This window comes from Ovis canadensis, chromosome 3, assembly GCF_042477335.2.
Source record: "Ovis canadensis isolate MfBH-ARS-UI-01 breed Bighorn chromosome 3, ARS-UI_OviCan_v2, whole genome shotgun sequence".
NCBI lineage: Eukaryota > Metazoa > Chordata > Mammalia > Artiodactyla > Bovidae > Ovis > Ovis canadensis.
The window spans coordinates 142,783,317-142,840,900 of record NC_091247.1 but is presented as its reverse complement, the minus strand read 5'-3'; the positions used below and the strand labels follow the sequence as shown (position 1 = coordinate 142,840,900).

General features: G+C 46.4%; 3 protein-coding genes, 1 long non-coding RNA gene, 1 other non-coding gene and 1 pseudogene across 7 annotated transcripts; 2 read left to right on the top strand and 4 right to left on the bottom strand.

The window, feature by feature from the left end:
- Positions 1-2,650: 2,650 nt before the first annotated feature.
- Positions 2,651-7,847, bottom strand: DHH (desert hedgehog signaling molecule). 2 transcript variants are annotated; one of them, XM_069580856.1, is made up of 4 exons: positions 7,269-7,838; positions 4,330-4,591; positions 3,487-4,066; positions 2,651-2,969 (listed from the first exon to the last, which is right to left on the bottom strand). In XM_069580856.1, the coding sequence occupies exons 1-4, from the start codon at positions 7,569-7,571 to the stop codon at positions 2,852-2,854; spliced, it is 1,263 nt and encodes a 420-aa protein (XP_069436957.1). In that variant the 5' UTR covers positions 7,572-7,838; the 3' UTR covers positions 2,651-2,851. The 2 variants fall into 2 exon arrangements, with proteins under 2 accessions (XP_069436957.1, XP_069436959.1); XM_069580858.1 differs by lacking the exon at positions 2,651-2,969 and having other exon boundaries at positions 3,077-4,066; positions 7,269-7,847.
- Positions 7,848-8,512: 665 nt separating this feature from the next.
- TRNAC-GCA (transfer RNA cysteine (anticodon GCA)) lies at positions 8,513-8,583 on the top strand. Its single transcript has one exon. It is a non-coding gene; the product is annotated as a tRNA-Cys (tRNA).
- A 1,318-nt stretch (positions 8,584-9,901) lies between these two features.
- On the bottom strand, positions 9,902-22,472 carry LMBR1L (limb development membrane protein 1 like). 2 transcript variants are annotated; one of them, XM_069584476.1, is made up of 17 exons: positions 22,049-22,472; positions 19,466-19,550; positions 18,274-18,307; positions 17,131-17,270; positions 16,836-16,939; positions 15,941-16,067; positions 15,363-15,431; positions 15,161-15,225; positions 14,743-14,815; positions 14,568-14,651; positions 14,395-14,471; positions 13,350-13,427; positions 13,114-13,187; positions 12,788-12,878; positions 12,629-12,695; positions 10,670-10,831; positions 9,902-10,506 (listed from the first exon to the last, which is right to left on the bottom strand). In XM_069584476.1, exons 1-17 carry the CDS (start codon positions 22,118-22,120, stop codon positions 10,439-10,441), a joined length of 1,470 nt encoding a protein of 489 aa, XP_069440577.1. In that variant the 5' UTR covers positions 22,121-22,472; the 3' UTR covers positions 9,902-10,438. The 2 variants fall into 2 exon arrangements, with proteins under 2 accessions (XP_069440577.1, XP_069440578.1); XM_069584477.1 differs by having other exon boundaries at positions 22,226-22,451.
- Positions 21,857-28,454, top strand: LOC138437346 (uncharacterized). The gene is made up of 2 exons (XR_011255883.1): positions 21,857-22,251; positions 28,157-28,454. It is a non-coding gene; the product is annotated as an uncharacterized lncRNA (long non-coding RNA).
- A 5,905-nt stretch (positions 28,455-34,359) lies between these two features.
- LOC138437345 (tubulin alpha-1B chain) lies at positions 34,360-38,074 on the bottom strand. The gene is made up of 4 exons (XM_069584478.1): positions 37,728-38,074; positions 36,141-36,363; positions 35,858-36,006; positions 34,360-35,515 (listed from the first exon to the last, which is right to left on the bottom strand). The coding sequence occupies exons 1-4, from the start codon at positions 37,728-37,730 to the stop codon at positions 34,535-34,537; spliced, it is 1,356 nt and encodes a 451-aa protein (XP_069440579.1). The 5' UTR covers positions 37,731-38,074; the 3' UTR covers positions 34,360-34,534.
- Positions 38,075-45,623: 7,549 nt separating this feature from the next.
- On the bottom strand, positions 45,624-52,284 carry LOC138931495 (10 kDa heat shock protein, mitochondrial-like; annotated as a pseudogene).
- Positions 52,285-57,584: the final 5,300 nt, after the last annotated feature.

Below are 57,584 nucleotides of genomic sequence, written 5' to 3'. Positions count from 1 at the left end.
CAGTGCTTCTCAACTCCAGTTTCCCAAAATGCCAGGAGGTCTTGCCAGGATGATCAACAAAATGCTCTGTAAATTCTCAAAACAAGATTACTTTTAATTATACTTCAGTTCTAAAGCAAACCCACATCTGTCACAGAGCACTTTCTGAAGAATGGAATGTTATGAAATCAAACAAGTAAAGGGGCAACACAACCCCCCGAAAGTCTGGGAACCACTGATAATGCTGATTCTGGTAGAGTGGTAAGGAGGAAAGCAGACAGCCTTCAGACAGCAGAGCAGCAAAGGCAGCAAGAAACAGACGTAGAGCATAGAGAGCTTGGTAGCTTCCGCTCCAATCGGGCACATACACTGCTATTGTCAAAGATCTTGTCAGGCAGGGATCACTAACTCCAGGTCTGCCCAACTTCCACGTCATGCCCTTTCCCTAATCCTCACTGCCTATTTTGTTAATGAGAAGGGGTGTTGCACTTAGAGATGTCCTGTGGCCCCGTTGAATATGCCTCCTGGCTATCTTCATAGAGATGGTGTTCTTTGCTGCTTGAGAGAAGGTAATGAATTTTATTTTAGGAAGCTGGGAGGGCCTCAAGAGGAAGAGAATCATGAGGAATGAAAGTGGGGGTGCGAGTGGGGGAGGTGAGAGGTGAGCCTTCGACCTGGGAAGTAGTCTGTGGGATGTAGTTTAAGGGAAACCAATTAATTCTCCTAGTCCCCAAGTATCTCCTGCCCAACACATTAAGGTGGTAAGAATCGAAGGCCTTATTTTCAGCAGGCCTTTAAAATAGATGCATTATGTGAAAAGAGCAGTAAAAAAAAAGGAGCCCATCAACAACGCAGAAATTTATGAGTTTAGTCATCACCTGGAGTGACGTGACAGGAGGGCATCAGGATCTGGCAGAATGAGACAAGGGTATACGGTGTAGAAAGTAGGAAAGGTCCACAGTTTGGAGTGTGCTACTGAAGTCACTCTGAAAGGGGAAGGGTGGCGGTAATGGGCACCTGGCGAGGACAGAGGGAAATGGCTGTGGAAGGATATAAAGGTAAACTTAGTTGTCGTTTAGTCGCTAACATGGGCTGTAGCCTGCCAGGCTCCACTGTCTACGGGATTTCCCAGGCCAGAATACTAGAGTGGGTTGCTATTTCCTTCTCCAGAGGATCTTCCCCACCCAGGGATTGAACTTGCATCTCCTGCTCGGCAGGTAGATTCTTTACTACTGAGCAAGGGTAAACTTCATCTGTTTCCAAATGTTGGTTTTATCAAGCACTACCTGGAACCCTAAGTATGCTTTCACCTCCAAACACTGAACTCAAAGGGGCCCAGGGTGAGGGAGATAAGTAGGCTAACTTGGATGCACTTGAAAGTCTGGATTACTACAGGCTACAATATACCTCCAGCTTCCAGGAGCCACAGAACTAAACCAAGAAGGAGGTATGCAAAAGTACCACTTTCCAAATGAGAGGCAGGTGGGCTCCTCACCAGCCCTTGACACCTGTGGCTCAGCCTCAGCAGCTTAACAGGCCCATCCACCCCCTCTTGCCTCGGGGGAGAAAGCTCTTTTGCACAAATCCATCCACCATCTGTACAGCATACAGTTAGTTCCTCTTTCCTAGGGGCTAGAAGGGAACCGATCCTGAAGGCCACTAGAGGGCAGTGCATAGCAGGGACCTTGCCCTGGAAGAGCACAGAGGCTACAGGGAAGGGTGGGCTCCTGGTGGTACCAACACTTAACCATCCTCCAGGCCCTGACACTCTCCTTCCAGTGTACTGCAACTCCCTTGGAGCTTCCATTCCTAACTCAGAGGCACCTGCCTGCCTAGATTCCAGGGAAGCAGAGCTGGCAATAATGGGAGAGGGGAAAAGGGAAAGGGGGAAGAAGCCAGTAGAAACAACCACCAGGACAGCTGATCAGAAAGGGGGCTCAGTTTTTAATTCCTACATTCCCTTGCTTGGAGAGCCTATGTCCCCTCTGCTGCCATACATTTGGGCTGAAGTTGCTCTCTGTGCTCAGCCCATCAGGAAGAACAGGTTCCAGCCCTCTGTGCAGGTTCTTTCTCTTGATCAAGAATGTATGGAGACTACCAGTTATGAATTAGCTATGGTTTTTCCAGTAGTCATGCATGGATGTGAGAGTTGGACTATAAGGAAAGCTGAGCACCGAAAAATTGATGCTTTTGAACTGTGGAGCTGGAGAAGACTCTTGAGAGTCCCTCGGACCGCAAGGAAATCCAACCAGCTCATCCTAAAGAAAATCAGTCCTGAATATTCATTGGAAGGACTGACGCTGAAGCTGAAACTCTAATACTTTGGCCACTTGATGAGAAGAACTGACTCATTTGAAAAGACCCTGGTGCTGGGAAAGATTGAAGGCCAGAGGAGCAGGGGACAACAGAGGCTGAGATGGTTGGATGGCGTCACCAACTCAATGGACATGAGTTTGAGTAGACTCTGGGAGTTGGTGATGTAGAGGGAGTCTGGCGTCCTGCAGCCCATGGGGTTGCAAAGAGTTGGACATGACTGAGCGACTGAACTGAGCTGAGGAATTGCCATGAGTTGTCAGTTGGTCCAGTGACCTCCCAGGGGAAGAAAAAAAAAAAAATCAGTCCCATGTAGACACCCCCTTCCACCCCACCCCCACTGCACACACGAGTAGAATGCAGGCTATGGTGATTCTTGAGCAGGGGAGAGTGCAGGCTAACAAATGGGAGCCAGAATTCTTTAAGTATCAGTACCTAAAATGGCTTGAACCTCCTTTGGAGCCCCTATGAACAGAGAAAGAATGCGTTTGAGTTGTCTTGTTCTTTGGATAACCCTGGTCTCTTCAACAGTCGGGTATGCAGACACATGGGCAGAATGCTAGTCCTCTCTGGTGGGAAAAAGAACTAGCAGCCTAGAAAAGGGCAGACTCTTCTGGTCTCTGTTGCTGGTCGACAGGGAAGCCTCCAGAGAGGAGGAAGCAAGGCAGGACGACCTGCTGGGAAACAAGGGGGGATGGGAAGTAAGGTATGGTCCCCTTTCTCCATACCCCTCCCCCAATCTGGAGGCAAATCACCATCTGAATAGAGATATTTCCCAATAAGCTCCTGGAACCCTTCCTTTTATTAGCCCACTTGTAGGGAAATGTTATGACCGTGCCTCAGCCCCTCATCTTGCCAGGCTGGGCAAGCAGATCATTATATTACAATTTATAAATAGAAAATAAAATAAAATAATCGAGTGGGGCTGAGGCACTGGGGAATAAGAGGAGAAATAGTCCTCGTCAAGGAGTATCCATCATCAACCCCACCACCTACCTAGGACCCAACCTCTCAATTAGAGGTTGCCCCTAAACCATTTTCTCCCTACCCCTCCCCCCAGTCAGCATCGTTTGCTGCGCATATCCCCGGATCTCAGCCCGCACGCTCGCGTTTAGACGGATGCCACGAGGTTTCTATGCCTGGAACGCTCAGTCCAGCAGCTCCTCAGCCAAGCGATAGAGGAACCGAGAGTACCAATGCATGCCAGTCGGCTGGACGGCCCCGCCCGGAAGCAGCGCCCCCAGGGCGTGCAGCAGGCGCAAAGGAGCAAAGGCGCGGTGAGCCCACTGGTGACTTTCCAGAACAGCGTAGCATGAGGCCAGGACATCATTGACCAGCAGCGTCCCGTGCGCTGTGAGCGGCGCGAAAACGCCCACCGCTTCCTCCCGCGCTACGCGGGCCACGCGCGCCGGCCGAAGGGCGTCCCCGCCGGGCGCCAGCACCGAGTCCCCCGCGCGCAACCGGCGCGCGAACACCGGTGCAAAGTCGCCTGGCGCGGGCGCTGGCCCCCGAGCCGCGAACACCAAGTGCCAGGGCGTGAGCAACAGCTTGCGCGGGGGCCGCTCGGTCTCCACCGCTACGAAAGAGGCCCGGCGCTGCAAGTCCCGGTCCAGGAAGAGCAATACGGGCGTGGGCACCACCCGGCCGGCCGCGTCCGCCGCCAGCACCCAGTCTCCGCGATGCAGTTCCCGCAGCCCCTTCCGCTCGCCGCTCCGCAGGCGCACGGTGGCATTTCCCGGAAAGCAGCCGCCGGCCCTGACTGCCAGGGAGTTATCTGCAAGGAACAAGCAGAGAGAGAGGGCTGAAGACCAGCGGTTCCAGAATGTTAGTAAAGATTCTGAAGGACGTGGGTCAAGCTCAGGACAGACTTCACCATTCCCGGAACAACAAGCACGTCCCCCCGATCGGGTCCCAACCGGGCGGAAATGGAAGGCTGGTTTAACAACGCCAACGCCTCTTTGGGCTCCCCTAGGGTCGCAACCGGGTTGTGCACCCTCAGTTTCTCGAGGGGACCTCACCACCCACCCCCTACTGTACCAGCTTTGACCGACACGTGGACGTGGTTGCGGGACTCATAGTAGACCCAGTCGAAGCCGGCTTCCACGGCCAGGCGCGCCAGCAACCCATACTTGTTGCGGTCGCGGTCGGATGTGGTGATATCCAAGGCACGTCCTTCATAATGAAGTGAGTCCTGCGCGTGGTGGCCGTCCTCGTCCCAGCCCTCGGTCACCCGTAGGCGCACTCCGGGCCACATGTTCATCACGGCTATGGCCAGCGCGTTCACCCGCTCCTTACAACGCTGGCGGGGAATAAAGTCAGTCTGCTCAGTACCACGACTACCACCACCGGGGCAAAAGCGACCTGGCCGGGAGGGTTGATTCTTGTTCTCCCGCCGCCCCCCTCCCCCCACCCATACCACTCCCTCCTAGATTTTGAGTGCGCTGGGGAAGTGAGAATCTGAACGGGTGTCGTCGCTAATCTACGCCTTCCAGGGTGGCTTTGCGACCTGTGGAGTCACCCTGAGGTTGAAAGGGAGCACCCAAACCTACTACTTTTGATTTCTGCCCTTCATCCCTAGTTGAACCTCAGCTCAACCTGGCAGAGGGCAAGAGAGCGGGTAGGAGCTTGGTCAAGGAAGGGCTGAGCAGCCTGGCTCCGCGAGAGGAGCCCCTGTTTTAGCCTGGCCCCCGCCCCAAGCCCCGGCCGCCCTCCCTCCTCCTGATTCATCTTTTGTTTCGTTGCCTTCCCTGGCACCGGGCACCGCTTCCTTCCTTCCTTCCTCCTCCTCCTTTCAGCCCCTAGCATTAACCCTTTCGTGGTGCGAGTGCCCCCCACAGAGGTGCCCAAGCGGAGCCGTGCGGGATCTACGCTGCTGGAAAAAGGGCTGGGGTGGCGGGGGCTGCGCGAAGTACAATGGCCATTCTCCGGGATGACTTAACCGAACGAGAATCCCGGGCCGAGTCCGGGGACGCGCCGGGAGAAGCGGACTCAGCAGCTCCATCCACAAAGGCGCTTTTCAGCCGCCCCGGCGCAGGGAGAGGAAAGGGCAGAAAGCCGCGCCCCCCATCCCAGCTCCGGCCCGCCGGGTCCCCTCCCCCAGCGCGGCCAGCCCTCCCAGTTCCAGCTCAGGCTCTGCCAACCCTTGAGAACCCCCCATCGCTCGGTCTCTTGTTCCAGAGAAGGCGCAGAAAGGCGTGGGAGTAGCACCTGAGACTAACGCGAGCTGCCCTTGCGCGGATCTGGGGGGCCCCCTGCAGGGTGGGAGTGGAGAGGAGGAAAAGCAGCCGTGGCTGGAAGCCTGCACCGGGGGAGGGAGACCACGGTTATCTCGGCTGCTCCAGTCTGGGAGCCGGAGACCTTGGCGCGCACCACAGCACGGACCTCACGGGAGGAGGCGCAGAGGACCGCTTCCTTTTCTTCTCCCCGCTCCAGTCTCTCCTCGGACTTGGTTTTTTCCTAACTGGCCAAAGGGACATTTCCCCCCTGCCCTTCTTTCCCGAGTCTTCTACACCTCCGCAGGGTTGGAGAGGAGGGGAGGGGGAAGACAGGAAAAGTGGTAACTCCTTCCAACTTTTTGTCGTTTTGTCCCCTATGGAGGCCCTGAGGCCTTGACCTGCGGGGGCAGCAGCCCAGTGCAGAGCCAACTCAATGAAGGCCTTTTGCAGCCAGGGTGTGGGAGATAAGCAGGACGGAGGGGGTTCCCGGGCCTGTTAGAAATTCTCCTGGTCCTGTCCCTTTCTCTGCCCCCTCTGCTGCAGGTGGAAGCCAGAGGAAAGGGCCAGGATACTCCATGACCAAGGAGGGAAGGCGTTTCCCCTTCCCAATCTTTGGGTAGGTAAGGCTTCAGGGAATTCTTTCTCCCCTGGACAGGTTTTCCTAACAAAGTAACCTGGAAAATTATGGCAGTTAATCAGAGGAAATCCGTCCCCCACCCGCTCCTCCCACCTTCCCACCCCATACACAATTAGGTGGTGTAATGGAAAGTGTATAGGACTTAGAATCAGGAGTCCTGAATTCTAGACTCAGCCATGCCACTAATTAGTTTTAAGACTTTGATTAAATCACTTTTCCTCCTGGGGCCCAGCTCGGAGATGTAAAAATGGGAGGTGGAGGATGGAAGAATGTGACCTCCAAGTTTCCTTCCAGCTCTGACAGTTGAGATCACAGGCCAGAGGTGGTCCCTCTCCTCACACCCTAGGTTGGTGGTTAGGTTCTGGTCTGCAGCAGATGCTTAATACATAGTTGTTGAATTCATTTTAACCTTTTAATTCCAAGGAAAGTCCTTGAGCTAAACTGCGTTTGAGGGACACAGGAACCCTTTGGGTCTCAGGTGGGTCCATCTATTCTTCCCATTGGAGATTGCTTTTTGCTCCAAGACAGTCGTTTAGACTCTAGATAGATAGCTTTACCCCAGTTCTGGGATGCCTCCCTGATACCAAAGACAGTTCTTGCCCAGCCCCTCCTCAGGTAGCTGGCCCTGATGATCCGTCCCTTGGTCACCACTTTCCCAGCCCCTTCAGTCTCTTTGGCCCTTGAGCTTTAACATTACCAGGTCAGAAGCCAGGCTAAGGGTAGAGCTCTGTCTGCTGCCTAGCCAGCTCCTGGCCCCCAGCTCACCCCAGCCCTTCCTGCCTGGCTCGGTAGCTGACCCCCGGTCCACGCCTCAGCCATTTCCCGTCTCGCCTGCCGCCATCCTCCTTTCCCCGCCCTCCCTGTCTCTCCCAGCTTCACTCTCACTAGTCCCTCCTCCCCCTCCCCAGCCCAGCCTCTCCCTGGATCCCTCTTGATCACTAAATCCAGCCAGCATAGGTGTTCTTTTTTTTTGGGGGGGGGGGGGGTGGTGAGAAGTGGAGGTAGGCCCTTGAGATCAAGGTCTCTATAGATGAAACTCAGCTCAACACCCCTCCCCGCCAGCTGCCAGAGGAGAGCAGAGAAACTGATGTGCCCTCGAGCAGGTGGGGAGAGGCCCTCCTTACCTCGGTCATCAGGCGGTCTGCGCCACTGTTCTCCTCATCCTTGAAGATGATGTCGGGGTTGTAGTTAGGCACCAGGTCCCGGAAGCGCTCAGAACCTCTTGTCACCCTTTCCTCAGCCGGCCCACTGGCACCCAGGGTCCGCTCGGGCACGCTGGGCACAAATTGCTTGTAGAGCAGCGGCACGAGCTGTTTGCGCACGTAGCGGCGCCGGCCGACGGGTCCCCGGCCAGGCCCGCAGCTCTGAGCCGGCAGCGCCAGAAGTGCCAAGCAGCACAGAGGCACCAGACTGGCCGGCAGCGCCATAGATGCAGCGGACTCAGGCCAAAAGGGAACGTTCTTGTTCTCACCAGCTCGCCCGTCACTTGGGCATCTCCCCAGGCACCACAGAGCGCAGCAGGCAGAGCTGCCCCCGGAGTGCCCTAGAGCTCTGTGGCTCTGCGCACCTGGCTGGTGCTAGCTCTGCCTACATACCCGTGGGGGGTCTGGAACCTGCTACTGACGGGCCATCATAGCAGGGAAGGGGGCGTCGTGGGTAAGTGCCAACCCTGCCGGGCTCTGCCGCCTGGCTCCGCCTTAAGTGGCCCCTGGCCCCGCCCCCCGCCCTTCTCCCAGGACCGTCCCGCCCCCTCCCACCGGGGCGGGGGCTCTAGCCGGCCACCGCTGGTCCACTTCATTTCCATCCCGGAAGCCAGGCAGGCACCTGCTTCGGAAATTCTAGCAGCTTTAATCCTTGGCTGGATAAGCATCCTTCTACCTCTAAGCTTATGTGTGGCACCAAACCATCCTCCTCTGATACTTGAATTAGATCTTTGCTCTCCCCAAGCCTACCCTGCTAGCGCGTCCCCCTGCTATCATCTAGGAGGTATGGGATCCAATTTCTGCCCAAGGCCAATAAAGCCTTTTGGGCACACAACTCCTTTCTCTGTGTCCTCCCCCAGCCTCCCCCACTTCCATCACTCCTCCTTAGCAGTAACCAGGACTGGAAGGGGTGGGTACCAGAGAACCCTTTTCCCTGTAGCTTTGTAGTCTTCTGCTAGGAGCTTCCTCAGAATCAGGAACAGACCTTCATGGTGGTAGTCTGGTTCAGGACTTCAAACTTTTGCCCCTCTCTTATCCTTGCCGGATACCCAGTTTGTGGATTGGAAACTGCTGCAGGACCTGTCCAGCAGGTACTTAAAGTCATAGTCTCTAACAGGCTGATGGTCACTTCCCTTTACCTTCCATCAGGGCATCTTATTAGGGCTTCCCTGGTGGCTCAATGGTAAAGAGTCTGCCTGCAATGCAGAAGACCCAGGTTCGATTCCTGGGTTGGGAAGATCCCCTGAAGAAGGGAATGGCTACCCACTGGCTACCCACTCTAGTATTCTTGCCTGGAGAATTCCACTGATAGAGGAGCTGGGCAGGCTACAGTCCATGGGGTTGCAAAGAGTCAGAAATGACTGAGCGACTAACATACATACACACAAGGCATCTCTCTTTTTCCTTCTCCAAACCTTCTGGAGCTCTGCTTCTAGCCACTCACGTTTCTCTCATGTCAAAGGCTTTGAAGTTGCAACACTTCACCCATTAATCTACTGTCATTTAGAAGTCTTTCTCTAAGAAGCCTTCCTTAATGTACCGACACTTGACCTCTGTTTCTTTGAGAATGAGAAATTAACCACCATTCATTGCAGTATGGTATTAAAATTATGTCACCCTTATCAGGGGGCTTCCCAGGTGGCACTAGTGGTAAAGAACCTGCCTGCCAATGCAGGAGACCTAAGAGACATGGGTTCAATCCCTGGGTCAAGAAGATCCCCTGGAGAAGGGAATGGCACCCACTTCAGTATATTTGCCTGGAGAATCCCATAGACAGAGGAGCCAGGTGGGCTACAGTCCATACGGTCGCAAAGAGTGACTGAAGCAACTTAACATGCAGGTACATAAACACGCACCCTTATTAGACAAAGCAATTCTTAAATACAAACTTAGCTGAGTGCCTGGCCTACAGTAGGTGTTCAGCAAGTATTTGTGGCAACTACATTTTTTGTATCTCATACTCACTCAGCTCCATGGCTAGTATTCACAGTAACCTGTGTACCTTAGAAAAAAGCAGCCCTTCCTCAAGTCACTGGCTTTCCATTTGCAAAAAAATAGTTGTAGTAACCATGCACACAGTGACTAAGAGGTGAATGGTGCCCCTGCAAGCTGTGCAATGTACAATCTGCATAACCATGAGCAGAAACGTTGTTCTTACCCCTAAGATAGCAGGAGGGCTTGCAGAATATTCAAGGCACTGATAGCCTCTGGAAATACAGAGTTAGGCTCTTCTCAGAGGTAGGAATCACAAATCTTTGTCAGGCAGCCCCTTCTTTTACCTCTTCCTATGCTGATGCCTATTTACCCCCAATAACCAAGGCACCCAAGAAATAAGGCTTGGGTATAAGGAAAAGTCAGGTGACCAGCCAGGCTTTAGCAAGGCCAAGGGAGGAGGAGCTTCCCACTGCCTGACTGTATGGCCTAACACCAGACCCAAGTCCCCAGAATACAGATAGAGGAGAGGCAATGAATGGTGGGAAGGACCCCTCTATTTCCCTCTGTAGACTCAGGACTGGTGGGAGCAAAGCTGTTCAAACAGACACAGAGACAGGACCTTTAAAAAAACCAAAGAAAACCCTGGTATCAACTTTATTGCTGATGGTTGTGGCCTTTTCCTCCCTATGCCCTCGTCTCTCCGGTGGTCCACAGCCGCTCCAGGATAGCACAGTGCTCTTAGGCTCTGCTGGGCCAAAGGCAAGGGAAGACAATCTGCCTCCCAAGTTGGCCACTGGCTCTGACCCTCCCTTGCCCCCACCCCACCCTATTGCACATCAAGTCATGTAAACATGGCTACGGGCATGGCCCTGAACAGCAGTGAGGCAGATTGATGTGTAAACAGATTTGAGACCAGGAGCCAGACCCAGTCCCCAGCCCCACCCCATGCTGGGGCCCACAGTTAAATCTAGAGAAGCAAGGGGGCCTGGTCCCAAACTCTGGCTCAGATTACGCAGCAGTGCAGAAGGCTCAGCTCCTCTCTCCCACCCACCCTCTCAGATTCCAGGTCCTGAGGGCCACCCACCCCTGGGCGCCTCTCCAGGCCTAGGCAGCAGATGGCAGTGTCCAGGTTTCTCCCTCCCACTCCCAGCTGGAGGTCACTGGTGCTGGGTCTTCTTAGACACCCGGGGGAAACCAGAGACAGGCAACGGTAGTCTGTCCAGCCCTGGGGAAGAGGCAGGGGGGTAGTCAGAAGCAGGGTTTAGGTCAGTCCTCAGAAGCCACAGAATGGGTGGTGAGTATGCCATCTACCCTGCTTGGGATGACCACTGTTCCAGACAGTTCCACCTTACAACCACCCCACCAGCCTCGCCCTGACTCCCTCTCACCAAAGGCCCGGATCAGCTCTGCCCGCACAGCTGCCGTGAAGGTCTTCACCAGACAGAGAGTGGTGAGGCCCGCAAAGGCTGCATTGTAGAGGAACACGATGTAGAAATTGCCCAGCCAGTTGAAGCGTCCAAAGTCACCCAGCAGGTCAAAGCGAGTGAGCCCTGAAGTACAAAGGCCAGGATGGGAGGTAGGCTCCCCAACCCTTCCCTGTCTCAGAGCCGAGCTTTCTGCTGCCTCCTGGTGGCCACATCTCAACACTGCAACTGATAGGTTGGCTTCTACACATTAGTTGTTCCTACATCCCAACTTGTCTCAGGGACAGTTCAGGGCAGTTGAAGCAAGTGTCTCTGCTAGGCTTGCTCCAACTTCCCTTCCAGAGTCTGGCATCCTCTCCTGCAGTGTGTGTGTGTGTGTGTTGGGGTTGGGGGGAATCCCCTCTGGCTCCAGGTGTCCCAAGGAGCTCCCTGGGCCTGCTACTTGTTCCTGGGCCAGAAACCTCAAGCTGGTCACCAAGTGTTCTTTTTTAGTAGACAGAGCAGTGTGGCAGCTGAGAAACTGGGCTCTTATTATGGCTGCTTTGGTTCATATCTGAACTCCACCCCATCTAACTGTGATCTGAAGCAACTTCCTTAAACGTCTGTGCCTGTTTCTTTAACTATAAAGTAGGGAATTAAAAAAACAAGTAGACAAAATAATGGGACTGTGAGACTTAAATGAGAAAACACACCTGAGGAGCCATATGTGCGAGGCACTATTCCAACACTTACTGAGCCCCTAATAATAATAATATAATTATCATAAATTAAAATTCTTGAGCCCCTCCCCCACTTAAAAAATTTTTCCTACCAGCTTCCAACCTAAAAGGAACTAACTGCTGGACCCACAGGCCAAGTATCCTAAATCCCAAGGCATAAAGTAGAAATGGTAGCGTAGAGAAAATATAAACTCAAAAACCAAATAGAACTGATTTAAATACTAACTAAGGCTTCCCTGGTGGCTCAGTGTATCTGCCTGCAGGGTAGGAGACCTGTGTTTGATTCCTGGGCTGGGAAGATCCCCTGGAGAAGGAAAAGGCTCCACACTGCAGTATTCTTGCCTGGAGAATCCTATGGACAGAGGAGCCTGGCAGGATACAGTCCATAGGGTTGCGGAGAATAGGACATGACTGATAACGTACAATAGATGGATGATAATGGCGGGGGAGGTGGGGAGCCTATGCAACTCCCCTACTGCCTTGGAGTGAACACTTTTCCCAGGTAATGCTCAAAAGTGTAACTAGTTTACCCTGAAGTAGTAGGGGAGTCACATAGTTTCCCCTTCTCACCCACCATCATCTAGATCCTAGCTCTAAAGATGGGAGGAGAGTTGAGCTTATCATTTGATGCCCAGTGTGCAGAAAAAGCACTCGACTGGGGCTCAGGATACAGAGGTTCTGGCCTGACTCAGCCTTGCCTCAAGCTAGCTGTGTAACTCTGGGTAAATCAAGTAGCTCTCCTGTTTCTCATCTCTAAAATGAGAATGTTGGGACTTCCCTGGTGGTCCAGTGGTTAAGACTCAATACTTCCACTGCAGGGGGCATTGGCTCAATCCCTGGTTGGGGAACTAAGATCCCACATGCCCTATGGGTGCAGCCAGAAAAAAAAAAAAAGTATGTTTATCAGATGATCCCTCAAAAAAAGATTTTGGGGAAAGTGGTGCTTCTTCACTGAAAAAAATGGAAGTAAATAGGAGGGGCCATGGGATGTAGCAAATGGAAAAAATACGAGCTTTGAAGCAACACTACTCTGAATCCCAGCACAGCACTTTATAGAGCCTCTGTTACTCCATCTGTATAATGGAGGTAATACCTCCTCATAGGTTTGTTGTGGGAATCAGAGAGAGCAAGAATATAACGGGTCTGCTTAGTACCAGTAGCTACTCAAAACAAGCCAGTTCCCTTACCTCATTTTGCTACTTACCCAGGGTTCGAGAGAAGACAGGAAGTGCTGAGCTTAGAACCAGGAGACAGACACAGTTCCCAATTATCTGGGTGGGAGTGAGAAAAGGGGAGTGAGAAAAGTGCCCAGGGACACCCTCAGGATGCTTCTTCCACTCCCGTCTGGCAGGTTCCCGGCTACCTGAGTCATGGCCGTGTCATGCCATCTGGGCCGCAGTCCCCGGAAGAGTGGAGAGCTGTAGAAGCCCACGACCGAGGAGACCATCAGGTAACTGCCACTGGGTTAGGGAAGAACTGGCCCACTCCCAGGGATCAATGCCTTGTCTCAAAGGGGATGGCCCTCTCTTCCCCCAGCCCTCCTTTTGAATCAACTTGTTTTCTTCTTTCTGAACATCGGGCTGGCCAAGTCTTGCCCGCTTCCCCCTCACTCCCACTGTAGCTCTGCCCAGAGCCCTAGAGGAGATGGGTTTGAAGAAGAGAGGCAATGGTGGATTTCCAGAAGGATACAAGATAAGGACGACCTGAATGACGGCACCAAAGGAGCCCAGCTTGGAGAAGGAGACCTGGCCCAGGGAGGCATCCTGAGGGACAAAGAGGTGTCACTGTGCAGCACTGCCCATCGTCACCACCACCACCAGCGCCCGGCCTCCCCTCTGGCCTCCCCTTCCGCCCCTCACCCAGTCTTGCTTAGGCCCTCCCCCAAAAGATGTGGTGGGTGGGTGGGGGGGGGTGCAGCTCCGTACCTGCATGCCCCGGGGCATGGCAGCCTCGTCAATGAGCAGCTCCAGGATGTGGATGGCCACAATGAGCACAGACAGGCCCTGTGGGAGGCAAGGTCATGGACTCCCACCGCTGTCCCAGCCCACAGATGTATCCAAAGTTGAGAATGTTAAGAGCAGACTCTCTGGCCCATCACTTTCGGTTTTCAGTTAGCTGTGTGGGACCTCCCAAAGGTTAATGCTAGCAACAGAGCACCTTTGAGAGTATCTTACAGCAGACTTCCAGGTGCAGAAGCAAAAAGCCCAAATAGTTTTGTTTGTTTGTTTGGGGTGTTTTTGGACGTGCCACACAGTTCATGGGATATTAGTTCCCCCGACCAGGGATTGAACCCATGCCCTCTTCAGTGGAAGTGCAGAGTCTTAACCACTGGATTGCCAGGGAGGTCCCGTGCATGCGTGCGTGCTAAGTCACTTTAGTCGTGTCTAACTCTTTGAGACCTTATGGACTGTAGCCCACCCGGCTCCTCTGTTCACGGGGATTCTCCAGCCAAAAATACTGGAGTGGATTACCATGCCCTCCTCTGGGGATCTTACTAACTCAAGGATCAAACCTGCATCTCTTATGTCTCCTGCATTGGCAGGCAGGTTCTTTACTACTAGTACCACTTGGGAAGCTCCCAGGGAAGTCCCCAAAAGGCAAAAGAGAAAAATATACATCTTTCTCCAAACCAATAAGACTTATTTCCAAGTCCATGATGTAGCAAGTTGAGAGGATGGACTGGATTTTAACCTTTATTTTCATCCCAGAGCAAACCTGCATAATGGCTTAGGCCCTGTGTGGCCTTGGGTAAGTTCTTTTTCTTTTTCTTCTTCTTTTTGGGTAAGTTCTTTAACTTCTGTTTCTTCATCTACAAAATGGGGACTGATGTGCTTCACAAAAGTAGGTACTCATTGAGAGGCAGCTACTGTTATTGAAGGAGGTCCTTGCACCTCCTTCCTCCTCCCTGTGAAGGGCTAAAGTACTCAAGGTGCTACCACTGCCCACCCCCACCAAGTCTGGTGTACATACCGTCAGCACCAGCAAGCACAGCATGGCCAGAGGGTAGCCCAGGTTGCGCTGCCAGGCTGAAGCCTTCCGCCGCTTCTCTGTGCAGGAATGGGAAAACAGTTTGCAAGAGCCTGGAAGGAGGAGCTTCTCTCCTTGGGAAAGCCAGGCATCCCAATGCCTACCAACCTACATACCCAGCAGGACCCTCTGTGTCTGCAGAGCCAGAACCTGTCTGTGCAGCAGTTCCATGTCCAAGGGCAGCCAGCAGGAGGTGGGATCTGGGGGCAGAGATGATGGTGCTGTCCCCCAGTCCCACCACCCCTGCCCAAGCCACGCCCATCGTGCCATCTGGGAAGGACTGTGTCTCACTACAAATCCTGCGGGTCAAAGCTGCTTCCTCAAAGGCTGAGCAGTGCAGCTGCTCCTCCAGGTCCTCCAGGAGCTGTGGGCGTCAGGAAAGGGAGGGATGGACTGTCAGAGGTTCCTTGATCATGGGAGCCCAAGAGCTCCCTGCTCACCTTAAGGATCCATTGTCCTTTTCCTTCCCCTCCCCTCATTCACCACCCTGTGACCAGTGACCTTATCCAGTCCCTCCCAACAGTCTTGTGTTCTGCTTTGTGTGTCTGGTGACCAGCTCCAGATGTTGGGGGTCAAGGATACAGGAGCCAGCAAAGGCTGTGGCCCTCTGCAAGGTGTGCACAGAACAGCTGGACAGTGGCTTCACAGATGGGCTCCAGCTCTTCAGAAACTCCCCCGGCAGGGTCCAAGGACAAGGAGCACTACATACCCGGGGCTTGACCAGCAGCTTCCCAGTGACCGAGAACATGCGGGCGAGGCCGAGTGGGGTACACACTGTGGGGACAGGAGGCGGTCACCCGCCAGAGCCTTCTCTCCACCTCCTGCCCTGCCCGCCCCTGCATTCCACCCTCTACCGGGGGTGCTCTGGCCCCGGGACCTTCCCCACCCCCTCCCCAGCTCTGGACACTCACCCAGGAGCAGCAGGACCCCAAGGAAGGAGATGAAGGAGTAGAGGTAGGGGAGGTAGTACTCCCAGAAGTCTGAAGATGAAAAAAAAAGGACTGTCAGCCCAGCTCTCTCCTCCTGCTTACTAGGGGCTGACAGGCCCCAGAGACCAGGCAGGGGTGCGACACCGAAGTCTGTACGGGCGAGGTAAGTCATGAAGATGAGGAAGACTGGGCGGCAGGAGAGGCAGTGGCAGAGACTACAGCAAACTGCAGATCCTCAGCCCCCTCTAAAGGGCACAGCCACTGTTTGGCCCAAGTCACCGGGGCCTAGTGTGGCCAGATCCTCAACCTGCTTAAGCACAACCAGAAACCTGGATATCAGTGTGAGATCTCCCAATTTCAACAGACTCATATTTTTTTTAACTCACTGCATGGGCCCAGTGGAACACTTCCACAGGCTAGATGTGGCCTGAAGCCCATGAGTTTTGAAACTTCAGTCTAAGGGAAAAGGTCCCAACTTTCGCCGCCTTAGAGGGATACATTCGTTCCAGACAGAGGAACGTGAGCTGGCTGAGGGGTGGGGAGGAAGCTGGTCTTCTCACCATAGAGGGACTCCCTGCTGGCCTTGTTGTTATCCACAATGGCAGAGGCTACCCACACCATGCCCAGGACCAGCAGAGTGAGGAGCATCAGCATCACCACCGTCTCATAGACCCGGGCCAGGACGCCCTGTGGGAGGAGGCAGTAGGTTTCAGGGGTGGGGAGGGCAGTGTGGGGAAGGAAGGAGACAGGGGAGACGGCAGCCTGGCTTGGGAATCAGAGAGGACTGGATTCAGGAGGCAACAGAGGGTGTTTCCCTCTTCTTCTTCTTAGTTACTCTGTCCTCCTACCCCGCAGTCTGGGGCCAGTCCCTCTACTAGATATTCTTCATTTGCAATCCCCCTTCCCAGACCCCTTCTCCATCCTTGCCTTGCCCTGGGAAGCTGACCCCTGAGGTCTGCATGACACCAGCTCTTTGTCCTCTTGGGACTTTCCTAGCAGTCCAGTGGTTACGACTCTGCGCTTCCACTGCAAGGGGCATGGGTTCAATTCCTGGTCTGGGAACTAAGATCCCACAAGACACTTAAAAAAAAAATCAAGCTCTAGTTTTCTGTTCATCTTGCTCAATGGAGAGGGCTGGCAGGAGAGTCGAAGGTAGAAAGACAGAGAGGCCAGGGTGTTTTTCTGTGTTTCCTCCCACCTTTGGCACCTCTGACACTAGCTCCTCTCTTGGGTGGCCACACCTCTTCAGCTTCAACTATCAGAAATTATTTCTTCCTTTGGCTCCCTCAGGCCTAGGGATGGTAACGACTTCCTGTTGTCACTAGTGCCTCAAGCTCCTCAGTGCTGACTAAACCTCTGCAAATAGTCTCTTCATTAAAACCTCTTCAGTTGAACCGTCTCAGTGGAATACTGTTTCTGGTCTGCATTGATTGATTGATACATTCCCCGACTCACCTTTCTGGAGCCAGCAAAGCCCTCAGACTCAGTGAAGAAGTATGCAAAGGGCATGAGGAAGATGAGGGACAAGTTGGAGAAGAGAAAAACAAGGTTCCAGAGGCCTAGTGCAAAAAACGAAAAGCAGAGATGGTCATTAAGTGGGATGCCCCAACCCACTGAGGACTGACCACGTGACAAGGGAAAGTGGAAGGGACAGGGTGATCTATGACTGACTAGCCCCAGGCTGTCTGCATCTGCCTGACCCGATCTGCCCCCCTGTCCCCATCCTCAGTGGCAACCAGGATCGACGCACCGTGGATGAGGGAACCGTTGAGCCACTGGATATAGTAGTTCCGAGGCAGTGAGAGCAGCACCTCGTTGCCGATGATAGAGAAGGGCAGGAGCAGGACAGCGCCCAGGGCGACTGCCAGGGTGAAGGTGCACAGCTCGAGCCTGGGCAGAGAAGGGGTAGTGCCCCTGCTTAGCGCCAACATTCACTCCCCTGGGCCCAAGAAGCCCTATCCATCCCATGGGCACCTGTGACTCCTAGAACCAGCTGGAGCAATGACAGACCCAGGGAAAGAGCTGGCACTCTACCTGCTGCCTCATACCCCAGCCTTCACCTCCAGGGAAGCCTTGGCACGTGAGATGGGCACATCTCAGGAATTCATGGGAACCTGGTCACCAGCCATGTCACTTGCCCAGACTGTCCCCAGGAATGTGGTCTTCCCACAGTGTCTGTAGGGTGTGCCAGGCAAGATGCCAAGATTATGGGCCTGACTTCTCTGCTCACCTCAGGGATGTGGATTTCTGAGCCTGGAGAGAGTAGGGTCACCCCATATGCATAAGGGCACTAAGGCAGAGGGAGACAAGGGGAGTTGAAACCCAGCTTCACAGCCAAGACCTGTGCCCTAGATTGCATCAGCTCAAAAGTAGGGACACTTATTTAGTTGGTCCATGAGGGATGAGAGTGGGGGTTGCCTTTTAATTTGTTGTCTGTTGAGCCAGAGGAGTCATCTCTATATTTTTCTCTATAGGTGCTAGTGAATAATAATAGCCTACAGTTAGGGCCATTCTCTCAGAATCAAGCAAGCCCCACCCCTTGGGGGTTCCTCCTTCCCCATCCCCTGGCATTTCCATCAGTCTGCATCCCTACCCCACCCCTTCTCTGATGGCTGCTGGGAGGTGGAGCCAAGTAGGAGGTGCTTCTAGTGACTCAGGCCCCCAGCAGACAGTTCCAGGCCCAGAGGCTCCTTGAAGCTTTCGGCCAAACCAGGCAGACAGGAAGAGCAGCTTTTCCAAGAGTCCCCAGGATGGTGTAAAGCCGGAAAAAAGCAGAAATAGGGCAGAAGCAGAAATTGTTTCTGACATCTCACTCTCTCCCTGCTCCCAGGGCCTCACTAGATCCCAGCTTCCAAAGGCTACCAGTGCCAGGCATTGAGGCAGCAGTACTTACGCAATCTTGTTGACTGTGGCATCTTCTTCATCTACTACAAAAGACAGAGGCACGGGGAAGAGGCAGGTCATCAGTGGGCAGCTCTGGGAACCATCTGTGTCACACAGCGCCCTCCTGCTCCCTCCCTGTCCCCTGAAGAGGGGCCTGGGCCCACCAAGGCAGAGCTGGACAGGAGGCTCAGGAGATCTCACACTATGAACCCCACAATTCACTCTGCCGGGGTGGCAGCTTAAAGATCAGTGGTCCAGGGGGTGAGAGCATGAAATTCCCCCACTTCCCTCCTTCCCCACATCTTCTCCACCATAGGTTCCTTTTTTTTTTTAATTTTTTTTTTAAATTTTATTTATTTATTTGGCTGCTCTGGGCCTTAGTTGTAGCATGTGGGATCTAGCTCCCTGACCAGGCATCGAACCTGGGCCCCCTGCACTGGAAGCTCAGAGTCTTAGCGACTGGACCACCAGGGAAGTCCCTAGGTTCCTCTTTGTAAGCTGAAAATACAATAAATAACCAGCTTGCCTACATCAGTGGCAAGGTAGAGTGAAGGGAAATGGGGAGAGGGGTTGGAAATCACAGAGAAAGTCCCCAGGGGAATCACACTGAGGAGTAGCTGCCTCCTTGGCTGAGGGTGCATGAAGCCATCTGGAGGGGAGGAGAGGTTCCGGCCAGGACCGGAAGATCTGGAGTTAGGAACTGGGACAAGTGCGTCCCCCTCAATCACAGAATGCCTACTGAAAGCCTTAATATGCATTCTCTGCAAAGAGAAAGGTCACCATCACCACTGGGGTTAGGGAGGTCTCTGGTCCTGGGTGTAGGAGCTCTAGGAGAGGACATGACAGAGCTTGTGTCCATGACAACATTCACTCTGCAGTTGCCCTGCTGAGGTTCACAGAGAGTTTTCACGTTAGCCATCATATTTGGCCCACACAATAACAATGGACTGGATAGAAATTGTTAGGCTCATTTTATTTTGTAGAGAATGAAACTGAGGTCATAAAAGTTACATGACTGGCCCTCCTTCTAGACTCTCCACTATACCACCTTGTCCCTGCCTGTGGAGGAAGGGAGGCAGAAGCTCAAGAACAGACACCTCTACTTTCCCAGCAAGCAACACAGCCCTCTTCCCCTGAGGCTGGTGCCATAGCAACAGGAACACTGGCAGAGGGCAGGCAGGAGGGAGGGAAGTCACAGGTACCTGTGGTAAATTCAGCAGGCTTCTTGAAGCGGGTCAAGGCGATGTGGCAGAAGATGTAGAGAGTCGCAAACAGCAGTGTTGAGATCTGCAGCAGAAAGTGAGCAAGATGAAAAGCCCGAATCTCCAAACATTTCACAGCTCCAGTGGCCTCTCTGTTAATTCCAAGGGGACATTTTCCCCAAACTAGACTCCATACATCCAGGGGTTCCATCTTTCTCCCCACTACTTCCTTCTAATCAAGGCCTCAGGGGCTGACCCATGCACTTGGGGACAGAGCACTATGTCCAGATCTATGAGGGTTTTTTTTCCCAGGGAGAAAATAGTTTCAGCTGAACCCTGGTTGGTGCATGGGCAGAGAAGACTCCTAGAGATGCACATATCCACACATTTGAAAAAGGCCACAGAACCAGAGAGGATTTCTTCCTAGCACATAATTGGAAAAGCAGATTTGAGGGGAAGAAGAGGATGTCTTCATTGTGCTGACACTCCACTCCCTCTCCCTCCACTCCCACTTTGATCCAAGTTCCAGGAGGAATCGTGTTCCTAGACCAACCCAGAGCTTCTACTCTGTTTATTCAGGGGCCCTAAAAGATCAGGTCTGCTCTGGGCCAATCCAGAGTCTCTTTCATGCCCTGCCCATAATAGTAGGCTTTAATTGGGGTTCCACATCTATAAAGCTTCTAGAGCTGGGATCAAAATCTTTAAGAGCTATCAATCCATGATCCCTACCTAAAGTAATTTCCAGCTCCCAGGGTAGGTCTCTCAGGGTCTGTTTCATGCCCCTGATGACTAGTCCTCCAATGGACACTTATGGCAGGACTTAACCAGGTTATCCTACACATGCATACATTTCCACCCTACCCTGGATCCACAATCAGGGTCAGAGAATCTTGAGATGTTATTGTGTTTGAAGTGGGCCAAGAAGGCAGGATCAGTCTCATAGGTGCTCCAGTCCCCAAGAGAAGCTGACCCTATGGGGAATCTGCATACAGCTATGTATGTAAAGAGAGAAGACACAGACCCCAGGAGAAACATGGGTCTAGGACAAAATTGTAGCTTTTAACAATAGGGAAGTAGAGTAGAATGAGCCATTTAGATTTCAGCTCCAAGATTTTTACTGCCTAGTGCTCTGCCCTGGGCATGTGTAATAAGCAGGAAGGTGAGGGCGGGGGGGGGGGGGCTCAAAAGGTCACGCTGGAGTTTCATGTAGGTCCAGCAGAGGCTAGGTGATTCTCTAGAGCAGGGGATTGGAGCCACGTGGGAGACGTACTAGAAGCCCTCAGGATGCCCTTGACCAGCGCTGACGTCCTCAGCTAATGGGACTAAAGGATGGGACGACATCCAGAAGGCTGCTTCTCTCTCCAAGATCTCTTCCTTCCCTGTTCTCTAGGAAAGTGGGTCTCTGGCTCTCCACTGGCTCAAGGCCTGGGTATGACTCCAGGATATGCCCAACCCTGCCATATGCAACTCTCCACTAAGAAACGCACAAGGAAAGCTTTCTGAAAGCAGATCTGGAGTTCCCACGCATGGACTGATAAACTCCCTACTTTCCAGTCCTCACAGATAAAGGCAGACCTAGTTATGCCTTGGCTCACTTTAGCCCTCCTCCAATCTGAGGCTGCCCAGGGCAGACTGGAGCCCAGCCTGAGAAAAATGAAGGACGACCCCCGCAATGGGTCCTTCACTCACCAACTTCTATTCTTCTAAACTTTTCCCTTTCCCTTTAGTATTTGGGGTGAGGGCTCTGAGGAAGGAGAGGAGAAAGTAAAGATATGAGAGTTTAGAGCAGATGCAAGAAAGATACGATCCCCTAAGCTCCCCTGGGTGCCCCGGCCCAGAAGTGAGGAGTCCCTCGCTGTGTGACAGTTTTAGCTGTTACTCTAGGTGGCAGTGAGCGAGTAAGGAAAGCAGCCAGAAGCCCTCCGTCGCACCAGGGGCCACCCTTCAGAGGAAATCGCTGAATGACTGCGAAGCTAGGAAACTCGGCTTGCAGGGTCTCTAACGAAACACCAATAAGGGCGAGGAAACGAAGGGGACACTTTAGTTGTTCTCCATTTCTACACGGCAGAATCCACTCCAGAAAGAGTCCTTTCCTCCAAAGTGAGAAACCCACCAAAGATCCCTGTTCATCTCCCCTTCATCAAACATCATTTGGGTTTGAGAAGTAGTTGCAAACAAGCCTTCCCCAAGTTAAACCCATCCCTCTCCGACCATCTGACTGAGATCTGCAAGCTCACCAGATTCCCAGACAAGGGAAGACCCGCGCTCCGATCAGGGGCGCGCGGGGGCGGGGTGGGGGGACAGGAGGGAGGGCGGGGTCGGGGGAGAGGCGTGTAGAGGGGAGGAACGGAAATCGATCGGCTTTGTTTATCTCGCAGCTACTCAGCTGGAGCAGACTCTAGGGATTCGCCAGCCCAAGCACTAGTCAGACCAGGGCTCTTGGTCGCTCGCCCCAGGACCAAACAGGGTCTGCCGGCGCTGTGCCCAGGGGATCTCACTCCGATCCGGACGTCTCCTTCTCCCGCGACACCCGTGCTTCTCCCCAGCTTGGTCCTACCCTTCCAGCCCGGGTCCCGGACTCACAATGCACTCGCGGACCCGCTCGTGGAATAGCTGCTCTCGCACGGATAGCACTTCATAGTCAGCTCCTTCCATACTCTGCTCAGCATGACTGGGGCTGGGGTGTCTCTGGGCCCGGGGAGGACCAGCGGCGATGAAACCGCCGCCGCCAAGCACCCGGACCCAGCGAAGGAGCCTTACCTTGCAGCCTGTGACGGAAACTCGGGGTAATCTGGGGCTCAGATTCTGTCGTCTGAGCGCCCCGCCCTTAAAGGGGCAGGCACCAGCTGACCTCGCTTTAAAGGGCCCGGGTTCCCCTCTGCTCCCTCCCCTTTAAGGTCAGGCTTTCAGTATAGTTTCAACGCAAACACCCGCCAACAGGCAAGCTAAGGGGAAGCGTAGTCTGGGTTCTATTTCACAAGAGGCCGAGTGACGACACAACGGATGGGCGGGATAATTCCAGGGAGCGGAACTCATTGGCTTCTACGGAGCTGCCGCTCTTCGCTAGAGGAACGCTGATAGGCTTGCCCCGTGGAAAGAGGCGGGATCTTTGGGGCCTACCGGTGCTCCTTCTAAAACTAAGCAACTGCCTTTTTCTCCTCCTTTAGTTGATAAGCGACCGTTATGACCTTGGCAAGATGAGCCACTTGAATCAGGCCAGCCAGGTGGGATGTGAGAGTACCATAGGGGTTCTGAAAGGTACCGCTGCCCAGTAACCCAAGATCCATAGTAGCTTTTTCTGAAAGTGTTTTTGTTGGGGCGAGGAACCCTCAGCCACCAAGAAATTTTCACTCAGTCACTTTTGTGGGAGCCCCTATGTGTGCCGGAACAAATACCAAAGAAAATGGAATAGAAAGCTACAGAAGTATCCACCAGAAGCTTTGTGAGGAAATGCCCACAGGGGATCATGGGCTGAGTCAAACGTTAACTGACCACCTGCTATGTGCCACTCACGTTCTAGATTTTAATCTCATTTTACCTTTACCTGAACAACCCTTCAGGGAAAGGCGTGATTAGCATTTTAGATTTTAGAAAATGTGAGAGGTTGTCACAAAATTAAGGAATGCAAGTTCCCTTCCTATGACCTTGATAATGGGTACTGTTTGGGAAGTCCCACCTTCATGGACTCAAACTGTTCCTCTCAAATAGAGGGAGCATTACAGAGAAAAGAAGGCCTGAGTTTTGCCAAGCCCCCAGCTGAAGAATAAGAACGCAATTCTAGTGGCCTAGATCCTGTCCCATTACTATCTGAGCAAGAGTTGGGGCCAGAATATACAACTGAGTTCTCTACTCTTGAAATTTCTGCAGGGCAAGTTACTTTTACTTCTTTTCTGTTTCCCTAGTACTTTTGCCTGGAAAATCCCATGGACGGAGGAGCCTGGTAGGCTGCAGTCTATGGGGTCTCGAAGTCGGACATGACTGAGCAACTTCACTTTCACTTTTCACTTTCATGCATTGGAGAAGGAAATGGCAACCCACTCCAGTGTTCTTGCCTGGAGAATCCCAGGGATGGGGAAGCCTGGTGGGCTGCTGTCTATGAGGTCCCACAGAGTCGGACACGACTGAAGCGACTCAGCAGCAGCAGCAGCACTGATTGCAGTAGAAACTTGAAAATATACACTTGTATATACACACATAGGGCTTCCCAGGTGGTGCAGTGGTAAAGAATCTGTCTGCCAATGCAGGAGAGGCAAGAGACGCAGGTTCGATCCCTGTGTTGGGAAGGTCCCTTGGAGTAGGAAATGGCAAACTACTCTCCAGTATTCTTGCGTAGAGAATCCCATGGACAGAGGAGCCTGGTGGGCTACAGTTCATGGGGTCGCAAAGAGTTAGACACAACTGAGGTCATACACAAAATACATACATTAGTGTGTGTGTATATATAATATCTATACATATGTGTGTGTATATATAATATCTATACATATGTGTGTGTATATATATAGCAGCAAGATAATGAATGGACCTGAAGAGCTGATTTCCCTTTTAGTAACCAAACTTGGAGTGAACAGAATCCAGAGGGGCGAGTGGGCAGAGATAGTAACCAAATACAGCTGGCTGGTTCCTTGGCTTTGTTGCATGGAAGGAGAAGAGAGCACAGAGAAGTGGGTTGGGCCTGCTGAATGACCCTGGCACTTATCTCAAGCAAAGTATTTTAACGATCTTGTTAAAACACAAATCTGTCCCTATTCAAAAGCCCTCAAAAGCAGTCTACTTGCACTTAGAAATTCACCTGCCTTAAAGTAAGAATACAAAGCCCCGGGAATTTCCTGGTGGTCAGTCGTTAGAACATGGCACTTTTACTACCAAGGGCCTGGGTTAAATCCCTAGTCCAGGAACTAAGATTCGACGAGATGCTAGAGGCTGCCAAAACAACAACAAAGGAACAAACAAAAAAGCCCTCAGGGGTTACAAAATGGTGACCTCTGGGCTGCCATAGACATGCTGTGTTTTGTTTGGCTTACAGAATCTTTAGCAAATTTGAACAAATGCGCCTTGTCAGCCCAGTTGTGCATTTGAATTTGTGACCTGGGAGGAAGCACTTCTCTGCTGCTTCAACTTGGCCTCATCCTCACCCTGACCTTTCTTCAGTTCCTGGTGGACCCTGTGCATCTCTTTCCTGCCCAGGAAAGAGCCATACTTGCTGTTTCTTCTCTCTGGAAGAGTTCTCCCTTCCCCTCCTTCTTCCCAGTTCACTTTTGGTTGGCTCTGGTCTCCTTCAGATTTGAACTTAAATGTTACCCCAGTACCTTATCTAAAGCAATCTAATTTTGTCCTTTTATTTATCACTTGCGTGCTAAGTCACTTCAGTTGTGTCTGTTTCCTACCCTATGGATTGTAGCCCGCCAGGCTCCTCTGTCCATGAGATTCTCCAGGCAAGAATACTGGAGTGGGTTGCCATGCCCTCCTCTAGAGGATCTTCTCGACCCAAGGATCAAACCTGAGTCTCTTAGGTCTCCTGCACTGGGAGGTGGGTTCTTTACCCACTGGCACCGCTGAGAAGCCCTTTATTTATCACAAGTTGCCATAATTTAATTTGTTTGCATTTGTTTGTTTCCCCCATATGGGTTCCTAAAGGAAAATAATCATATATGTCTTTTATACAGTTACTCTTAAACTCTTATCTCCATGTGTAATTCACGTAGGCACTCAAATATTGGCAGATGTAGTGAGAAAGATGGCAGACATTGCTGATTATCAGAAGAGCTGGGTTCTGGTTCTAGCATTGTCATCCTGGGTTCCACTTGATCTCACTTGCCAAACTAGAAGACCCTGAAGATTGCTTCCAAATTTAAGAATCTAATATTCACTGCCCTTTATAGTTTACACGGTGCAGTGACATCACCCAAGTCACAAACTGTTCCATATGATTCCTTTAGCAACTGGCTAACATAAATTCTGCTTAGAGATTTATCATCATCCAGAATGTACAACTGAAGTAAATTTTTAAGAGGTAAAATATCAATAAACAAACTGGAAAGTGCATAGTTTAAGCTTAGAACTGAGAAAAATAGAAATGAGCTTAGAACTGAGAAAAATAATCTAGAAGACTTCCTTTGAGAAAGTAGTAACCGAATTTATTTGCTTTCAGGTCCTTGAGCCCTTGTTTACAAATTTGTTGGAAGCAAAGTAACTTTCTTTCCATTGCCTGTGTTTAGAATTAGCAAAAGCATCTCTGTTTACTGACTTATCACTCAGAACACTATACAAAAAGACACTACACATTCTCTTCTTAAACTTATCAAATCTCCCTTTGTCCATATCTTATCTTCCAAGGCTCAACCCAATTATCTTTTCTTCCATCTTTTCTTGAAGGGATTTCCACCTTCTCTAGGCAGCATCCAGTTGCATAGTTAGTTCAGTGACCAATTAGACATATATGCCCTGTTTTGGAACATTCATTACCTTGAGCTGTTATTTAAATCTTTTGTCTTGTTTAACTTTACCTCCATTTGTGTCTTTTCTCCTTTCCTCTCTCCTTATAGGGTTGGAAACCTGTATTTGGCTTCTAATTCACCCCTTTCATTTCAACCCCAGTTCTTAACCCAGTGTAGTTCTCACAGTAAACAAGCTACTAGTACTAGACAATGTTTGTGGATCTGATCTGCCCAGGAGATTAGTTACCTGTTCTTAGTAGGGGAGGGGCCCCCTGGACTGTGGAGAGTAAATTTCAGTGTCCTCGAGCAACACAGGGAAGGGAACTAATCCAGACTGAGCCTCCAATGAATGCTAAAGATTGACAGATACTTTACAAAGATTAGTTAATTGGGTGTCTCAAGGACTTTACCAAACTGACTTTATTTATTTATTTATGGGTGAGGAATCAATTCAAAGAGATTAAGTAACTTGTATAGTTCAGTTCAGCTCAGTCATGTCTGACTCTTTGCGACCCCATGAATCGCAGCATGCCAGGCCTCCCTGTCCATCACCAACTCCCAGAGTTCACTCAGACTCACGTCCATTGAGTCCGTAATGCCATCTAGCCATCTCATCCTCTGTTGTCCCCTTCTCCTCCTGCCCACAATCCCTCCCAGCATCAAAGTCTTTTCCAATGAGTCAACTCTTCGCATGAGGTGGCCAAAGTACTGGAGTTTCCGCTTTAGCATCATTCCTTCCAAAGAAATCCCAGGGCTGATCTCCTTCAGAATGGACTGGTTGGATCTCCTTGCAGTCCAAGGACTCTCAAGAGTCTTCTCCAACACCACAGTTCAAACGCATCAATTCTTCGGCCTTCAGCTTTCTTCACAGTCCAACTCTCACATCCATACATGACTACTGGAAAAACCATAGCCTTGACTAGACGGACCTTAGCCAGCAAAGTAATGTCTCTGCTTTTGAATATGCTATCTAGGTTGGTCATAACTTTTCTTCCAAGGAGTAAGTGTCTTTTAATTTCATGGCTGCAATGACCATCTGCAGTGATTTCGGAGCCAAAAAAAATAAAGTCTGACACTGTTTCCACTATTTCTCCATCTATTTCCCTTGGAGTGATGGGACCAGATGCCATGATCTTCGTTTTCTGAATGTTGAGCTTTAAGCCAACTTTTTCACTCTCCTCTTTTACTTTCATCAAGAGGCTTTTTAGTTCCTCTTCACTTTCTGCCATAAGCGTGGTGTCATCTGCATATCTGAGGTTATTGATATTTCTCCTGGCAATCTTGATTCCAGCTTGTGTTTCTTCCAGTCCAGCGTTCATGATGTACTCTGCATATAAGTTGTACAAGGACTTACAATAGTAAGCGGTGTAACTTGGCCTCTCTGACTCCAAAGCCTCCTTTCCCCCAATATTCTGCAGTTGTCTTTTAGTAGATACATCCCCCCTACTTCTCTATTCCCTTCATTACTATATTGCTTAGATACTTAGGGTAATAGACTGCTAAAATTTGAACTGCAGTATCCTCAAGAACCTTGGTGTCTTCCAGCTTATTTAAAGGGCTCACTGGGGACTTCCCTGTTGATCCAGTGATTAGGAATCCACCTTCCAATGAGGGGATATGGGTTCAGTCTCTGATCAGGGAACTAAGATTCCACATGCCACAGTGCAACTAAGCCCTCGAGTCACAACTAGAAGCTGCCTGCTCTAGAGCCCAAACGCCACGACTAAGACGCAACACAGCCAAATAACTAACTAAATAAATACAGAAATAAATATTTATAGATGGATAAATAAACTAAAGGGCTCACTGTTCTGTTCCTTCTTGCGGGGCTATCTTTGAGCTTCCAAATGATAAAGACTTATTGCTGAATAGCACTTTGAGAGGAGCAGACAAAAGACCCAGGGCCACCAGTTCCAGAGGTGACTGGGGAGGGAGAGGGCAGAGAGTGTCATGAGAAATAGTTGCTCTTTTCTTTAAATGAAAGTTTCAAAAGCTTTTCATTCAGATTATAGGTTATTTTCTCATTGCTTATCTACATGTCATAATTTTCCCACAGAAAACACAGTATTTACAGAAAAATTCCTGTTCACTCTGACTACCATGGGCTGAATATGTACCCCTAAAATGCATGTTAAAACTCTAACCCTCAGCATGATGTATTAGGAGGTGGGAACTTTGGGAGGTAATTAGATTCAGATGAGGTCAAGAAGTACAACCCTCCTGATGAGGTTATTATCTTTTTTTTTTTTTGTAGCTCCATGCCCTATGCAGGATCCCCCACCAGGGTTGGAACACATGTCTTGTGCATTGGGAGTGTGGAGTCTTAACTACCGCACCACCAGGGAAGTCCCAGGATTTATCATCTTTCTAAGAAGAGGAAGGGAATAGTTGTTTTTCTCTTCTCCACAAGAGGACTCAGCAAGAAGATGGCCAACTATCTGCAAACCAGTTAAGAAGGCTCTCTCTTGACCCTGAATCTGCTAGCACCTTGGTCTTGGATTTATCAGTCTCCAAATCTTTGGGAAATTAAATATTTATTATTTACACTATCACACTATCTGATCTGTGGTATTTTGTTAGACCAATCCGATTTAAGACAGGCTATAAACCTCCTTCCTTATCTCTGGTGGAATTTGGACCAGTTCCTAGAAATAGACCAGCAACTTTGGAATTGCCCTCTTGTCTAGGGTGCTAGGGAGGCCAGAAAACCACGGGTTCCCTTTAGGCAAGGCCTCTCTGGGTCTGAAAACTTTTATTGTTGTTGTTGGCAAGGGTGAGGGAAAAGGTTTAAAAAGCATGTTTTGATAGATTTTGTTCCTTTGTCCCTACCTATCTCTGCCCTCTCCAAAAATATTTGACAGAATAGACTGGCTTGAGACACCAGGAAAATTTGTGAAATCCTAGTCTCTGGGAATGGAGAAGAATCTTAGAAGTCTTCAGTTCTACCTGTTTGTCCTTCATGACATGGATGGCACTATGGTCCATTGTTGGTCCTAGCTAATTTTTACCAAGTGAGCTGTGATGTTTTTATTTTGTGGTTGTTTTTGTTTGCTTTTAAAAATATTTATTTGGCTGTGCCAGGACTTAGTGGCAGCATTTGGGATCTTTAGTTGTGGCATGTGGAATCTAGTTCCCTGACCAAGGATTGAACCTGGGACTCTGGCATTGGGACCGTGGAGTCTTAGCCACTGAACACTGCCAGAAACCCCTGCAGTGTTTTTCTTCATTCTTAGCTGTCCTCTCTGGGTTCCTGCTATTTCTGGACAATAGCTCTTCATGGGTTTCTCTTGTAATTTAAACATCCTTGATTCTCCAAGTTGCTTTACCCAGTACCGCATCCCATTCTACCTGCCCCTTGGAGGAAGCTCTCTGGTCTGTCCATATCCTTCTTGAGGTGCCCAGAACTGGGTAGCAATTTGCCCAGTAGGGTGATCAGTGAAGAGGCTGGTGGGAATGCCCCCTTGCCTAGCTTTCCACACTGCTGTATAGAAGGAGTGCCTAAGATGTCATCAGCCTGTTCTGGCAGCTGGGTCACAGCTTGACTCATGGCACGTGTGCATGCCTTCGATCAACATGAGCCAGTAGAAGTTCCTACATGCCTGTATCACGAGACATTAGAGCTGGCCCAGAGAGAGGCTGAAAGATCTTAATTATGAAGAATCTTTAGAACAGAACAGCAGCTTTCCCTTCTACCTCCATTTGATGTCACTGTCCACCCTAGAGTGTCTTCCTGAGGCATTTTAGATCTTTGGGCCTAGGGAAAAGAGGAAAGCAGTAGAGGGACAGTTACCTCTAGTTTTCAGAGTTAAAAATCTGAATCTCTGCTTCAAGATTAATTCTCAGACTATGAAAATATCTAATGGAGAATTGGACTGCATCTGACCTAGCCTTCAAGGACTTGAATAGATGACGCTTGGGTTTTTATCATCAAAGGAAGACAGAATGAGTCAACAGGGCAAAGGTGATAGGATCAAATATGGTTGTAAAAGGTCTTATAGGCTGAGAAGAGTATTTGAAGGCCAAAAGTAGGAATGCAGTGATGAGCTTGATCCATCACTGTTGGACACAGTAACATACAGCAGGCTGTCAATTGGGAGATGAGCTGGTCAGCTGAGGGATGGATGGATGGGGTAGGGTATTCATTTTGGCAGAGAGGAAGAAGATGACCCTTGCAACACAATGATATCTGTATCTACATGATGATGCCCACATCATGTTATTAACTTTGTATCAGTATTGAGTTCAGATTGATCGGGCAGCATGCCTCCTCCATTACTACAAGTTGACCACAAAGCCATATTTAAACTCATTCCACACTGGGAAGTACCCTAGAGGCTGGAGATGAAGTCAAGAACTCGGAGTGTGGGGTTTTCTGTGGCTAACTGATTCACAGTGGCCTAGAAGGAGGCTCTGCTGTCTCCAGGAATGGACAGAACAAGAAATGACAAGCCCATGAATGCCAGGTATGCCAGGTTAGTCACTTTCTCTTTGTGGTGTATCTTTTAGGCTCAGCTTCAAGGTGATCGGGAGGGCAGAGTTCACAAATCTGAGCTTGACTCTTCTGGGCAGAGAACTCCTTGTCAGTGGTGCCATCTGCAGGGCATTAAGGAATTTGCCAGGAATTTGATGGGACTGGGAGAGGGAAATGGCATCTCTCTCTCTCTTCCCTCCCTCAAACCTCTTAATCTGAGCATGTCCTTAAATCATAGCCCTGGTCCTCCATAACGCTAAAAGATTCCTATTTCTCGTGGCCTTTTGGCAGGCAATATTTAAGACATCTGATCCTGCAAGGCAGGACACAGGGCTGTGATATGACTTCCCTTAAATCTGTCCACTGTGAAAAACAAAGAAGTGGGCTCTTCCCATTTTAAAGTCAACTCAATGAGGTTAAGAATGCTAAGTTGTGAAGGCGCATCACCTTTAACATTCTTTTAAAGGTGGATAGGTATAAGACTTCTTGGTGGTCCAGTGGTTACCTGCCAATGTAGGGGACACAGGGGTTCGATCCTGGGCTGGGAAGATTTCGCACACTGGGGCAACTGCTTCTGTGTGCCTCAACTGAACCTTTGCTCTAGAGCCCGCGAGCCACAACTTCTGAAGCCCACGTGCCCTGGAGTTGGTGCTCCGAAACAAGAGAAACCACTGCTATGAGAAGCCCCTGCTTGCCACACCTAAGACCCAGCACAGCCAAAAATAAATAATTTTTAAAAATAAAATGATGTGTAAAAAATTTTCTCTTAAAAAGGTTAGTGGGTGTAAATTGAAGGTGTTGTGATTAACGTTAATAATCATGATTATCTGTATTATCATCCTCACCATCTCTAAGTAAACCCGTCTTGTGCTTTATTTATTTTTATTTCTTTTCTAAATAAATGGCTCAGTCTTCCTGGACAGTAGCTGTGCTGTCCTGCTGAGGAGGGCTGTTAAGCCCTTAGGAGGGCTGCTTCGCCTGTTCCTCACTTCCCGAGTTCGGACACACAACTATAAACTTACAAGTCCTTTCAGATTTGAGTGAGCTGTTTGCCATGCTCAACTCCCCACAGACACCTGGAGAAAGATGGGATGGAACTCTGTGGTGCAAAAAGGAAATAGGCTCAGAAGATGCAGAGCCCCTGACTAGTAACAGAACAAGAAGTGTCTCAGTCAGTTTCCAAGCCCTCTCTACCCTGAGGTACAATTTCTCAAGAGGTGCTAAAAGAGACTTGGCCTGAAAGAGTGAATGCATTTTACAAAACCTGAATTTACTGTTTATATGAAAGAGAACCAATAAAGAATCGGGCCTAAGAGGGAAATAAATTATTATTAATCTTAATGGAAGTACATTAAAGCACTGTATGGGCCATAAACATTACTGTGATTGCTGCTGGGACAGAGATGTAGATAAGACCCACAGCGCACCGCACCCCCCCCCCCCCACACACACACAAAGGAATGCTTAATGGCATTTCCTGGTTGCCTCAGCATTTCATTATAGCCATTTCCCACCTCCCACCCCAATGTCCCACACTTAGTATCTCACATTACCAAAGGCTTTGACTACTAGTACCTACTAGTTATCTTCTTGATTTATATGATAATTGGGAACAAACAGGACAGAAGGAAATACTGAATTTTAGCAGCAACCAAATAACTAGGGTATAAAGGAGATTGGATAGTTTAGGAGGAATGTAAATAGAAGGTGGCTTATAAAGGGAACCAAGTGTGTTAACTGCTCAGTTGTGTCCAACTCTGTGACTCCATGAGCCTGCCAGGCTCCTTTGTCCATGGGGATTCTCCAGGCAAGAATACTGGAGTGGGTTGCCATGCCCTTCTTCAAGGAATCTTCCTAACCCAGGGATCAAACCCAGGTCTCCTGCATTGCAGAAGGATTCTTTACCATCTGAGCCACCAAAGGATTGCTTAAAAGGCAACCAAAGACACTGAAATTCGTGTTGGAACTATAGAAAATAGAAAACTCCTTCTCTCTAAACTACAGGTTTCCTCCCTTTTAAAAGAGGAAATATTCCAAGTATACAGGGGGAAAAGGTAATAAAATTGGTATCCTTCTGGGTTTTGTATATAACTCCCAACAACCCACGTCTCCTACTATTGTCTAGTTTCCTCCCACACTGAATAGGACTGACATGTGTAACCAATAGGATATTGTAGAAATGAGAGTGTTAGTTTCAAGATATTGTGGTTTTCAATTTGCCTTGTCCAGGATCACCCTGGACAACACCCTTGTCCTGGATGTTGTGAGGACACTGAAGCCGTCCTTTGGAGAAGTCCCTGTGGTGAAGAACAAAGGCTTCCTGCCAACAACCAGTACTAACTTGCCAGGCATGAGTGAACCCCCTTGGAAGTGAATCCTCCAGCTAAAATCAAGCATTCTGGGGAAGGAGGTGGAAGGGAGGGTCAGGATGGGGAACACATGTACACCCATGGCTGATTCATGTGAATGTATGGCAAAAACCACCACAATATTGTAAAGTAATTAGCCTCCAATTAAAATTTTTAAAAATTTTTTAAAAGAAAAACAATAAAATTAAGCATTCAGATAACTGCATCCTCAGTCAACATCTTTACTGAAATCTTGAGAAATCCTAAGTCAGAACCATTCAGCTAAGGTGCTCCTGAATTCCTGACCCTCAGAAACTGCATGGTCATACATATTTTTTTTATATACATATATTAAGCCACATATATAAATATTGTTTTTTATATACATATTATTCAGTTTTAGGGCAATAGATAATGGCACTGCAAATACCTATGTACTCACCACCCAGACTGTCATAACTCTTTATTACATATCTTTCCTTAAAAATACAAACATTCCCCCCCCGCCCCACCGCAAAACAAACAAAATATCCTGTTCCTGCTATGTGCCTCTGGACTCAAAAAGCAACATGGCACACCGAAGCAAGTGCTTTTCCCTCCAAAACCTCCTCTGTATTGGTTTCCCAGGCTCCAGCCTAGCTACCTCTCTTGTATGGCAAGAGACCTTTCAAAGGTTCCAAAGCCTCCCTGAAAGTTCAATACTAGCAAATTCCTATCTTCATTTGGGCACTAATTAGGGTTCCTATCAGTGCTATAAAGGCCTGCATCTGCCTTCCCCTGGGACCTGCCATTTCTGGCTACATTATGGGTTGCTGCGCGCAGCCTGTAGTGCCTCCCAACAGAGCTCTCTGAAATGTCTGTGGATTTAATCAGGAGTTGAGAACTATTGTTTATAGGACTTATTGACTAAAGAAAGAACTGGCAAAATTTTACTCACCTCTATTCTCAACTTTTCAGACCTTTATAATCCATGTGCCTCCTCAGCTTTTAAAATGTATTTTCTCTAGGCAGATTTAACCTCTCTTCTATAGTGGGCTTTAGATGTAGCCACACTATATACTGGAAAGAATGTAAACTATGCCCAGTGCTACAAATTAACTTTGTCCTAACCTTCCCAAGTGTTGCCATATCATCCCTTGTAAAGCAGCTGTTCTTCCACAGGTGTATGACTTACTCTTCAATTGTTTCATATTGTTTTGTTGGTCAGCAGGGAATTCTGATCCTGCAACTTTCCTCCTTCCATCATTAAAGAGTAGGAAAGTTTTTACATCTTTCTGCTCAAATATTCCCCCAACCAAATGTTTACCTGGTCATTAATTCTGATAGGTTAGCAGGCTTCTTTACACAGCAGTCATGGTTGTAGGATATTAAAAACCTTCCCAAACCTAACTTATAATTACCTTATAACCTCAAGAACTAGAGTAGCAAAATCACTCTCATCTGAAATTTGCATCTTTCCAAGGCCTCTGAGCTGGATTTCAACAAAATACTGGTTGAAGTGATGTTAACAGACCAGTTTCAGAGTACAACTTCCCCCCAGGGATATCTGGAGCAAAATCCTTGGTATTACTTCCAGGGCAGGCTTTCAGGTATAGGAGTGAAAAGTGGAGAAACCAATTTAGAAGCAGCACAGAACTATTTGCTTTCTTAAAATCTTTACTTTTGAGACAAGACATAAGTGTTACAGACACACATGGAAAAGGAATACATGATTATAGTTGAAAGCGAAGACAATCTAGTCGGAAAGTTTTTATGCCTGTCAGCTAATGCTGAAGCTGAGTATGACATGCTGCAAGGCTCAAAGGAATGGTAATTAGTATTCCTCTCCTTCTTCCTCTCCCTCTCCTTCCACAGAATCCACACCAACCTCCTCATAATCCTTCTCAAGGGCAGCCATGTCCTCACGGGCCTCAGAAAACTCGCCTTCCTCCATGCCCTCACCCACGTACCAGTGAACAAAGGCACGCTTGGCATACATCAGGTCAAACTTGTGGTCCAGGCGAGCCCAGGCCTCAGCGATGGCTGTGGTGTTGCTCAGCATGCACACAGCTCGCTGTACTTTGGCCAGGTCTCCACCAGGTACCACAGTGGGAGGCTGGTAGTTAATGCCAACCTTGAAGCCAGTGGGGCACCAGTCCACAAACTGGATGCTGCGCTTGGTCTTGATGGTGGCAATGGCAGCATTGACATCTTTGGGAACCACGTCACCACGGTACAACAGGCAGCAGGCCATGTATTTACCATGGCGAGGGTCACATTTCACCATCTGGTTGGCTGGCTCAAAGCAAGCATTGGTGATCTCTGCTACAGAAAGCTGTTCATGGTAGGCTTTCTCAGCAGAGATAACAGGGGCATATGTGGCCAGAGGGAAGTGGATGCGGGGATAGGGCACCAGGTTGGTCTGGAACTCTGTCAGATCCACATTCAGGGCGCCATCAAACCTCAGGGAAGCAGTGATGGAGGACACTATCTGGCTAATAAGGCGGTTAAGATTTGTGTAGGTTGGGCGCTCAATGTCGAGGTTTCTACGACAGATGTCATAGATGGCCTCATTATCTACCATGAAGGCACAATCAGAGTGCTCCAGGGTGGTGTGGGTGGTGAGGATGGAGTTGTAGGGCTCAACGACAGCTGTGGAAACCTGGGGGGCTGGGTAAATGGAGAACTCCAGCTTGGACTTCTTGCCATAGTCGACAGAGAGGCGTTCCATCAGCAGGGAGGTGAACCCAGAACCAGTTCCCCCACCAAAGCTGTGGAAAACCAAGAAGCCCTGAAGACCCGTGCACTGGTCAGCCTGTTAAAAGAGGAACAGAAAAAACATAGTTATTGCTCTTTGTGATGTCATCATAGTAAAAAGACTTCCATTTTTCATATTAATCCCCAAAATTTAAGATTGTATTTTGACAAGAAACGCTTAAGAAAAAAAGTAGATCTTCCCTAAATTACTCAGCATTTTATTAAAATTATCTTCATGAATATTTATCAAATGACATAAAATAGTCCATATTTTAGTTGAACTTTAAACTATAGAGATAATTAACCTCACTATGGCATTTCAGTTGTGTTTGAAAAAAAAAGCATATTCCAAATATCTCTTTGGTTCATTAATTTACTTTCTTCTTGAGAATACACATACCAGTTTCCGAATTCGGTCCAAGACGAGGTCAATGATCTCCTTGCCAATGGTGTAGTGACCTCGAGCATAGTTGTTGGCAGCATCTTCTTTGCCTGTGATGAGCTGTTCAGGGTGGAAGAGCTGGCGGTAGGTGCCAGTGCGAACCTCATCTGGAAAACGAAGCAGCCACCCATCATTAACAACCCACACAAGTCTGCTCCACCCCAGGGTATCAGTGGAGCCCACAGGACACACCTGTCCCAGATCCCCAGGATTCTCATTGAAGCTACTGAGGTCAACTCACCAATGACTGTGGGTTCCAGGTCTACAAACACTGCCCTGGGCACATGCTTGCCAGCGCCTGTCTCACTGAAGAAGGTATTGAAGGAGTCGTCTCCTCCCCCAATCGTCTTGTCACTTGGCATCTGGCCATCGGGCTGAATGCCGTGTTCCAGGCAGTAGAGCTCCCAGCAGGCATTGCCGATCTGGACACCAGCCTGGCCAACGTGGATAGAGATGCACTCACGCTGTGACAGAGAGAAAAAAAACCAAAACGCATTAAAACACATACACAAAACCCACAAGACGTTTAACAAAAATGCTAAATGTTTAAGGAAACCTAGTCTTAAATTTGCTTTTAAAATGGGATGCTTTTTAAAAAACTCTAGGGTAGATGGGCTATACTTCTGATATACATTGCTTTTAATTAATTTCCTTTCCCCGTCTAAATCGGGAAGGCCTCTTTCTAAACCAAGAATAGAGCTTAGTCATTGCTTCCTCCTTTGAGGATCAAGATAAAGAGGAGGTCATCCATCTAGCGCCCGGAGCCCAGAATGCCATTTTAGAGTAGGTGGCCAGATTTCCGGGCAGCTCCCAGCACAGGAAGCACGTGGCCAGAGCAGTGCAGAGGAAATGCCGGGCCGCAGGGACGCGGGGTGGGGCTCTGCGGCAAAGGATGAATGAGCAATTCAGGGCGCGCGCGCCCGCGCCCCTCTGCGGTTCGCGGAGTCGCGCAGCTGCAGAAGCTCTTAAAAGCCACGTCTGCAGAGGCGCAGCCATGGCCAACCATCTTCGCTTCATGCAGGCGTGAAGCTCAGTTCAGCATCTCCACACCTGTCACGACGCAGCAGAGGATTACCGGAGACCCAGATCCGATTTCTATTCCCTCAAAACCGCCATCACCACCACCTGCTCCCACACGCATTCCTAACACAGCGGCAGGGAGAGACAGATGGCCTTTACAGGTTGCTGAGAGCTAGTTGTCTTAAGATATTGGTGCAGTGCAGCACATCGGTAAGGAGTCCTTCTGCACATTCACCTTACTCCTTAGTTTTTAAACGAGAACCCAGGTAACAGGAAACAGGCCCTCCAGTCATAGACCTGCAGCGCCCCAGCGCGCACGCGCCTACTGCAGTGGCGGGCTCCCGGCCACTCCCAGGCGGGAAGGTAACGGTCGCGCGTGCGCAGTCCCTTCCCGCCTCCGGTTTTCGTGCTGAGGAGGAAGTGAGGGCGGGGAGAGCCCGCGCGCGCGCTCGCTAAAGGCTGGGGAGACTCTAAGAGGGGGATGGGAATGCGCGGGAAAAGACTGCAGGGTCTTGGGGGCGCCGGGCCCGGAAGTTAGGGCTAAATGAGAGCGCTAACCATAGTGAAGGAGAACCAGCGCCCCGCCATCCCATTCTACAGTCTCAGAATAAAAGGTGGTGGCCCCCTTCCTCATGGGCCCCAGCCTTTCTCCACAAATCGAGGTCTATCTACTCTCACCCTCGGCTCCCGCCTCGTTCTTCGCCCTCCAAATGGACAGCGGTGGGGCAGCCCTCTCCAGCTAGAAGCCCTTGGCGATGCCCCGGCTCGTTTTCCCCCGTTTCCCTAGCCAAGTCGACGGTCCACTCACCATGGTGGCTACGGGTCAGCAGGCGCAGGCAACAGGAGTGGACACGGGTCCCGGTTACTGTCCCCGACAAGCTAAGAGTCGAGGTAAGTAACGCACTGGAGCGGGGGCGGTGCGGGAGCCACTTAAGTAGCGGTCCGGGGCGGGGCGGTCAGGCAAAGGCGGTGCCATGGCCGCAGGCCCCTCCTCCGCCCGAGCGCACCCACTGGGCGCCCGGCTCAGCCGCCGCAGAGGCGGGTTCCTGGCCCGGAGCAGCCTCCCCGCGCCAGCCGTGCGGGGCGGGGTCCGCCGCGCCTGCGGACCGCGAGCTCCGGTGCTGCAGTCTGGCGCATGGCTGCCGGAGCCAGGGCGGGGGTGAGGATGGGGGTGGGGAGCAGGTTTGGAAGAAACCAACATGGGAATGAGGGCTCGATTGCCGTTATTTTGGGTGAATCTTAAGATTTAAGAAGTCTACACAGTTTTAAAGATGAAGCACCATGAAATGCAGAAACTTGTGGTCCAGATAGCTCAGCTGGTTATTTCCACGTTGTCATCATTTGTCAATGAGTTGTTTTGTTTTGTTTTGTTTTTTTCCTCTTCCTAGTTTCTTCAAAATGGCAGTACAGAATGCATTTACCTGATAATGTGGAGGAGCAAGGTTTAGAAAAAATTGAATAGTTTACTTGGTTTACTTGTTCTTTAAACTAAAGGCCCCAAATAGTATTTCAGTCATTTAAAGAGTAAGCACCTAAGCACTGAACTGAGCTGTTAAAAGGGTAGGGTAGGCCCCATTTTTAGACGGAAACCAACCAACTTTATGAAACAGCTCTAGGGCCTTTTTGAACGAGAGATTTAAAGACACATTTCAAAGTTGGTAGCCGAATTGAAGAAGTGAGGACAGAAACTTGGAGAGAGAGGAAATTGTTTGACTATCAAAGATGTTAGGAGGTCGAGATTCCTTGGACTAGAGTTTTTTTTTTTTTTTTGCGGGGGGCGGGGCGGGTTGCTGCGGTGGGTCATCCTTGCTGTATACGGGTTTTCTCTAGTTGCGGTAATGGGAGGCTACTCCAGTTGCGGGCCACAGGCTTCTCATTGCTCTGGCTTCTCTTGGGGACTGCGGGCTCTAAGGCGTGAGGGCTTTAGTAGTTGTGGCTTTGGGGCTCTGGGGAGTTGGGGACTCAGTAATTACTGGCAATTGGGCTCAGCCACTCTGAGGAATGTGCGATCTTCCCAGACCAGGGATCGAACTCATGTCCCCTGCAGTTCTTAACCACTGAATCGCCAGGGAAACCCTAGAGTTTTGTAAAACGTTTTTTTAAATTGACATACAATGTAATTGACATACAAAGTTACATTACTTTCAAGTGTACATTGTTGCATTACTTTCAAGTGTACAACATTGTGATTTTACATTTATATATATTGTCACTCTTAAAACAACCATTATTTAAGCAGCAAGATGGGTTTATTTAGGAACAGAAGAGAATCACAATTTGGGACAGGCAAGTTATGGGGAGTCAGGCAAATCTAGAGAACAAAGGAGAGTGCTTTTATTCGATTTTAGGAGGAAACTGTAGGGGGGACTGTTTGAAGAAAAATTGATGGAGAAGAATGAGAGTTCAAGATTGCTGCCATTTCTCACTGGCTATAAGTGGTGATTAGAGTATAGTTGCTGCGGCAGGGAGGGATCTGCCCCTTTTTTTTTTTAAAGGAAGAGATGAAAAAAGCAGGAGATGAAATACCTGTGTTAAAATGTCCTCTCTCATACCTTAAGAGAAGTAAGATTCTTATCTTCCTTCTCCCCGCTGGTTATGCAGACTGCAACTGGTGCTACATGTACTAAGAGTCCCTCCTTCAGGGCTTCCTGACTCCATTTAAAATGAGGTTTCCTTTATGTTCACATTTACGACTTCACTTTCACTTTTCACTTTCATGCATTGGAGAAGGAAATGGCAACCCACTCCAGTGTTCTTGCCTGGAGAATCCCAGGGACAGGGGAGCCTGGTGGGCTTCCGTCTATGGGGTCACACAGAGTTGGACACAACTGAAGTGATTTAGCAGCAGCAGCAGCAGTTACCCCTTTTGATCAAGATCTTTCCTCAAAAGCATTGCTGATCAATGCAGATGTAATGTAAAGAAAACTTAGTATTATTTCTTATTTGAAAATGCTTTCCATGTAATTTAACATATCAAATAAACCTAATTACTCTAATATCTTTCTTTTTATAAGGAGAGAGAACAGATCCTTTGAGATGCTCCAGGACTCCTCTGGGAAAATGCCAGTTAGTCTAAGGTCAAAAAGGCTTAATTTAGAATTTGATTTTGATAATGTTTGTCAAAAATATTAGAAGGTTCAGACACTTAATTAAATAGGATCACAGTTAATTATGAAATAATATTTAAATATTCATTTTACCCAAGTAATAAAAAGATTTCAAGAGCAATTATAGAAGGTTACATAGCTACAAGGAGCTTTAGTTCTTTTACAAATTGATTTTGGCAAGGGATCTTCTACAGCAATCTGTATTTTTAAGAATGTCTTTTTTCCTTATAAATCCAGTTTTATTAGTTCAAATATTGTCTTCTCAAAAACTTACAAAGCTTATCTAGAGAAGAAATGATGCAAGGCAATTGTTACAGAGTAAGTTCAGATTTATTCTTGGAGGAGAGCATATTTACCTATATTTGTTTGTGAAGTCGCTTCTTGTGTCTGACTCTTTGTGACAGTATGGACTTTACCTCACCAAGCTCCTCTGTCCAGGGTATTCTCCAAGCAAGAATACTGGAGTAGGTTGCCATACCCTTCTTCCTGACCCAGGGATCTTCCTGACCCAGGGATGGAACCCTTGTCTCTTACATCTGCATTGGCAGGTGGGTTCTTTACCACTAGAGCCACCTGGGAAGCCCCATAGGTAAATATGCATTACATTAAATGATTATAAACTCCTACATAGTATAGTTAAAATAAGTCATATGCTTTTTGGAAATTACAATGTAGTTTCATTCTGAAATGTCTCTGCTATACTGGGAATGATAGGACAGGGAGGGGCAACAGGATCCCCATGTTATTGCTGGAAAGGGTTGTTCTAATATGAGTAGGCAGAATAAAAGTTTGAAAGGTGGGACAACAATTTCTAAACTGATGGCAGATTACGAATATCTGGGAAGCTACCAGCAGAGTTCATCAGCCTTGCAAATAGTTGTAAGACATGGAGGATGTTCTTTTAAAGAAGGACTGTTGCTTGGCTCTAAGTCTAAAAAGACAAGGCAACAAAGTATGGGCCTACCAGAGAGTGACTACAGCTTTGAGTTGTCATCTGCGTATGTATAAGGCAGCAAGAGTGGTGGTTCTTGTTTTAGCCTTTTCGGCTGCCTACATAGACCCTTTTTGTTGCTTAATTTACTGTGGCATAAGAACAGCAACCTTCAAATGAGTTGGATGATTTCACAGTAAGAAATGAAGTGTATTTGTGGCCCAGCGCATACTTACATATATAAAGCCATGTCGGTAACTGAAATGAAAGTTTAATAAGCTGCCATGTATCTCCTATTTTTAGTATATGCCATGCATGTATTCTAGTTTGCATTTTATGAAATCATTCTCTTTTTTAAATAGATAATAAATGTAAATCTATCTATAAATTATAGGTAAATTGAAGACACATAGTGTCCATTTGTCTATACAGATAAATATAGATAATATGTATATTTTATATTTAAATACATGCTAATCTTAATTCACCAATGTTCCATAATCACAGTTTGAAAAAATAAGGGAATTACAGTAAATCCTCCCACAGTGGTAGGAGAAAACTTTCATGGGCATTCCACTGTTTCTTAGCTTCCAAGGGAGTGCTTGTTGCTTTGCCTTCATTTTCTCAGTATCATTCCACATAGTTTGTGCAGTTAATTTATGCTTATTACTCTAAATGTTTGACACTTTCTCTTTGATTAATTTTGTATTCTCCATTCTTTTTCTGACCTTTTAAACTGTTTGTAATCTTTGCTTCCCACTGAAAACTAGAAAGCAGACAGTTGTGAACTGTTTATCATATATGAGTATCCTGCAGTAGATTAGCAAACTTACAAACACATTTATAATTTTTATTTATTTGTGCTTGTGCTAGGTCTTCTTTGCTGTGTGCAGGCTTTCTCTCCAGTTGCAGCGCAAGAGCTTCTTACTGTGTTAGCTTCTCTTGTTGTGGAGCACAGGCTCTAGGGTGCAAGGGCTTCAGTAGTTGCGGCTTGCAGGCACTAAAGTGCAAGCTCAGTGGTTAGTTGCCTTGTGGCAGGTGTCCTGAACTGGGGGTCACGCCCTCATCGCCTGCATTGGCAGGCAGATTCTTAACCACTTGACACCAGGGGTGCCCATATATACATTTATAAATGCTTCCTCATAATAAAACTTTTCAGTGTGGCATAAAACATTTGTTAATGGACCTAAATATTTTTTTTGTCTCTGTAAAAATTAAAAAAACAAAAGTAGATACATTTATGTTTGCCATTTAATATTTATTTTAGTTGGAAATGATTTAGATGATTTAGATATTCAATGGAAATCCATTATTTTGTTTAGCTCAGTATAAACTTTTATATTCATGTAAAATAAGTTGTTTTTAACAGTGATGCTTGGATTAGATGTTAAACAGCTAAATATCATCTTAGATTTTTGTTTTGTCTTTTGCTGTTGACAAATTCTGTAACAGAAATAGCATGGGGAGGAGAAGGAGATGACAGAGGATGAGATGGTCGGATGGCATCACCAACTCGATGGACATGAGTTTGACAAACTCTGGGAGTTGGTGATGGACAGGGAAGTCTGGCGTGCTGCAGTCCGCAGGGTCGCAAAGAGTCAAACATGACTGATCGACTGAACTGAACAAAAATGGTAAACATAGACTGTAAAAGTTCATAGTTCATATTGTACGATTTTCTTATTCAGATTTAGTGAACGCTTTATCAAATTAGAATAAGAAAAAAATATATATATATATAAATTTTTTTTGCCACTCCATGAAGCATTTGGGGTCCTAGTTCCCCAACCAGGGATTGAACCTGTTCCCCCTACAGTGGAAGCACAGAGTCCCAACCACTGGACCACCAGGGAAGTCCCTCTAATAATTATTCTTGTGGTTATAAACCTTTAAAATGGTTTCCAAGTCAAAATCCAAATTTGTGCACATGTCTCAAATAGGGTCATAGGAGACAGGAGTATATTTGAATATTGTCTCACTTTTCTTAAAAGAAGATGGAAAATAATTAGCTTGACGGAAAGATGAGTGTTAGCGAACCACACTGCTGAACTCCGTTTTGCTGTCTGCTCTGGATGAAAGCCATTTGAAAGCAGACACCTTCCTCCTCCTAGCTTTGCAGAACCTTAGAGCGCTCGTTGCATAAAATGTCTCCTGTGGCCCCATATGTTTCCCCAGATACCTTTCTAAAATCATTAGCTTTGCTAACCTTTTAATCTGTGAATTCCCCTGCTGTGAATGAGGAAGTATTTGAGTTTTTTTTTTTTTCTTTTCAAGATCCCTGATAATACCTTAGATTTCAGAGAGAAGCAGAGCCATAAGAGACATTTAAATATGATCTAGTCTGGTATCTTTATGCCAGGAAAATGTTGAATAATGCTAAGGTGGTTTATATTGCTACCTTTTAGTATCTGTGAGGAAAGGCTGGCTTTTTTTTTTCTTCTTTTTTACCCATACTAAATTTCCATTCAGTTCCATCGCACAGTCATGTCCACCTCTTTGTGACCTCATGGATTACAGCATGCCAAGCTTCCCTGTCCATCATTAACTCCTGGAGCTTGCTCAAACTCATATCCATCGAGTCGGTGATGCCATCCAACCATCTCAACCTCTGTCATCCCCTTCTCATCTTGTCTTCAATCTTTCCCAGCACCAGGGTCTTTTCCAATGAGTCAGTTCTTCACATCAGGTGGCCAAAATATCAGAACTTCAGGTGGCCAAAATATCAGCTTCACCATCAGTCCTTCCAATGAATATTCAATGGACTGATTATTCAAAGGACTGACTTCCTTTAGGATGGACTGGTTTGATCTCCTTGTAGTCCAAGGGACTCTCAAGAGTCTTCTCCAACACCACAGTTCAAAAGCATCAATTCTTCAGCGCTCAGCTTTCTTTATGGTCCAACTCTCACATCCATACATGACTACTGGAAAAACCATAGCTTTGACTAGAGGGACCTTTGTTGGCAGAGTAATGTCTCTGCTTTTTAACATGCTGTCTAGGTTGATCATAGCTTTTCTTCCAAGGAGCAATTGTCTTTTAATTTCATGACTGTAGTCATCATCTGCAGTGATTTTGGAGCCCCCCGAAAATAAAGTCTGTCATGGTTTCCACTGTTTCCCCATCTATTTGCCAAGAAGTGATGGGACTGGATGCCATGATCTTAGTTTTCTTTTATTTATTTATTTATATGATCTTAGTTTTTTAAATGCTGAGTTGTTGTTGTTGTTTTTTAAATTTCTGGCTGTGCTGGATCTTAGCTGCGGTGTGTGGGTTTCTCATTATGGTGGCTTCTCTTGTTATGAAGCGTGGTAGAGCCCAGGCCAGAGCTGGGCTCAGTAGTTGTGGCATATGGGCTTAGTTGCTCTGTGGGACATGGGATCTTCTTGGGCCAGGGATTGATCCTGTGTCCCCTGCACTGGCAGGCAGATTCTTATCTGCTTTACCACCAGGGAAGTCCCTGAATGTTGAGTTTTAAGCCAGCTTTTTCACTCTCCTCTTTCATCAAGAGGCTCTTTAGTTCTTCTTCACTTTCTGCCACAAGGATGGTGTCATCTGCGTATCTGAGGCTATTGATATTTCTCCCAGCAATCTTGATTCCAGCTTGTGCTTCATCCAGCCTGGCATTTCACATGATATACTCTGTATTGAAGTTAAATAAACGAGGTGACAATATACAGCCTTGACGTACTCCTTTCCCAATTTGGAACCAGTCTGTAGTTCCATGTCTGGTTCTAACTGTTGCTTCTTGACCTGCATACAGATTTCTCAGGAGGCAGGTAAGGTGATCTGATATTCCCATCTCCTGAAGAATTTTCCACAGTCTGTTGTGATCCACACAATCAAAGACTTTGGCATACATAGTGCAATTTATTTATATTATATATTGATATGTATACTTTGTCTATATTTAACAACTAAATAGTAGTTATCTATCACTTGAATATAAACAGTGTTATCTGCTGTCTTAACTTTTTAACTGATTTTGTAGGTCTTTTTGTCAGAGTGTTTCAGGACCTGTAGCTATTCGGTCTGAGTCTAATATAGTGGGAAAACCCTGTGTTGCTATTTGAGTCGCCTATCTTTGCTACTTAATATCATGGCCATTTGCTACTGTTCTAACAGTCAGTAATGGGTGTTGTTGTTTCTTTTTTAAGTCAGTAACATTTTTAATAGTTCCATCTTTGGTTTAGACATAAAACTTTACAAAGTATTTTGTTCATTTTACCAATCCTATAAGGAAAGACAAAAATAATAAATAGAAACAAGTTTTTAAGCATCAACTATTTTCAAACACTTGACTTTTTATTCTTTTTGTTACAGTGTTATAAATTTATATATGGCATTTTGTGTATTTCCCCCCCACCCCCACAGATAGATATATAGGGGAGAGAAAATTGACTTGGATTTCAGATAGTACTAATTCTGACTTATCAGTTAATAGTGGTATGACTTTAGACTCATTATTATCTTTCTCAAGCTTCATTTATGAATGGAAATGAATATTACCTTTGGTGTCATTTTTTCTGTTTGAGGTTGTTGTCTGTTTGTTTTGAAAATGTTTAAATCAGTGCAATGAAACTGAATTTTAGAGACACTGGATGTCATTAATTTGGATATCATTAGTTTATTATAAAAGGAAAACATGGTAATTATTTACATGAAAGATTTAAAACTTCCCTGGAATTGACAGCTTCACGTGATACCATTTCAATAGTAGTTTATTTCCGTTTACTTATTTTCCAAGAATGTCATCATCTCTAATAAGAAATAATTCTTACTGTCTAGAACTACTTTAATGCCTCCATATTCTGGGGGAAGAATTATCTCTAACTTTATCTCTAAAACCAGAAGCTGGTTTTCTTTAGATCTCCAGCCAACAGCTACTACTGTTGCTTGCAATACTTTTCCTTGAGGTTTTTCTGGAAGCATAATGCCTCCTTCGGTTACAGTTTCAGTTGTGCTCATTTTAGCTAAAATTGGCCAAAGAGAGGAAGAAACTTTCTAAATCCCTGTGATGCCTTGACCAGCCCCCATTGTGATTAGTACTCTGTGCCTCTGCAATGAGAGACTCGCAGTTGAAATCATCTTTTTATCAGGCTGTCATGTTCAGTTCCACTAGTAAATTCTATCAGCATTACCATCAAAATATGCCCATTACTTTTTTATCACATCGCCTGATTTCATAGCATTTATAGAATATGAAATTACCTTGTTTGTATATTTATGTTTAAAATTTCTCCTGAATTAGAATGCAAGCTCCATGTCTGTTTTCGTGGAAATCAGTTTTGATTGCTGTCTCTGAAACCACTTTTTTTCTCTTATTTGTTGCCAAGATAACTCCCCTCTTTTTTTTAAGGGTATGCATGTGCTCAGTCCCAGGGATTGAGGGAACCTTCTTTCGCTTTGCCAGATGCTTGCTTTCTCGGTCTCCTTCATAATTGGACCCAGTTCTGGCCAAAGCAACATAAAGGGAAGTCTGCTAGGGTGTTTCTGGGAATGACTTTTCTCCCTGATCAAAAAAGATTGCAACTTGAGGAAAGCCCTCTTGTTTCACTCCTATCCCTTGCTTTCTGCTTTTGGAAATGTTCTGTGAAGGTATGATGCCTGGAGCCAGTTTAAGACCTTGAGGTTCTTAATGTAAACAGAATCAGCGATGCCAGCTGGTGCTCTAACACTGTGAAGCTGCTTAGCCAATTGTAAAGCCGCTTTTCTTCAGATTTATTACTACATACTAGGTGCTTAGTATGAAATTGGTTGTTGAAATGTTGAACTTGGTGATTGATTGGCTGGACACAGGGTGTGAAGAAAACTGAGAAATGAAGGTTAATTTTCAGGTTCTTGGTTTAAGTAACTGGTTGAATGGTGGTATTTTTCAATGAGATCAGAATCCTGAGGGAAGAAGTGGGTGGGAACTGAAGAAGGGACAGAGGAGAAGCTCACAGTTCAGTGTTTGACACATTTTGAGGTTTAAGTATCTGTGGCACATGTTCTTGGAGATATTCATTAGTCAGTCATATATGCAGGTATGAAGAGAGAAGAGAGAGATACAGATTTGAAAAGTTTTCAACCTAACGATGATAAATAAGCCATGAAGATGATTAAGACCAGTCAGGGGAATATATAGAGCTAGGAGAGTCATGGTCTTTTTTTTCCTTTCCTTTAACATTTATTTACTTGACTGTACCAGGACAAAGAATATTCCAACTACTGCACAATTGCACTCATCTCACATGCTAGCAAAATAATGCTCAAAATTCTCCAAGGTAGGTTTGAACAGTATGTGAACCGAGAACTTCCAGATATTCAAGCTGGATTTAGAAAAGGCAGAGGAACCAGAGATCAAATTGTCAGCATCCACTGGATCATAGAAAAAGTAAGGAAATTCCAGAAAAACATCTACTTCTGCTTCATTGACTACACTAAAGACTTTGACTGTGTGGATCACAATAAACTGTAGAAAATTCTTTAGGAGATGGAAATACCAGACCACCTTACCTGCCTCCTGAGAAATCTGTATGCAGGTCAAGAAGCAACAGTTAGAACCAGACATGGAACAACAGACTGGTTCTAAATTGGGAAAGGAGTATGTCAAGGCTGTATATTGTCACCTTGCTGATTTAACTTCTATGCAGAGTACATCATGTGAAATGCTGGAGTGGATGAAGCACAAGCTGGAATCAAGATTGCTAGGAGAAATATCAATAACCTCAGATAGGCAGATGACACCACCCTTATGGCAGAAAGTGAAGAAGAACTAAAGAGCCTCTTGATGAAAGTAAAAGAGGAGAGTGAAAAAGCTAGCTTAAAACTCAACATTCAGAAAACAAAGATCATGGTATCTAGTCCTATCACTTCATGGCAAATAGATGAGGAAACAATGGAAACAGTGACAGACTTTATTTTCATGGTCTCCAAAATCACTGCAGATGGTGACTGCAGTCATGAAATTAAAAGGCATTCGCTCCTTGGAAGAAAAGCTATGACCAACCTAGACAGTAGATTAAAAAGCAAAGACATTACTTTCCAACAAATATAAGGTCTATCTAGTCAAAGCTATGGTTTTTCCAGTAGTCATGTATGGATGTGAGAGTTGGACCATAAAGAAAGCTGAGTGCTGAAGAATTGATGCTTTTGAACTGTGATGTTGGAGAAGACTCTTGAGAGTCCCTTGGACTACAAGGAGATCCAACCAGTCCATCCTAAAGGAAATCAATCCTGAATATTCATTGGAAAGACTGATGGTGAAGCTGAAGTTCCAATATTTTGGCCACCTGATGTGAAGAACTGACTCATTGGAAAAGACCCTGATGCTGGGAAAGATTGAAGACAGGAAGAGAAGGGGATGACAGAGGTTGAGATGTTTGGATGTCATCACCAACTCGATGGACATGAGTTTGAGCAAGCTCCAGGAGTTGATGATGGACAGGGAAGCCTGGCGTGCTGCAGTCCATGGGGTCACAAAGAGTTGGACGTGACTGAGTGACTGAACTGAATTGGGTCATAATTGTGGCACATGAGATCTTTGGCCACTGTTGTGGCATGCAGGATCTTTAGTAGTGGCTTTCAAACTTTTAGTTGTAGTATGTGGGATCTAGTTCCCTGACCAGGGATTCAACCCGGGCCCCCTGCATTTGGAATAGAAAGTCTTAGCCACTGGCCCAGCAGGGATGTCCTGAGAATTGTGGTCTTAATAGAGAACGTAGCTTTAGCAGAGAATCTGAAGAATGATCTTATTTGAAGTAGAGAAAAGGGTCCTCTAAAAGGAGTCTGGGAAGCAATGATGAGAGAGGGATAACTAGGGGAGTTTCACAATCCAAGGAGAGAGTTTCAAGACAGAGAAGTGGCAAAATCTCAACTGCTGCAGAGAAGTTAATTAAAGACTGGAAAGTGTACATTGTGTGCTTGTAGAAAACAATGTGGTTTCTGTTTTTATTCATTTATGGGGCAAATATATATTGAGAGCATATGATGGCGGGTACTCCTTTTAAGTGTTAAGTAGTTATAACCTGGGCTTTCCAGGTGGTTCAGTGGGTAAAAATTCCACCTGCCAATGCAGGAGACATAAGAGACAAAGGTTAGATCCCTGGGTCAGGAAGATCCCTTGGAAAAGGAAATGGCAACCCACTTCAGTGTTCTTGCCTGGAAAATCCCATGGACAGAGGAGCCTAGCAGGCTACAGTCCAGGGGTAACCCAGGGGGTCACAAAGAGTCGGACATGCTAAGGTGATTGAGCACGAAGCACACAGATAAAACAATGAATAAAATGTCCTTTCTTCATGGAGTTTATATTCTAAGAAGGAGAAAGAAAATTAACATAGCAAAGAGATGAAATATGTTAGGTATTAGTAGGTGCTGTGAAGAAAAGTAAGTCTGGAAAAGAGATTGAAGTTAAAGAAGAGTGCTATTTTATTTTAGTTTTTCGAGGAGTGCTATTTTAGATAGAATGATTTGAGAAGGCCTCTCTGAGGAGGTAGTTATTTTAACAAAGACCTGGATGAAATAACAGAGTGGGCATTTCAAGCAAAGGGAACATCAAGTACATAAGCCCTGATGTTAAGCGTGTACATCTTTTTTAAGCATCGATAAAGTCAATGAGATCAGAGCAGAGTAAATAAGGAGGAGAGTATTATAAAATGAAGTCAGAGAAGTAGCCATGTAAATAGTCTAGGTCATGTTAGGGTCTTTCATACTAGCCGCAGAAAGACTGTTTTTATTCTAAAAACCATGGGAAGCCATTACATAGCTTTGAGCAAAGATATGACATATTCTGCCTTATCTTAAAAGGCTTATTCTGGTTTTTGTGAGAATAAACTATAGGGGGTTAAGAGTGGAGTAAGGAATAGGAGCTAGAAAGGGATTACAATAACACAGATAAAAGATTTCTTGGACCAGTGGACCAGTCAGTGGGGGAGGTGGTAGAAAGTGATGGGTTTCTGGATATATTTTCAAGGTGATGGTGGCTGGATTTATTAATGTACTGGATGACGGTGAGAAAGAGAGACACCAATCATGACTCCAAAGGTTTGGGCCTGAGCAACAATGTGAAAGTGGAGAGTGAAAAAGTTGGCTTAAAGCTCAACATTAAGAAAACGAAGATCATGTCATCTAGTCCCATCACTTCATGGGAAATAGATGGGGAAACAGTAGAAACAGTGGCTGACTTTATTTTTGGGGGCTCCAAAATCACTGCAGATGGTGACTAGCCATGAAATTAAAAGACGCTTACTCCTTAGAAGGAAAGTTATGACCAACCTAGATAGCATATTGAAAAGCAGAGACATTACTTTGCCCACAAAGGTCTGTCTAGTCAAGGCTATGATTTTTCCAGTGGTCACGTATGAATGTGAGAGTTGGACTGTGAAGAAAGCTGAGCGCTGAAAAACTGATGCTTTTGAACTGCGGTGTTGGAGAAGACTCTTGAGAGTCCCTTGGACTACAACGAGATCCAACCAGTCCATCCTAAAGGAAATCAGTCCTGAATATTCATTGGAAAGACTGATGCTGAAGCTGAAACTCCAATACTTTGGCCACCTTATGCGAAGAGTTAACTCATTGGAAAAGACTCTGATGCTGGGAGGGATTGGAGGCAGGAGGAAAAGGGGACGACAGAGAATAAGATGGCTGGATGGCATCACTGACTCGATGGACAAGAGTCTGAGTGAACTCCGGGAGTTGGTGATGGACAGGGAGGCCTGGCATGCTGCAATTCATGGGGTCGAAAAGAGTTGGATACGACTGAGCAACTGAACTGAACTGAACTGAACGCTGGGGAATACTGAAGAAGGAGTAGGTATAGGGAAATGGAAGGAATCAAAAGATCAGTTTTGGATGTTAAGTTTGAGATGCCATATAGAGACAATGATTAGGCAAAAGGCTAAAGTGCAGAAAAGTCACATTGGAGATAAATTTAGGAATCATCAGAATAGAAGCTGGATGAGGTCACTGAGGAAGAAAGTGTAGATTAAAAGAGGTCCCAGGACTAAATCCTGGAGCACTCCAGCTGTTAAAGGTTAGAAAGAGGATCTAGTAGTTGAAAGTGAGAAGGACCAGATAGTAGTGTAGAAAAAAAATCATTAAGAATGTGGTGTTCTGAAAATCAAATGAATTAAGTGTTTCAAGCAGGAAAGTGATAACCATGTCAATTTTTTCTGGGAATCTGGGTTAGATGAAGTCTCAGAACCAGCTAGAAGATGTGGCATTGTGGAGGTCACTGGTGACTTGGGCAAGAGTGGCTTCAGTGGAAGGAATGGTAGGGATGAATGTAAGACTAATTGGGATGGGTTCAAGAGAGAATGCAAGGCGAAGAAGTGGAGAAAATGGAATAAAATCTGTTTTGTGTTTTTTTAGGAATTTTGCTTTAAGAAAGCAAAGGGTTATATAGCTGGGGTAGCTGGATAGGGATGTTCAATAAGGAGAGATTTTAAAAAACATATTTTAGCATGTTTGTTTGCTAACAAGAATAAACAAAAGAGAGGGAAAACTGATGTGTGGAGAAAAGAGGGGATAGTTTAAGGAGCAAAGTTTTAAGTAGTAAAATGGGTGCATGACTGAAGGGGTTAGCCTTGGAGAGAAAGGACTTTGATAGTTCATCGACTGACTTGGGGGGAAACCAGAGTATATGAGTTTGGATTCAGGTTGGCAGTTAGATTTGGTGGTGGGAATAAGTGGAATTTCTCTTCTTTTTTTTTTTTTAAATGCTTTTTTTTTTAATTTTTATTTTTACTTTATTTTACTTTACAATACTGTATTGGTTTTGCCATACATTGACATGAATCCACCACGGGTGTACATGCATTCCCAAACATGAACCCCCCTCCTACCTCCCTCCCCATAACATCTCTCTGGGTCATCACCGTTCACCAGCCCCAAGCATGCTGTATCCTGTGTCGGACATAGACTGGCGGGAATTTCTCTTCTAATTGCTTCTTTTCTCTCCCCAACCCAGTGAAATAAGATGAGAGGTAATTTGTCCTTATTCTCCCCTCATTTCTTTATAAGAACAGAATCCTGATTTTGTTGAGAGCAGGGTGCTGAGCTTCTGTTCCAACTATTTCATGGACATTCATGTGACTAAATTCTGGTAAGTTATTAGTAGAAGTGGTTTGATGAGGTTTCTGAGAAACAGGATTAACTGAGCTGTTGTATGTCTTTGCCCTTTCTCTTTGTCTTACCTAGAATGTGAACATGATGACTGGAGTTCTAGCGACCATCTATGATAAAATAATCTTAAGCGATTGCTAAGGACAGAGGAAGTTAGACTCTAGGTCCCTGATTACATTGTGGAACTGCCCCACAAGCCCTGGATTGCCTACCTTGGGACTTCTCATTATGGTAGAAAATAAAACAATTTGTTTACACTTTACTAATTTTTTTCCTCCCTCCCCCTTTTTTGGGTGTGTGTGTATCTGTTATTTTCAGCTGACCCATAACTGAAGCATAACATCAGTTAATTCATAACTGATGTGGTGGTGGGACCATGTGGAATTTTCCTTCTTAATTTATTTTCCTTTTCTTTTTTAAAAAATAAAATAAGGGGAGAGGTCACTGGCTGTGTGAGGATTGAAGAGGGAGTGTTGGAAGTTTGAGGGGAGAAAATGTATAAATTAGTCATCTGTGAGAGTGGAAGAATAAATTAACTAGGGAAATAGCATAGAATTTTCAGGTATTGTTGAAGGTATAGTAGGTTTTTTAGGCATTTGTAGTTGTAAGTATAAAATGAAATCAGTCATCCTGCTTATATTTTTCTCTAGTCAGATTCCGCTGCTTAGGTAGAAAGTCGGATTTATCTAGGAACAGTGCTTTGCTAAAACGACTAGGTCACCACTGTGAAACAGAAGACAAGGTGGAGTCGAGTCACTGGAAAGGTAGCTGAGTGTCTTAATGGATTTTTAAGAACATGTAATGAAAACAGACTTGAAAACAAAACTTAAACACATTTTTAATAGATAAAAATTTCCATGATTCAAAAATTGAAGAAGTGAAAAGATATATTGAGAAATTTTGATCCTACCTTGTGATGGTTAATTTTACATGTCAACTTGACTGGGCCACAGGATGCTAAGATAACTGGTTAAACATTATTCTGGGTGTATCTGTGAGGGTGTTTCTGGAAGAGATAAACATTTGAATTGGTGAACTGAGTAAAAGCAGATCACTCTCCATAATGTGGGTGGGTGCGATCCAATCTGTTGAGGGCCTAAATAGAACCAAAAGGCAGAGAATGGTTGAATTCACTCTCTTCCTGACTTCTGACAGAGCTGGGATCTCCTCCTGACCTCTGTGCTCCTGGTTCTCAGGTTTCGGGTCTAAACAGGAATCTGTATCTTTGGCTCTCCAACCTTTGGACTACATCCCTGGCTTTTCTGGGTTTACAGTTTGTAGATGGACGGCAGAGTGAGACTTCTCAGTTTCTGTAACCAATACTTTTTAAAATCTCTCTCTCTTTCTCTCCTCAGCCTCATTCCCACCTTAACACCAGTTCTGTTTCTCTAGCGAATACTCATTAAAATACATACTCATGTGCTCAGTCATCTTATTCCTCCCCACTGTCCATTATTGACAAGCATTTGTATTACTTTGTTGTGAATTCTTTTGGTGTTTCTTTATGAAAGTGCATATTACCAAATGATTGATCTGTTTATTCTTATTTCATTCTGTTCTTACATACAAAAGGGTAGTAGCAAACTATTGTGCATGCTGTTCTATACTTTGCTTTATTTTAGAAAAATTTATTTAAATTTATTTGGCTGCACCAGGTCTTAGTTGCAGCATGCAGGATCTTTAGTTGCCGCCTGTGAGATCTAGTTCCTTGACCAAGGATCAAACCCAGGCCACCTGCATTGGGAGCTCAGGGTGTTAGCCACTGGACCGCCAGGCAAGTCCCCTCTACTTTGTATTTTTTCACTTGTCAGTATATGCTAGATATCTTTTCCTATCAACACCTGGTGAATATTCTCATTATTTTTATTTTTCATCTACAGAGTACTCTGTTGTCATAGGTGTATCATGATTTAGTAATATTTTGAAAGCAAGGCCTTTATTTGCAGGAACTAGGTTTTGTTAAGGGTTTGTGGATTTGAAGGAACTAGTGTAGCAGGACTTCATATTTAAAGTTCCTACCAGGATCCACAAAAATGTGAAGAATGCATGATGATGAAAAAAATCATTATCTCTCCAAAAAGAAGAAAGAATTCAACCAACAGATAGGAAGTGGTGAATCTAAGGCAGAATGATTAATGTTTAGCTGCTTATGGATTACTGTGACAAGATCCAGTATTCTTATAGCTTACTCCACTGGGCCTTGAGGTGAGGGTAGATTAGCTGGTTGAGGAGATGTTCTAAGCAGATAAAATTTGTGTTTCACTTTCTAGGGTATAGCATGGAGAACTGCAAGTCTCTGAAAGAAGTACAACATAGTGCCTGAGCAGGGAAGTAGCCACAGCTGAGGGAAGTGCCTAGGCAGGCTAAAAGCAACCTTACAAATTCCTTCCGCATACCCTACTGTGATGGGCAAAGCAGCTGAGAGATCCCAAGTACCCAATGGGATGTGGAAGTTTTGAGATGGCTGGCAATCTGAAAGAGACTTCAAACTTGAGTAAAAAGGACTTAGACTAGAGGTCAAGGCAGGAACCTGAGATATCAGCACAGGAAGTCTAAAGACAGGTGTGGTGAACTACAATTCAGCAAAGGCCAGCAAGGACAGAAGACAGTACAGGAGTCAGATTCCCTTCCTCCAATTTAAGAATAGTACCCAAGCCCCTCTAGGAACTTAAATCACTTTAGAAAATAAGAGAAAGAGAGGATAGAAGAGTTTAAGCCTCGATTTTGACCAAATATTCACGCAAATGAGACTATTCTAAATAGGAAGTAACTGATTTATCATAAAAGTAGTATTTAAGTTTTTTTCAGTTGCTGGGGGTTTGTGAGATGATGAATTTCAGTTATAGAAAAGGGAAATCCAGATGAACTAAAAAAAAAAAAAAAAGGACTAACGGGCATTTGGCAGAGATGTGGGAGCATTTTGAAAATTTTATATGGAAAATCAACCAAAAAAGGAGGCAGTTACGAAATTCTGCAAAACAAAAATTTGTGTGAGGAAGGAAGCATGATTATAATGCACTATTTCTTCAGCAATGAGTAGTACTTAAATAATCATAGTAACATAAACACTAGCTTGTTTAAATCGAAACTTTGTCAGTGAAATAATAGCCAGGAAGCGAAATGTGACAAGTATAAAAGAACTAAGTTCTCAACCAATATGGTGAAAGATAAAAAATGTCTAAAACTGATAAATCAAGACATTCCAGCATAGGCAAATTATTTAGAAAGTGAAAGTGAAGTTGCTCAGTCGTGTCCGACTCTTTGTGACCCCCATGGACTGTAGCCTACAAGGCTCCTCCATTCATAAGATTTTCCAGGCAGTAGTCCTGGAGGGGGCTGCCATTTCCTTCTCCAGGGGATCTTCCCGACCCTGGGATCAAACCTGGGTCTCCAGCATTGGAGGCAGATGCTTTAACCTCTGAGCCACCAGGGAAGACCAATTTAGTTTCTCAGCCACTTAGCTACTGCTTTCTGCTCACCTTCTCAACCTCTTGTCACTACTTTTGAATCAGTAATTCCTTGCAAGGAAAAGAAGCATTGAATGTTAGGCTTATCTCTTCAAACTCCTTTTCTGTCTGAGATTTTAGCCCTCAAGTCCTTGCTGCCTTGGTCTCTCTTTGATATCTACAAATAGATTGTTTTAATTTTAAATTTTGTTTATGTTTTCCAGTTGTTTTTTTTGCTGTAAAATTGGTATGCAAGAAACTGCACCCTTACTGAGAACAGAACTCCCTACAGAATAACTTTAAAAATAAGACAACTGATGCAAGACAATGATACTCAGAGCCTACCTTAAGTTATTTGCCTTTATGTAAACACTACGTCAATGTCAGCAGTTTATGTTCTATTTACCTTTGAGATGCCTTGACTTTTAAGGGCAACAAGTGAATTTTTCCTTAAGAATTTCTTCTCTGGTCTTATTTCTACCATATTTACTGTTTTCTTTGTTCTTCCTCCCCTACTTCCCTCATAATTCCGAGTCTCTAATTTGACTCAGGCAAGATGTGTCTAAATTGTTCCATTAAGTTGTATCTGCAGGTGGTAAGATGATGGCTCACTGTCTCCCTTTAGCTCTAGAGAATAAGCCAATCATCAATGAGACTGAATGAAAACATTCCTTAGCTTGATTTCCCAATACTAAATCTCAAGTGATCTTTAGTTTTTATATAGTTGTAATAATAACTTGATAGTGTATCTTTGTAACAAGCTTTCATTTAACTAACAAGCCTTTAACAATTTCCTATTCTCTAGAAATATCTAACAATAATAAAATGTATTACATGATCTTGCCCCATCTAGCCAAGGCTAACTGACCCACAGGAGAAATCCTAACCCAAACTGGTGCAGTCAGATCCTCCCTATCAGAAATTTGACATCTGTGACAATTAAATATAGAGATAGAGTTTTTAGAGCTACATAATATAATACACAGCTTCTAAGGTGGGTTCCCCATTGTAGCGCTCCTTCTAGGAGTCATGTCCTTATGTAATGTTTTCCCCTTGACTATAGGCTGGACCTGGTGATTCACTCTTGACAGACTACAGCAAAAAGTAATAAGGTGTTGTTTCTGAGATTAGATTGGAAAAAGATTTGGGTTCTACTTTGAGGGTTCTTTTTTGCTTGCTCTCTCTCTCTCTCTCTATTTTTTTTTTTCTCTTTTGCTCTCTTGCTCACTTACTCTGAGGGAAGCCAATTGCCATGTTATGCTGCCCTTTGAAGAGGTCCATGTGTCAAGAAACTGCATGCAGGAGGTCTCTAGCCAAGAGGCAGCAAGGAACTGATGCCCTCGATTGAACAGCTGTCTAGATACTAAATTCTGCCAACAACCATGGGAGTGAGCTTGGAAAAGAATCCTCCTTCAGGTGAGTCTTCAGATTAGACTGCAGCCCTGGCCAACAGCATGACTGAAACCTCATGAGAAATCTTTTCTAGTAGAACCCATCTTGGCTGCACTCATTTTTCTGACACTCACTTCATCTCCTTATCTGCTTGCTGCTCTAGTCTTTCTAGTGTGGCATTACAGTCGATCAGCTTCTTTGGTTCTTGTTTTCTGTTGTTTGCTTAATCAGAGTTTTCCCCATTCGTTCCAGTATTAACTCACTTGGTATGTTCTCTTGTATATTGCCACTGGGTTGTGTCATTCCTTCTGTGATATGCTACTGCAAGGATTTCTATGAACGCCACCCAGAATCCTGGGTTTGTCTTTCATCTGTAGGTCAGACCTTGGATGTCTTGGCCTTCTCAATATCCTGGACACTTGATGAAACATTTAGCTGTTGTTTTTCTAAATAATGCTTAACACAGGAGCCAGATAGTCTGCCTAACAAGCCTTGCCTGGGTCCCTGATATATTCTCTTTGAACACTCTGGGTACCTTGCCTGATCTTTTCAAGTTTCTTTTTCTAGGGTTAGCTTCTCACCCTGGTGGCTCAGTGGTAAAGAATCTGCCGGCAATGTGGGAGACCCGGGTTTGATCCCTGGGTTGGGAAGATCCCCAGGAAAAGGAAATGGCAACCCACTCCAGTATT

Bases quoted from the DNA above. Each gene is read 5' to 3' on its own strand.
- LMBR1L (XM_069584476.1), bottom strand. From the start codon at position 22,120: ATGGAAGGAGCTGACTATGAAGTGCTATCCGTGCGAGAGCAGCTATTC. The intron at 16,940-17,130 runs GTGCGTCGATCC...TTTTTGCACTAG, and splicing joins CAACGGTTCCCTCATCCACG to GCCTCTGGAACCTTGTTTTT. The intron at 13,188-13,349 runs GTACGGAGCTGC...TTTGTCCCTCAG, and splicing joins CCATGCCCCGGGGCATGCAG to GATGCCTCCCTGGGCCAGGT.
- DHH (XM_069580856.1), bottom strand. From the start codon at position 7,571: ATGGCGCTGCCGGCCAGTCTGGTGCCTCTGTGCTGCTTGGCACTTCTG. The intron at 4,592-7,268 runs GTAAGGAGGGCC...ATTCCCCGCCAG, and splicing joins CAGACCGCCTGATGACCGAG to CGTTGTAAGGAGCGGGTGAA. The intron at 2,970-3,486 runs GTACTCTCGGTT...CTTGTTTCCCAG, and splicing joins CAGCCGACTGGCATGCATTG to CAGGTCGTCCTGCCTTGCTT.
- LOC138437345 (XM_069584478.1), bottom strand. The intron at 36,007-36,140 runs GTGAGTTGACCT...TTCGTTTTCCAG, and splicing joins CCTGGAACCCACAGTCATTG to ATGAGGTTCGCACTGGCACC. The intron at 35,516-35,857 runs GTATGTGTATTC...CTCTTTTAACAG, and splicing joins TGGACCGAATTCGGAAACTG to GCTGACCAGTGCACGGGTCT.